Genomic DNA, 72,089 nt, shown 5'->3' with positions numbered 1-72,089 from the left:
CCTCGGAGGAGGAAGAAATAGGTTCCACTGAGTAGATAAGGAGTTCCCACCCACCCCTCTCTGGCTTTGTCTGTTGCTTTGGGGCTAAAGGCTGATTGTCCAGTCTCCTGTCCTTCCCTTTCCATTAAAGCTGAATACGCATTGAATCCTTGGTGTTGTTTATTATTATTAACTATTAATTGTAACGATAGATTCAATTTAATTTATTTATTTATTTATTTATTGAGAGAGAAAGAGAGAGAGAGAGAGTTGTCCACGGTGTTAACTGTCTATGGTGCAAAGAGGGGGTGCCTCTTTGCCTTCTGACAATCCTTTGAGTGTTGGCTCCCCCTGGGGTTAGCTGGCCACCTATTCCTTCAGTAACCCCCCCAAAGCCCCCACCCCAAACATATTTTTAATTGAGCACACAGGTCTCAGCTCTTCCAGATTTTGCCAAGAAGGAGGGTGCCACTTTAACCGCTGAATACCCTGTGAGTGTTGGCTCACCCTGGGGTTAGCTGGCCACCTATTCCTTCAGTAACACCAGTCTCAAGGGGGGTGCCTCTTTGAATACCCTGTGCACAACTTGGGGGGGTGAACCTCATATTTCACACTGAGCTTCCTGCTGCAGCAGGGACAGGACAGCAGCAAAGAACCTGTAATCTCCATGTCACTTGCTGGAAAGACAGGCCTTCAGTAGGAAAATGGCGCAGAGCCAAATCCTGAGCTGCCCGTTGAGTTGAGATTGCCACAGTGCCAAAATGGTTGCCGTGGCATCCTGTGCGCAACAGGACAGTCCCCGGTGGCTCCGCAGGGGAAAGGGTCGCGTCCACTTCCCTGGGTAAGGAAATTAGCCCCTCAATCGGACCACTGGATACTGTGGCCAGACTTGGGCTCCCACAGAATGGAGAGCCTCCGCGTCAGATCCGGTGGGGTGGGGTGGGGTGTGGAGGACACGAGGTGTGCCCAGGTTGGACTGAGGCTGGGCTGTAGCAGGAGCCGAAACTCCCCTCCTGCCTCCAGCATCCGCTCAGGGACAGAGAGGGTCTTCCTGCCTTGAGTGGCTCTGGGAGGGCAGGAAAAGCTGCACTCCTTCCCGGGACCTCCTGCCCGCAGCTCCTCCCCAGCCAGAGGGACGGACACGCTGCTCCCCCGCCTTCCCCTCGGAGCCTGTCCCGCCAGTGAAGCCTTGGAAGCCCCTCCAGACTGCCCTGGCCGCCTTCCCACGCACTCCGCTGCTCTCCCTCTCTCGCTCCGCCACGGCCCTCCCCAGCGTGCCCTGGACGGAGCCGCAGCCTTGGCTTGACAGCTCCTCCTCAAAGGGCTCCTTCCGGGGGCTTTGGCGCGGGGCTGACCCCCAAGCAGCGCTGACCCCCCTTCCCCCAAGCAGCGCTGACACCCAAGCAGCCCTGATCCCTTCCCACGCACACGCCGACCCCCTCTCTCGCTCCCCCCACGGCCCTCCCCAACGTGCCTTGGACGGGAGCCGAAGCCTTGGCGCAACAGCTCCTCCTCAAAGGGTTCCTGCAGGAGCCGCCCCCGCCTGGGCTTCGGCGCAAGGCGGAGCCTCCCCTCCCCTTCAGACACGCGCACGCGCCCCTCCCCGCCCTCCCCTTCCGACGCCTCGCCGCCCCGCCTGTCTACAGAGCAGGACTGCGCGGGCGGGCGGGCAGCTCCGGCTCCCGCCCCGGCCAAAGAGCCCCGCCCCCGAGGACCCGCCCCCTCGCCGCTGCATGTCCTCTCCCGCCTGAGCCACAGCGCCAGCCTGCCCCTGGGACAGGGTTTTACACCCTGACCCACCTTCCCCCAAGCAGCCCTGACCCACCTTCCCCCAAGCAGCCCTGACCCCCAAGCAGCCCTGACCCCCCTTCCCTCAAGCAGCCCTGAACCCCTTCCCACAAGCAGCCCTGACCCCCAAGCAGCCCTGACCCCCCTTTCCACAGTCCTGACCCCCCAAGCAGCCCAGAACCCCCTTCCCACAAGCAGCCCTGACCCCCAAGCAGCCCTGAACCCCTTCCCACAAGCAGTCCTGACCCACAAGCAGCCCTGACCCCTTCCCACAAGCAGCCCTGACCCCCTTTCCCACAAGCAGCCCTGAACCCCCTTCCCACAAGCAGCCCTGACCCCCAAGCAGCCCTGAACCCGCTTCCCACAAGCAGCCCTGAACCCCAAGCAACCCTGACTGCTTCCCCCAAGCAGGCCTGACCTGCAAGCAGCCCTAACCACTTCCCCCAAGCAGCCCCGACCCCCAAGCAGCCCTGACCACTTCCCCCAAGCAGCCCTGACGCCCATTCCAACAAGCAGCCCTGAACCCCAAGCAGCCCTGAACCCCCTTCCCACAAGCAGCCCTGACCGCCAAGCAGCCCTGAACCCCCTTCCAACAAGCAGTCCTGACCCCCAAGCAGCCCTGACCACATCCCCTAAGCAGGCCTGAGCCCCAAGCAGCCCTGACCACAACCCCAAGCAGCCCTGAACCCCCTTCCCCCGAGAAGCCCTGACCCGCCTTCCCCCAAGCAGGCCTGAGCCCCAAGCAGCCCTGACCACTTTCCCCAAGCAGGCCTGACCCCCAAGCAGCCCTGACCCCTTTCCCACAAGCAGCCCTGACCCGCCCTCCCACAAGCAGGCCTGACCCCCAAGCAGCCCTGACCCCCCTTCCCACAAGCAACCCTGACCCCCCTTCCCACAAGCAGGCCTGACCCCCAAGCAGCCCTGACCACATCCCACAAGCAGGCCTGACCCCCAAGTAGCCCTGACCACATCCCCCAAGCAGGCCTGACCCCCCAAGCAGCCCTGACCACATCCCCCAAGCAGCCCTGACCCCCAAGCAGGCCTGACCACATCCCCCAAGCAGGCCTAACCCCCAAGCAGCCCTGAACCCCCTTCCCCCGAGCAGCCCTGACCCGCCTTCCTCCAAGCAGGCCTGACCCCCAAGCAGCCCTGACCCGCCTTCCCCCAAGCAGACCTGACCCCCTTCCCACAAGCAGCCCTGACCCCCAAGCAGCCCTGACCCCCTTCCCGCAAGCAGCCCTGACCCCCCTTCCCACAAGCAGTCCTGACACACAGGCAGCCCTGACCCCCAAGCAGCCCTGACCACTGCCCCCAAGCAGGCCTAACTCCCAAACAGCCCTTACCCCCCTTCCCACAAGCAGCCCTGACCCACAAGCAGCCCTGACCCCTTCCCACAAGCATGCCTGACCCCCAAGCAGCCCTGACCTCATCCCCCAAGCAGGCCTCAACCCCAAGCAGCCCTGAACCCCCTTCCCCCGAGCAGCTCTGACCCACCTTCCCCCAAGCAGGCCTGATCCCCAAGCAGCTCTGACCCGACTTCCCCCAAGCAGGCCTGAGCCCCAAGCAGCCCTGACTACTTCCCCCAAGCAGGCCTGATCCCCCTTCCCACAAACAGCCCTGATCCCCCTTCCAACAAGCAGTCCTGACCCCCAAGCAGCCCTGACCACATCCCCCAAGCAGGTCTGACCCCCAAGCAGCCCTGACCACATCCCCCAAGCAGACCTCACCCCCAAGTAGCCATGAAATCCCTTCCCCCGAGCAGCCCTGACCCGCCTTCCCCCAAGCAGTCCTGACCCCCAAGCAGCCCTGACCCCCCTTCCCACAAGCAACCCTGACCCCCCTTCCCACAAGCAGCCCTGACCCCCAAGCAGCCCTGACCACATCCCCCAAGCAGGCCTCACCCCCAAGCAGCCCTGACCCTCCTTCCCACAAGCAGCCCTGACCCCCCTTCCCACAAGCAGTCCTGACACACAGGCAGCCCTGACCCCCAAGCAGCCCTGACCACTGCCCCCAAGCAGGCCTAACTCCCAAACAGCCCTTACCCCCCTTCCCACAAGCAGCCCTGACCCACAAGCAGCCCTGACCCCTTCCCACAAGCATGCCTGACCCCCAAGCAGCCCTGACCTCATCCCCCAAGCAGGCCTCAACCCCAAGCAGCCCTGAACCCCCTTCCCCCGAGCAGCCCTGACCCCCCTTCCCACAAGCAACCCTGACCCCCCCTTCCCACAAGCAGCCCTGACCCCCAAGGTGCCCTGACCCCCCTTCCCTCAAGCAGCCCTGAACCCCCTTCCCACAAGTTGCCCTGACCCACAGGCAGCCCTGACCTCTCTTCCCACAAGCAGTCCTGTCCCCTTGTCATCTGTGGGATGACAAGTTGCTGCAATTCTCTCTTCTATACACTTGTTAAAGGTCCAGCATCTCTAAAGTTGAAAGTTTAAGTACCCCTGATCTAAACCCCCCTGGACTGAAAGAGGCTATGGCATGAGATTAATCCCAATTCACTCCAGATGCTCCTGTTTTATCTCCTTGGGGCTAAGGCTCTGGGTTTAAAACAGTTTCAGAGGGAAGGACTTGGAGGCTATCGAGCTCTACCCGGGGACTTAAGCATGACCCCCTTTCCTACAGCTTTATTTTTCTGGGGCATGTAGCGGAGAACAGAGTCGGGAAAGAGAAAGAAATATTTGAACTTGAAAGACAAGAGGAACTAACAGCAACAAGGCAAGAAATAATTAAAGGATTAAGAATTAAGAACAATAAAGAGTTAAAAGGAAAGAAATTATGGAATACAGTATAAATGCCCAGTTGGCTGAATTTACAAGTTGGGATTTTCATTGTTAAGAAGAGAAACATTAAGAATTTTTATAAAACCCTTCTGGCGTTTAATCCTTTGGATTTTTTTTTTTATAAAACTCTACAGTGTGTGGGACAGAAGGAAGACTGTCTCGCTTTTTTGTCGTGTTGATAAAGGTTTTTTTTTTTTAGTTTATCAGTTTTGTTTACCATTCCTTCTGGGAAGTGAGAGGCTTGTTATGGCTCTAATACTTTGTTTAAGTTACCAACATTAATAACAGAAGATAACAAAATTAAGACAATAGGCTGTTTGCTGAGGTTCCTGCATAAAGGAATATACTGACATCTGGTGGCGAATTAAGACAACTACTTGTGAAGTGTTCCAGATTGGCACACCTGGAAATTTAAGATAATTACCAGTGGATTGTGATAGACTGAGATTTTTAAAGGGATAATGGCCACCACTAGGAGATGCACTACGTTGGAACAGATTGTTGTTGGCAACCTTCAGTCTCGAAAGACTCTGGTATCGCGCTCTGAAAGGTGGTTCTGGCACAGCGTCTAGTGTGGCTGAAAAGGCCGATTCGGGAGTGACAATCCCTTCCACACTGGGAGCAAGTGCAGTCTGTCCCTGGTCGGTCTTCCTGGCTATGGGCCTTCCTTCTTTGCCTCTTTGCCTCAGACTGTTGGCCAAATGTCTCTTCAAACCGGGAAAGGCCATGCTGCACAGCCTGCCTCCAAGCGGGCCTCTCAGAGGCCAGGGTTTCCCACCTATTGAGGTCCACTCCTAAGGCTTTCAGATCCCTCTTGCAGATGTCCTTGTATCGCAGCTGTGGTCTACCTGCAGGGCGCTTTCCTTGCACGAGTTCTCCACAGAGGAGATTCTTTGGGATCCGGCCATCATCCATTCTCACGACATGACCGAGCCAACGCAGGCATCTCTGTTTCAGCAGACGTTGGAACAGATACATAAAGAGAAATCCCCAACAAGATCATCAGGGAAAGAGCTGAATCTGGAAGCTATTCAAGATTTGCTAATGAAGATGGAAAATCGTTTGCAGGAAAAAACAGAAGGGATGGATGGGAAATTTGAAACATTGCATCAAGAAATGCAGGAGATGAAATTACAGATGCAAACAAACATGTCACGTTGGGATACAATGTGGGAAGAAACAGAGACAAAGATAGAAGGGATAAATCATGACACAATAAAGTTTCTGAGACAAAATTGGAGGATTTGGAAGTCAGAGAGGATAGGAATCAAGACAGGATGGCATTGATGGAATGGGCAAAAAAGAAAATATTTTAAGATTCAGAGCTATACCAGAACAGGAAGGAGAGGAGATAAGAGCCAGGAAGAGAGAAATTTTGGCAATTTTTTTTACCAGGTGCTCCTAATGAGATGGACTTGGAGATTGAGAGTCTACAGAGTAAATACAAGGATTACAAGGTTGAGGAAACGTCCAAGAGATATATTAGTGCATTTCACAAGAAAAAGGATAAGAGATATGATTCTCCAGCAACATGAGAAGATAAAGTTCACAGTAGAAGGAGTACAGATGATTGTGATGAAGGAGGTTCCACTTAGAATTCAAAAGGAAAGAATATGGCTCTCTGGTGGATGTTTTGAATGGGCTGGGGCACCTTCCTTATGAGGAAAGGCTATGGCGTTTGGGCCTCTTCAGCCTAGAAAAGAGGTGCCTGAGGAAGGACATGATTGAGACATCCCAAATTATGCACGGGAAGGATAGAGTGGATAGAGAGATGCTCTTTACACTCTCACATAACACCAGAACCAGGGGACATCCGATAAAATTGAGTTTTGGGAGAGTTAGAACAGACAAAAGAAAATATTTCTTTACTCAGCGTGTGGTAGGTCTGTGGAACTCCTTGCCACAGGATGTGGTGATGACATCTGGCCTGGATGCCTTTAAGCGATTGGTCAAGTTTCTAGAGGAAAAATCCATTAAGGTTAACGAGCCATGACATTTGCAACCTCCTGATTTTAGAAATGGGCTATATCAGAATGCCAGATGCAAGGGAGGGCACCAGGATGCAGGTCTCTTGCTATCTGGTGTGCTCCCTAGGGCATTTGGTGGGCCGCTGTGAGATAGAGGAAGCTGGACTAGATGGGCCTACGATTCCCCTCCCAGCTGGCAGCCATACCCAAAAGTCCACAGAGCCCTCATGAAATGGCCTACAGCCTGGAGAGGCTGGGAGGGGCGAGATTTCATGCCAATTGGGGCCAGGCGGGAGGGAGGGCCATGCCGGACCATCAGGTACAGCGTGAGGTACCCACTTAGGACACCGGGCACTCTGCTCACCGGCCCAGTGTTGGGTCCTCTCCAAAATGCTACATACATGTGTTGTGTGTGTGTGTGTGTACATCAAACATATATTTGCTTTAAATTTGTAGAAATATAAAAACAAACTTAGGGTGAAGTACCAGCTTGCCAGCATCAGGTCCCCCTGCCCCTATTCCAAGGCTTGGTGGTCTTGTGATGCCATCAGGTCCTGCCTCTAAGAGCTTTGAGGGTGCTTCCGTTCTGGCAGCCGGGGGTCCCACTGACCTGGTAGGGTCAGCCACGGACAAGGGGTTGGGATCTCATGCTCCATTTTAAAAACTGCTCTTTCCCGATTGTCTGTTTCAGGTTCCAATCTTTGATGATTCTCGAAAGCCTTGATCAATCGGATACCTTGAGGTCAGCGGCTGTATTGGGGTCATCTCCCACCAGTGACTCCGATGGGATCTTGCGAAAAGAGCTGGAAGCCTTTCTGTGCCAGGAGCTGTGAGGTTCCAGGGGGGCCCACCAGCACCATACTCCAATCCAGCTCCACTCGCATGTATGGTTACTGTCTCCAGGCCGGTTCCCTTCGATACCCCTCAGCCGTCTGCTTTGAGAGGCAACGCTCAATATCCTGCGACTATGACGCAGATCTATAGTTGAGCTTCTGGGCCCAGTTTTATTCACTGCCCCCCAAATATCAGGCCAATGCTTTGACTTTCACCCCCTGGGCCCAAATCTGTTTTCTTCTCTCTGAATCCCTCCTACTCCTGGTTCTGAAGGGGTCCTGCTTGATGACTCCTTGGAGGAGGAAGAAATAGGTTCCACTGAGTAGATAAGGAGTTCCCACCCACGCCTCTTTGGCTTTGTCTGTTGCTTTGGGGCTAAAGGCTGATTGTCCAGTCTCCTGTCCTTCCCTTTCCATTAAAGCTGAATACGCATTGAATCCTTGGTGTCTATTATTATGAACTATTAATTGTAGCAATAGATTCTATTACATATCATCATCACTGTGGACATCATTTTAAATATAATACATGTTATAAATACAATCCCTTTCTCTGGGTTCTGCATTGTGTTTTTCAGTGGGGGAAAAAGAATGCTGTGTGCCTCAACTCTCCTCCTCCCTACAGCATCAAATCAGGGACACAGAGGGTCTTCTTGCCTTGACTGGCTCTGGGAGGGGCAAAAAATGTGCCCTCCGCCTGGGAGGGGAGGGCAGGAGCATTGGCCATTTTCCTTGTTCAGAGAGGAGGAAGGAATGTTGGTCAAGTCAGGACTACTTGCTGAGGAACTGATCAAGTTGATAAGGACACTTTTCATGTTCAGAAGCAGGTCTAGCGGGGCTGTTCTTGTGTTCATTCCCAACCCAGGGACATACATTCAGAAGTGATTCAGCCCATCACCCCACCTCATTCTCTGCCAAGGGAAACTGGAGGTGTGTGGGTGGCCTCCAGGTTGGTTTGGTGTTGGCACCGCCATTTTGCACCAATTTCATCGTCTGTCTCCATTGAGTTGGCTCTGGATTGGGGTGATGAGGGAAGTAACCCTTGTTAATGAGGGATTTACTGGAACCAGGGGATGATCACCTCTGTGGATCTGTGCTTGGCTCGCTCTGTGCTCCCCTGGGCAAATGAAGGCTGTCTGGAGGCCAATGGCAGGGCCACCCCTTCCTGGCTCAGGGAGACTCCTGCCCCTTCCAGTCTTTTCAAGAACTCTGCCTCTAGCCCCACATTTACACCCAGATCCCCATTCCTTCCTTCTTTCCTTTTCTTCCTTCCTTCCAATGCATGTAAGGAACATACCAATAGTTTATGCAGAACCCCAATGTTTGGCATGGGGCACCCCATGCTTTGGCTTTCACCCCCTGGCCCCAAATCTGTTTCAATCTCTCTGCATCCCTCCTACTCCTGGTTCTGAAGGGATCCTGCTGGATGACTCCTCGAAGGTGGAGAAAATTGATTCCTCTGAGTAAATAAGAAGTTCCCACCCACTCCTCTCTTGCTTTGTCTGCTGCTTTGGGGCTAAAGGCTGATTGTCCAGTCTCCTGGCCTTTCCTATCTGTTAAAGCTGGATATGCATTGAATCCTTGGTGTTGTCTATGATTATTAACTATAAATTGTAACAATATATTCTATTACATGTCATCATTCTCATACACATGAATAAATAAATATATAGGTATAGGTAGATATAGATATTAATAGGTATTATAATATAATAAATTATTTTTACTGCTGATTTATTGCTGCTGGCTATTTTATTGACATTTTTTATTTATTTTATTGACATTTTTATATATGTATTTTATTGACATTTTTATGTAAAAATATTTTATGTATTTTATTGCATTTTTATGATTTTTAAATGTTGATAGTCAACTTGGTGTCCTGTGGGGAGAAAGGAGGAATACAAATCAAATCAAATCAAAACAATACACACACACACACACACACACACACACACACACACACTCACAGAGTGCTTTTTTCTAAAAAAAAAAAAAAGGGGGGGGGAGGAAATCACAACTTGTTAATCTTTTATTTATTTATTTTTAAATTTATTTTATGTATGTATTCATTTCAACTCCCTCTCTTTAAATCCCCATTCCGAAACTACTTAAGAACTAGAAAATGAGGGCAGAGCTTCAAGAGAGAAGAACAAAAAGAGACGGAGCACCTTTGCAGCGCACACCAGGGATTATAGCAAGGCTTGTTGCATGTATTTGCAAATATGTAACAACCAAAAAATTTAATTAAAACTTTCAAAACGTTTAATAAATATTGGTTAAAACAATTGATGAAGGCAAAATACAGATTTGTTTGAACCCAAATCAAATAGCACACAGGGGAGAGGGGGCACAAAAGATGGGTTAAGTGATTGATTAATAAAAAAGTTATGGATCAAAAATCATGTGGTCACACACCCTCTATTGGCTCAAGACATTGAAACATGATTGGTGCAAAGAAAAGAACATCCCCCTGCCCACTCTGTCACCACATCCTGTGGCCAGGAGTTCCACAAGCACTCAGTGTGAGTGGACACACCTGGTTCTGGTGTTCTGTGAGGGGGGAAAACTGCATCCCCCTATCCACTGTATTTATCACCATGTCCTGAGGCAAGGAGTTCCACAGACACTCAGTGTTCCAACCCCTAAAATTCAGCCACTGAATTGTGGGCAACAGATTCAGAACAGTCCAAAGAAAGTTCTTCCACACACATGTACAGAATTTGCAGCCACAAGATGTGGTGATGACCAATCTCAGGCATGTCTACTCAGAAGTCAGTCCCATTTGAGTCAGTGGGGCTTCCTCCCAGGAAAGTGTGGACAGGATTGGGGGCTGGGTGGGTGTGGGAAAGTTGTTTAGGGCCGGGCTTGCCAGGCCAGCAAGGTTCAGCGTGCTGCAGAAACAGGACCATGAGCCCTAGCCTAGCCATGTCTACTCAGGAGCAAGTCCCACTGAAGTCAATGGGGCTTACTCCCAGGAAAGTGTGGCTAGGACTGCAACCTTAGAGCCCAAGCCTAGGCATATCTACTCAGAAGCAAGTCCCACTATAGGCAGTGGGGCTTACTCCCAGTTAAGTGTGGTGAGGAGTTGAACCCCCTCGAATAGGGGGGAATGGGCGGAGCTCAGCTCCCAGCCCAGAAGGTGCTCCTCCCTCTCCCGACTCGCCCTGCCCGAGGCAGACGCCAGGTGGCGCCAGAGGACGAGCTTGCCTGGGGGAGCCCGGCAGAGGGACCCTGAGCTCAGCCAGCCAGCCAGGCGTGTGCATTGTGTGTGCCAGGGGGCTGGGCGGTGGACATCCCGGCTCCTCCCGCCTTTCTTCCCATTATTATTATTATTATTATTATTATTATTATTATTATTATTATTATTATTATTATTATTAACAACATTATTTATATACCGCTTTCAACTAAAAGTTCCCAAAGCAGTTTACAGGGAAAAATAAAATCACTAAATGGCTCCCTGTCCCAAAAGGGCTCACAATCTAAAGAGATGCCAAGGAATACCAGCAGAAGCCACTAGAACAGACACTGCTGGGGGGAGGTGGGCCAGTTACTCTCCCCCTGCTAGAAAAAGGAGCACCCACTTGAAAAAGTGCCTCTTACCCAATCAGCAGGGGTAGTGTTGCATTTAGCATCCCTGAGTGTTGGTCACCCCATGGGTGGCAGTGGGGGGGGGGACTGAGAGTGGGTCCCGCTCGCACCTTCTGTTCCGCTGGGAACCTGCACCTCAGCCTAGCTACAGCCAGGTGTATACAGCCTGCCTCTCGGAGCTTCCCCGGATCGCGACCACTTCTCCCCCACAGAAGACCAGAGCCAAGAGCTGCGATGATGAACTTGATGAGTTTCCATTCATAAACCGTTCATCTCTCCATAGAGCACACACTGAAATCCTCGATGGCATCTCCTCCATGGGAAATTCCGCAGCTTCAGTCTCTCTCTCTCCAGGAAATGCTGGGGCCAGGCTGTCTATGGCAAAGCAGGCAGTGAGGAACGGGCCTGAGCTTTTGGCCTGATTCAGCAGGGCTCTTTTTCTGTTCCTAAGCCCACTGCCTTCACTAAAATCTGCCCAACTCAGGCACGGAGATGATGCCTGCCTGCGCTGGCTCTTCTTCACTACGTATTCAGCACAGAGGCTGCGGAAAAGCCTTTGGGGCACATTCCCATTTCCATCTAATCTCCAAGCAGGAAAGGAATCCCTGTGTCTTGGCCCTGCTTGGAAGGTTAAATAAATACATAAATAAGGTGCACCAAAGATTCAACGCAAATTCAGCTATAATGGAAAGGAAAGGGCAGGGGACTGGAAATTATCCTTCCGCCCCAAAAGGAATAAGCAAAGCCAGAGAGGGGTGAACGGGAACACCTTTTCTGCGCAGTGAAACCCATTTCTCCAAGGAGTGTTTAGCAGGATCCGCACAGAAACAGGAGCAGCAGAGAAACAGCGCTTGGGAGGGGACCAAGGCTATGTTGGGGTCAGGGGTGAAAGCCAAAGCTTGGGTCCAACTTCTTTTGGGGGGAGGGGGCTATCCTGTATCTCAGAGTGGCCCACCAAATGCCCCAGGGAGCACACCAGATCACAAGAGACCTGCAAGGCTTCCTGGGAATTGTAGTTAAGAACATAAGAACAGCCCCACTGGATCAGGCCATAGGCCCATCTACTCCAGCTTCCTATATCTCACCATGGCCCACCAAATGCCCCAGGGAGCACACCAGATAACCATGGCTGAACCGAGCAGGCCAAGAGGACTCCCGGTTGCTAGATCAGAAGCACCTGCAATGCTGAGAAACTGGATGCTGGGCCCACCTCTGCAGGCTGGAATGGTGCAGTTGAGGATCCCACGGGAGTTCTCTTGAAGATAATCATAGCTACGGACCCCAAATGCACCAGTGGGCTTTGCAAGAACTGGTCTCCTCGGGAGGAGTCCAGCAATGGGAAGGGGAAGCTGAAGAGCCCCAGCAGGACTCCACCTACATTCTAAAATCAGATAGTGCCAACTGGGCACTGAGATCCTAGCCTGGGTCCGTGGCCATCAGGGGATTTCCCAGCAGGCTCTTGGAAGATACTGCTTTGCGGTGAACAGCATGCCTGTTCTGGCAGAGATAAATCCCAGCCTGGGCAGTCTTGTTCCTCACCACCAGCTCTGCTAATGGCAACAGGGAGAGAGACTGAGTATAGAAGTGGTGGAATTCCCCACTGATGAAGCCTCATCGGGGGTGTCCAAGTGTGCACTCAAGAGAGGTAGAGGGTTCATAAACCCAGACTCACAAAGACCATCACCATAGTCCTGTTGCTCTAGGCTTCTGTTGGGATGCGCTAAGGGGAGGCTCTGAGATGCTCTCTTGATAGGCCTCGGCACAGGTGGGTAGAGCCAGGCGCCGTGCCGAATGGTGTGTTCCAAGTTGAGTGTCTCATTCTAGGGAATCTTTAATTGGCTGGATGAAAATCCACTCAGTCATTTGTCCGCCGAGTCAAAATGTGACATGTCTGAAAGTTGGCTCTCACGTTCTCATTGCCCACACCGAGGGGGGGAGGAAGCTGGACGGCACCGTCTTGCCCAGGCCAGAAAGCATTTGAGGTCCGCTTTGCAATTCAAGTTGTACAGCCAGCATCCTTGGGAGTGGCGCCACGTAGGGATTGGCACTGGTCCCTGCTCCAGCCCTGCTTGCAGCAGGATCCACACCCAAACCCTACCCCTACTCCTTGGCCCACACCATCCCTGGACAAGCAGCTGTCTTGTCTAATAGGAGCAAACTCATCCCCCACCCCCCAAAGAAAAACAGCCGTGCAAAGCAAGTGGAATCACCTTAGATTGAGACCAAGAAAATATATATATCCTCACTGCTCAACCCTGTCTTACGCTCATATCCATAAATATATGGATATATATTTATCCATATATAAATGCCTTCTCAGCATCTCAGGTGTAAAACATGTGTTCCTATTTGGAGCTCAGAGCTCAGCCTTCCTCCTTCAAGGAACCCTCCTCTCTCTCTCTCTCGCTCTCTCTCTCTCTCTTGCTCAAGCTCGCTTTCACCTTGTGCAAGGAATGGAAAAAATAACCTGCGGTATCCCTTCCCAGACTTTGGGGGTTCTGCACAAAGTAATGGTATGTTCCTTACATGCATTGGAAGGAAGGAAGGAAGGAAGGAATGAAGGAAGGAAGTTTGTTTAAATGTGGGGCTAGAGACAGAGTTCTTGAAAAGACTGGAAGGGGCAGGATTTGCCCTGAGCCAGGAAGGGGCGGCCCTGCCATTGGCCTCCAGACAGCCTTCATTTGCCCAGGGGAGGACAGAGCGAACCGTCAGCCCACCATGTCTCCCTAACCTTTGCTTCTCTCTTAAGAAACCTGATGTACACAGTCTTGGCTTGGAGTCAAGGCCCAATTGGCGTGAACTGCCCCTCCCAGCCTCTCCAGTCTGTGGGCCATTTCACAAGGGCCCTGTGGACTTTTTGGTATGGCTGCCAGCTGGGAGGGGAATCGCTGCCCTCTGGGGGGGAGAGAGAGCGAGAGAGAGAGTGGAGGGTTACTTGAAGGAGGAAGGCTGAGCTCTGAGATCCATATATAAATGCCTTCTCAGCATCTCAGGTGTACAAACATGTACACCTTTAATATCAATATGCCCAGCTCACAATATGGAAATATCCCAAGATGTCCAGTTCACCCATAAGGCTCTTCTCTGACCAAAAAAGCTATCCCTCTCAGAGAACCAGTTAACTGTGGTATGGGCCTCCAAGGGTGAACAGAAAGGTCATAGATAAGGGCAATCAACAAATGAGGATAAAAAGGTTAGGGTAAAAGGGATGAGTCAGGGTACCAGACCCCCTCTTACGGATATCTCTGTAAAGAAACTGCCGATGTGTATTGAATTGTCATCCTCAGGTCAACATCCTGTACTGATAACATGCCAAATGTTGTTTGTATGTCTACCTCTATGTTATTTTCCCCTGGATATTTTCTCTCTCTTTGTGTCCTCTTATCCCCCTCCCCTATCTAAAAGACCCTATAAAACCTGTATCATTGTAATCCTTCGGGGTCCTCCACGTGTGTGTGGGGGGGGTCCCGTTTGCAAACGAGTAAACGTTAGAAGTCCTTTGAATTCTCTGTCATTTGCCGCTCCAAAAATCCAAAGAACCCTGTGTGTGTTCATTCGGGGTCGGTTTCTGGTGCCTTGTGACTCGGATGGAAGGCAAGGCTCTGCGGGAATTGAGACGGGCAGGGCAGGGGACAGCACACCACCAGAAGGTAAAGTGAGTTGGCTCCCACACCCTTTGTGTGTGTCCTGGTGCTGAGTTGTCTCTGGATCTGGCCGTCTCCTTCTGCGCAAGAAAGAGCTCCTTCTGCGCAAGGAGAACGGGACTTCGCCTGCGGGAAAGTACAGCGCGCTTAGGTGAGAATTCTCTGTGGGAACCCAGTGTGGGAACCCTGGATGGAAGGGAGGTTTCAGTTTGAGCCCTCAGTGGGGAGGGTGATTGTGTTTGTATTACTGTACATATTGTTTGTATATTATTGTACATCTTGCTGTGTTGTGTGTGAGTGTGCCCATCTCCGTGGCTTCAGAGAAAGGCCACCTGGGTCTCTGCCTGACTGAGTGTTGTGTGACTGAGATACAAATGAGAATATGAGTGTGTGTGTGTGTGTGTATCAAGGCAGCAAACCCTGAGGTATTGAAGGATTGGCCATGAGTGAGTCACTATTTTGGGCAGCTGGTTCAGCTGAGACCCACTCCCAGGCAGGAGGCCAGCCCATGTGACAATTAAGGTGAGGCAATCAGAGCCTGAGCCTGAAGAAAGAAACCCTTTGAAATGTATTTTGGATAACTTTGAGTCTCTGGGAAGGGGAAACCTCACCCTTCTGAATGGGCGCATTACCTGCCAGCTCAGAATTTCAATGCCCAGCAGAAGGTTCTCTTAATTTCCATATATTGTTAACCAGGTCTCAGTAGTTTCAGGAAGTGGGGAAGGCATTGGACTTTGGATTTTTGCAATTGTTTATTCCGCTAAGAAACAGACCTGAGCTCTTAAAAATGTAGGATTGAATGTGTAAGGTGTAGAATCTGTAAACCCTGTGCAGACCCTGATGGCTGAGGCTCCAACTACATTGCCCCCTACCTATCCTGCACCCCCTTCCTTTCAGCAAGGCCCCTCCCTTCCCTCCTCCAAAGTACTCAGTGTTCTTCCCCTCAGTGTTCCTGACATCCCTCTCTTCTATCTGCTTGGCAATTTCATATGATGTGTTCTGCCTTCCCTTGTCTGGGAGACAAGATACAATTTGCTGTCTTGTTCATGGGTGTTCAGGATCAGGCTCATGTTTTCTTTAATGCACTTACATAAGAGCAAACTACACTGCATGTTTGCTTAGAAACACAGCCTGCAAAACAATATATGTGCCCATTACATAGATCAGCAAAACTGAGTCAGTGACTCCCTAGGGGCCAGAATACAAGCTAAAAATGCTCAGAGTGATTTAGAGAGACCCTAAAGTATAGTTTCCAGCTACAATAATTCAGTTGTCAAAAGGGTGTTTCTCTTTAAATACAACCTTTAAACATTCTTAATAACTTTTGGATTTCACAGGTATGAAATGCAGGAAGTCTGTGAGTTCTGTTCCCCCACCCCCCCCCAAGAGAAAGGAAAGCCAGAGAAACCCTCCTAGCCTTTGTGCCTCCAGGCATGCACAGAGTGCAAACTAGTAGCAATCTTTTGTTTTAACCCTTTTTTTGTTCCAGCAACTAAATGCAAGAGGCATTGTTCCTAGCAAACAAAGAAAAGCCTCTAATGCCTAACTTTGCAATGGCTATCTTTTGTTTTAATTTTTTTCCAACTGCGAGTAAGGACAAAGAACAGAAACGAGAACATGTCCTCCAGAGGACAAATTTACTTAATCTCATTTCCTTTACAGGATCTAAGCCCTGACCCCTATATCTGTATATATTTTAGTTTGGTTTAATACTAATGAAGTATTTCTTTTTCTAATGGAAAGATTGTCATGACAAATTCTTTTAATTCTACTTATGATCTCTGCTTGTATACATATAAATACTAAAATGTTCTATATGTTTGTTGTATGTGTGTGTGTGGTATGAAAGAAGCGCTTTGTCTGTCTTTGTTCTTGTTTGTTTTTGACTTATGGTGGAGTCTATCTGAAGCCCACATGGCTGTAGACTTCCTTTCTGTAATAGGCCTGATATTTGTTGCAACAATTTTTATTATTTTGTATATTGAGCTCATTACCATTTTTGGTACCATGGTTCCTTTTTCCCTGTTTTTAAACATGTAAGAGTACTCTTATCAAATGTGCTTTCTTTTCACACAAACCCCCCTCATCCAAGAGGGAGGGAACATGAAGAGTAACCCTAAGGTAATTGGACAGAACGTTTTGTTCCATCAATGATAAATATTTTCAAGTGTTACAGTCCCTCAGCAAATACTCTCTTAATGTTAAGATTTCACCCCATTGTGAAAACTATTGTAGTGCAATTAATATTTTGCATTCTCTTAATTCTGCTTTATGTTAAGAAAAAAAAGGGGGGGTGGGAGAGAGAAGAGGAATGAGCTGTGCAAGTATTTGTAGGACCAACTTGTGTCCTCCTTGAAGATAAACCCAGGTTCTCTCCAGCTCCCAGGGAATCAAAAGAGTTGTGAATAAGAAAAGAAACAAAAGCAAAATGTTTTAAAATACCTAACCTTTTGTCCTCAGCAAGAATGTAAGCAAAGTCAGCACAGTGTTTTTCTGCTACTGTATTTGTACTGTATTTTATTTCTGTACTGTAATTACTCTAGTTTGTACTGCAAACCAACCAACAAGCAGGCCATGTACAGATTTCTGTAACAACACCAGCCCTTTAACGTTGAACAGTCCAAGAAAAAGAGAGAGAGAGAGAGAGAAAATGGAATTAAGAGCCACATGGCCTGACGGAAGGAACTTTGAGCTGAGAGAAACTGACTAGGAGTACCAGTCATAGCCCATTTCTAGAATCAGAGGGGTGCACATACACATGATCGCTTGTGGCCCGTGGGGGATTTTTCCTCCAGAGACTTGTGCAATCCCCTTTTGAAGGCATCCAGGCCAGATGCCGCCATCACATCCTGTGGCAAGGAGTTCCACAGACCAACCACACGCTGAGTAAAGAAATATTTCTTTTGTCTGTCCTAGCTCTTCCAGCACTCAATTTTTGTGGATGTCCCCTGGTTCTGGTGTTATGTGAGAGTGTAAAGAGCATCTCTCTGTCCACTTTGTCCTCCCCATGCATGATTTTGTATGTCTCAATCATGTTCCCCCTCAGGTGTCTCTTTTCTGGGCCGAAGGGGCTCAGGCGCTATGGCCTTTCCTTATGGGGGAGGTGCCCCAGCCCAGCAATCATCTTAGTTCCTCTCTTTTGTACCTTTTCCATTTCCAATATCTCCTTTTGAGATGTCTCTAATGTGTTCCAACACAGAGAAAGTGTTCCCTGAAATGCACCGCTTAAGAAGAAAATAATGTAAATAGAGTTAAAAGTACTATTTACCACATTGACTCTCACGGAGAGTACTCTCAAGGAGAGTATGTGTTGCGCTTTGTTAAGGTTTCTTTTCTGCTTTATACTCAGAAATCATGAATGCTTTAGCATTATCATCTGCAGTGAGCTCCAAAGCAGGGTCAGTGCAGCTAACTCCAACCAACACATCCACTGGACAAGCTCACGCAAGTTCAGCGCTACATGGACCTAACGTCCAACCAATGCTGGTTCAGACCTGAAGACTCCTCTGTTCCTGCCTGTGCTCCTCTGAACTGAGACCAATGGTGGAGGCAACTTGGCTGCGAAGGAGACCAGACCTCTTTTCCTCGACCTGTGTGCACCTACTGAAGGAAGGGATGGCAAGATAGAGGATACACCGGTCCCTCGCCACATGCCCCCAGATGGACAGATGGAGATTCAACACAGGAGGTACAAGCTTGTCAGGTCACTAACTATACACAACGTCACCTAGAAGACAGCTGCTGGAAGATGAAGAACACCTTGCTCACCTGATGCTGAAGGATATGTTGGAGTTGGACCTGCTGAGGGGACTCACGGCCGATGAATAACGAGCTGTTATGAGCATGTATGATTTCTTTGGATAAAGTTGTTTCAATGTAGTATTTTTATTTTCTATTCATTCTATTATTTTCCATTGTATCTTCAGTTTGTGTTTGCTTTCCTGAATGTAATTCCAGTAACTTCTGTATTTTGTACCAAAACTTTGGATTATACCTGTATTTAGCATTAACTTAGGTAAACTTCACTTGAAAGTTGCTAGACAGGCTCTGGCACCAAAGAGCTAATATGCATTTTAGCTGACACTGCTGGCCCAGTTTACCTGAATCCTGGGTGATTAAGGGAATTCCCTCCATTCTTACCCTGAAAGCAACTTTTCAATATCCTTAAAAACTAAGAGGGTTTGGCTAGCAAATAGTTACTCTCCTGAGTACCCAAACATAGAGTCACTCTCCAGGGTGTACACGCTGCTCACAGACCAGACAAGTAGCTATGTTTGCACTTTGAACTCACTCTTTGCCCTTGTGTATTCAGAATGCTCTGTAGAAAGTGAACTAAGACTACACCACCCTGGTATACCTCAAAAGTGGTCTGGAGTTATGATTCCTATCAAAGTAAGATGTGTGTTGTTGTTGTTGTTTTTTGTTTTGTTCAGCCCAATAGAAAATAGTCTCTGAATCAAACTAACCTTACATATGATCTCAAAGCCCTTGCTCTGAAACCATGTCACCCGTAAGGTTTCTCCCAACTGGTTAAACTGGCTTGTGGATTTTGGTTGGCTTAGATCTCTTTTAGTATTAAATGGAGTTATTGTAGTTCTTATAATCCTGTCTTGTTGCTGTATCTACTCAATCCCCTTGCGTTTTCAGTATGTTAGGACTCATCGTCCTACAGTCCCTCCTGTCTCTCCTGCCCAAGTTTACCAAGCTAATTTGCTAAAATTCCACCTCCTTTCTGTCCTCCCTTGTTTCCCATCAGGGGGGAAAACTGATATCAATATGCTCAGCTCACAATATGGAAATATCCCAAGATGCCCAGTTCACCCATAAGGCTCTTCTCTGACCAAAAAAGCTATCCCTCTCAGAGAACCAGTTAACTGTGGTATGGGCCTCCAAGGGTGAACAGAAAGGTCATAGATAAGGGCAATCAACAAATGAGGATAAAAAGGTTAGGGTAAAAGGGATGAGTCAGAGTACCAGACCCCCTCTTACGGATATCTCTGTAAAGAAACTGCCGATGTGTATTGAATTGTCATCCTCAGGTCAACATCCTGTACTGATAACATGCCAAATGATGTTTGTGTGTCTACCTGTATGTTATTTTCCCCTGGATATTTTCTCTCTCTTTGTGTCCTCTTATCCCCCTCCCCTATCTAAAAGACCCTATAAAACCTGCATCATTGTAATCCTTCGGGATCCTCCACGTGTAAACATTAGAAGTAAACGTTAGAAGTCCTTTGAATTCTCCTGTCATCTGTTGATTGCCTCTCCAAAAATCCAAAGAACCCTGTGTGTGTTCATTCGGGGTCACCTTCCTCCTTGGAGCAGCATACAAGGCCTGTCCCAGTGCAGCATACAAGCAGCATACAAGCAGCATACAAGGCCTGTCCCAGTGAGCGCAACCTGCAGGTCCTCCGAACTGCTCGCAGCAAAGTCCAACAGACTGCCAGGAGATGTGCTAACGACTACTGGCTCCAGCTCTGTTCCGAGATACAGATAGCAGCTGACACGGGCAACATCAAGGGGATGTATGATGGTATCAAGCAGGCCCTAGGTCCAACACAGAAGAAAATTGCCCCTCTGAAGTCTGCCACAGGCGAGGTCATCCAGGATCAGGCGCAGCAGATGGAACGCTGGGTGCAGCACTACTCTGAGCTATATTCCAGAGAAAATGTAGTCACCGAAGAAGCACTGAACAACATTGAGTGCCTGCCTGTGCTGGAAGAGCTTGACAGTGAACCAACCCTAGAAGAACTTCACGTGGCCCTGGACTCCCTTGCCTTTGGCAAGGCACCTGGAAAAGACAGCATCCCTGCTGAAGTCCTAAAGTGCTGCAAAGAGATCATCGTCACTGAGCTGCATGAAATCCTCTGTCTCTGCTGGAGAGAAGGTGGAGTACCTCAAGACATGAGGGATGCAAACATCATCACGCTGTACAAGAACAAAGGTGACAGGGGTGACTGCAACAACTACCGCGGCATCTCTCTCCTTAGTGTTGTAGGAAAGCTGTTTGCCCGAGTTGTACTAAAGAGGCTCCAGGTACTTGCAGAGAGCGTCTATCCAGAATCGCAGTGTGGATTCCGAGCCAACAGGTCCACCACTGATATGGTATTCTCCCTTAGACAACTGCAGGAGAAATGCAGGGAACAATGACAGCCACTCTTTATAGCCTTCATAGATCTCACAAAGGCTTTCGACCTGGTCAGCAGAGACGGCCTCTTCAAGATTCTCCCCAAGATTGGATGTCCACCCAGGCTCCTCAGCATCATCAGATCTTTCCACAAGGACATGAAGGGCACTGTTGTCTTCGATGGCTCCACATCAGACCCTTTTGACATCCGAAGCGGAGTGAAGCAGGGCTGTGTTCTTGCACCAACCTTGTTTGGGATTTTCTTCGCTGTCCTGCTGAAGCAGGCCTTTGGAACTGCAACAGAAGGCATCTATCTCCGGACCAGATCAGACGGAAAGCTCTTCAACTTCTCCAGACTGAGAGCAAAATCCAAAGTCCAGCTGAAATGTCTGCGTGACTTCCTCTTTGCCGACGATGCAGCTGTCACTACCCACTCTGCCAAAGATCTCCAGCAGCTCATGGATCGTTTTAGCAAGGTCTGCCAAGATTTTGGACTGACGATCAGCCTGAAGAAAACACAGGTCATGGTTCAGGATGTGGACTCACCTCCCTGCATTACAATCTCTGAGCATGAACTGGAGGTTGTCCATGACTTTGTGTACCTTGGCTCAACGATCTCCGACACTCATTCTCTCGATACCAAGCTAAACAAGCGCATCGGTAAAGCAGCTACCACGTTTTCCAGACTCACAAAGAGAGTCTGGTCCAACAAGAAGCTGACGGAACATACCAAGATCCAGGTCTACAGAGCTTGCGTCCTGAGTACACTTCTGTACTGCAGCGAGTCATGGACTCTTCACTCACAACAGGAGAGGAAACTGAGCGCTTTCCACATGCGCTGCCTCCGACGCATCCTCGGCATCACCTGGCAGGACAAAGTTCCAAACAACACAGTCCTGGAACGTGCTGGAATCCCTAGCATGTATTCACTGCTGAAACAGAGACGCCTACGTTGGCTTGGTCATGTCGTGAGAATGGATGATGGCCGGATCCCAAAGGATCTCCTCTATGGAGAACTCGTGCAAGGAAAGCGCCCTACAGGTAGACCACAGCTGCGATACAAGGACATCTGCAAGAGGGATCTGAAGGCCTTAGGGATGGACCTCAACAAGTGGGAAACCCTGGCCTCTGAGCGGCCCGCTTGGAGGCAGGCTGTGCAGCATGGCCTTTCCCAGTTTGAAGAGACACTTTGCCAACAGTCTGAGGCAAAGAGGCAAAGAAGGAAGGCCCATAGCCAGGGAGACAGACCAGGGACAGACTGCACTTGCTCCCGGTGTGGAAGGGATTGTCACTCCCGGATTGGCCTTTTCAGCCACACTAGACGCTGTGCCAGAACCACCTTTCAGAGCGCGATACCATAGTCTTTCGAGACTGAAGGTTGCCAATACAGTCCTCCTTGGAGAAACCCTCCATACTTACATATATGTAAGTATGTATGTATGTAAAAGCACAGGCAAACCCTGACACTCATTTTAGGCTTGGCAGGGTAACCTTGACGGGGAAGTCTGAGGAACGGGAGGTTAAAGAGAGGGGAACCAGAAGAAAGAAAAGGTGGAGAAGAGCAAAGGGAATGGGTCTGTTTGCCCAACTTTTGCTCAAGCTCTCATTCACCTGGTGCAAGGAAGGGGGAAAAAAACCTGGGGTATCCCTTCCCAGACTTTGGGGGTTCTGCACAAAGTAATGGTATGTTCCTTACATGCTTTGGATGGAAGGAAGGAAGGAAGGAAGGAATGGGGATCTGGGTGTAAATGTGGGGCTAGAGTCAGAGTTCTTGAAAAGACAGGAAGGGGCAGGATTTGCCCTGAGCCAGGAAGCCAGGAACCTGCCATTGGCCTCCAGACAGCCTTCATTTGCCCAGGGGAGCACAGAGCGAGCCAAGCACAGATTGATAGAGGTGATATTCCCTGGTTCCAGGAAACCACAAACCATAAGGATGGTTCCCTTATCACCTCCATCCAAAGACAACTCAGTGGAGACACACAATGAACTTGGTCAAAAAGGGCGGTGCCAACACCGAACCAACCTGGAGGCCACCCACACACCTCCAGCTTCCCTTGGCAGAGAATGAGGTGGGGTGATGGACTGAATCACTTCTGAATGTATGTCCCTGGGTTGGGAATGAACACAAGAACAGCCCCGCTAGACCTGCTTCTGAACATGAAAAGTGTCCTTATCAACTTGATCAGTTTCTCAGTAAGTAGTCCTGACTTGACCCACATACCTGCTTCCTCTGAACAAGGAAACTGGCCAATGCTGCTGCCCTCCCCTCCCTGGCGGAGGGCACATTGTTTGCCCCTCCCAGTGTCACTCAAGGCAAGAAGACCCTCTCTGTCCCTGATTTGATGCTGGAGGGAGGAGGAGAGTTTCGCGCTCTTACAACAGCCCACCCTCAGTCCAACTTGCGCACACCTCGTGTCCTCACCACTCCACACCCACCGGATCTGACACGGAGGCTCTCGATTCTGTGGGAGCCCAAGTCTTGCCATAGTATCCAGTGGCCCTATTGAGGGGCTAATTTCCTTACCCAGGGGAAGGGGACGCGACCCTTTCCCCTGAGGAGCCACCGGTGACTGCCATGTTGCGCACACGATGCCGCGGCGACCATTTTAGCACCTTGCAATCTCAACTCAATGGGCAGCTCAGGATTTGGCTCTGCGCCATTTTCTTACTGAAGACCTGTCTTTCCAGCACGTGACATGGAGATGGCAGGTTCTTGGCTGCTGTCCTGTCCCTGTTGCAGCAGGAATCTCAATGTGAAGTATGAGGTTCCCCCCCCCCCGCAAGTTGTGCACAGTGTATTCAAAGAGGCACCCCCCCTTGAGGCTGGTGTTACTGAAGGAATAGGTGGCCAGCTAGCCCCAGGGTGAGCCAACACTCACAGGGTATTCAGAAGGCAAAGAGGCACCCACTCTTTGCACCATGGACAGTTAACACCATGGACATATCTCTCTCTCTCTCTCTCTCTCTCTCTCTCTCTCTCTCTCTCTCTCTTTGTCTCTCTCTCTCTCTCTCAATAAATAAATAAATAAATAAATAAATTGAATTGAATTGAATTGAATATATTGTTACAATTAATAGTTAATAATAACAGACAACACCAAGGATTCAATGCGTATTCAGCTTTAATGGAAAGGGAAGGACAGGAGACTGGACAATCCACCTTTAGCCCCAAAGCAACAGACAAAGCCCGAGAGGGGTGGGTGGGAACTCCTTATCTACTCAGTGGATCCTATTTCTTCCTCCTCCGAGGAGTCATCAAGCAGGACCCCTTCAGAACCAGGAGTAGGAGGGATGCAGAGAGAAGGAAACAGATTTGGGCCCAGGGGGTGAAAGTCAAAGTATTGGCCTGATATTTGGGGGGCAGTGAATACAACTGGGCCCAGATGCTCAACTATAGATCTGCGTCATGGTCGACGTGTTCTGGCTGCTCCTAATTCCATGTGCCTCCACTTAGTTGTCAGTGCCCGCAGGATATTGAGTCTACAGAGTAAATACAAGGATTGCAAGGTTGAGGAAACGTCCAAGAGATATATTAGTGCATTTCACAAGAAAAAGGATAAGAGATATGGTTCTACAGCAACATGCAAAGATAAAGCTCACAGTAGAAGGAGTACAGATCATTGTGATGAAGGAGGTTCCACTTAGAATTCTAAAGAAAAGGAAAGAATATGGCTTTCTGGTGGATGTTTTGAATGGGCTGGGGCACCTTCCTTATGAGGAAAGGCTATGGCGTTTGGGCCTCTTCAGCCTAGAAAAGAGGCGCCTGAGGGGGGACATGATTGAGACATCCAAAATTATGCATGTGAAGGATAGAGTGGATAGATGCTCTTTACACTCTCACATAACACCAGAACCAGGGGACATCCGCTAAAATTGAGTGTTGGGAGAGTTACAACAGACAAAAGAAAATATTTCTTTACTCAGCGTGTGGTTGGTCTGTGGAACTCCTTTCCACAGGATGTGGTGATGGCATCTGGCCTGGATGCCTTTAAAAGGGGATTGCACAAGTTTCTGGAGGAAAAATCCATTATGGGTTACAAGCCATGATGTGTATGTGCAACCTCCTGATTTTAGAAATGGGCTATGTCAGAATGCCAGATGCATGGGAGGGCACCAGGATGCAGGTCTCTTGTTATCTGGTGTGCTCCCTGGGGTATTTGGTGGGCCGCTGTGAGATACAGCAAGCTAGACTAGATGGGCCTATGGCTTGATCCAGTGGGGCTGTTCTTATTTTCTTACCTTTCATATTCAGTCTCTCACCCCAGGGAACACTGGTGCCCCTCTGGCTATGCTGAAGCTGGTGGTGAGGAATGAGGTTCCACAGGTTGGGGTTTATCTAAAATAAATAGATAACTATTTAGCAGGGCTAACTATGAATCTCACCAGAAGAGGGTTGGCTTCATCTCAGCTGCCTGGGACCCCACTTCTAGAGCCCAGGAGACAGGGCCCCACTCACAGGACATGGGTGGAAAATGCTGAGGATGTTGCCTTGCAGGGAAACTGGGCAAATGGGACAGGGAAAGTTTGAGCATGAGATGCGTCTGGAAAAATGACATTCATTTTCACTGGGATTTCTTCTGCTGGTTAAAAATGCTGAACAAACCCCTGGCAAACCCCTGGGCCGCTGGCATTTCCACAGGGTTCCTCTGGGAGTCAGAGAGAAGCAGGGAAGCTAGTTTGCCTAAGACATTTCAAATTAGCTGTAACAGGGGTGCTTTATTTTGTGTCCCACCCCCTCATCACCAGCAAAGTGCCCTAGCAAAAAGCAGGAGTGTGTGTGTGTGTGTGTGTGTGTGTGTGTGTGTGTGAGAGAGAGAGAGAGAGATCAATAGGTTGCACTATGTTTTGAAATGTTATGTATAGTTATCTCTCTCTCTCTCTCTCTCTCTCTCTCTCTCTCTCTCTCTCTCTCTCTCTCAAAAGCACAGTACAGAAATAGATAGATAGATAGATAGAATATATTGTTACAATTAATAGTTAATAATAACAGACAACACCAAGGATTCAATGCATATTCAGCTTTAATGGAAAGGGAATTCCCCTTTGGAATTGCTCCTAATTCCATGTGCCTCCACTCAGTTGTCAGGGCCCGCAGGATACTGAGCGTTGCCTCTCAAAGCAGAAGGTTGAGGGGTATCGATGGGAACCGGCATGGAGACAGTAACCGCACAGGCGAGTGGAGCTGGAACGGAGTATGGTGCTGGTGGGCCCCCCTGGAACCTCACAGCTCCAGGCACAGCAAGGATTCCAGCTGCTTTTGCAAGACCCCCATTGGAGTCACTGGTGGGAGATGACCCAAATACAGCCGCTGACCTCGAGGCATCCGATGGAACAGTGTTAAACAGGTCACGTTCCACAATAAACCGGATAACGAACGGAATCTGAAACAGACAATCGGGAAAGACTAGTTTCAATATTGAGCATGTCCCCTTGTCCATGGCTGACACTACCAGGTCAGTGGGACCCCCGGCTGCCAAAATGGAAGCACCCTCAAAGCTCTTAGAGGCTGGACCTGATGGCATCACAAGACCACCAAACCTTGGACACGGGGCAGGAGCTTCTGATGCCGGCAAGCTGGTACTTATTCCCAAGTTTGTTTTTATATTTCTATAAATTTAAAGCAAATATATGTTTGATGTAAACACACACACACAACCGCACATATGTCTGCTGTATGTACCATTTTGGAGAAGACCCCACACTGGGCCGCTGAGCAGAGTGCCCGGTGTCCTAAGTGGGTACCTCACGCTGTACCTGACGGTCTGGCATGGCCCTCCCTCCCGCCTGGCCCCAATTGGCGTGAAATCCCGCCCCTCCCGGCCTCTCCAGTCTGTGGGCCATTTCACGAGGGCTCTGTGGACTTTTGGGTATGGCTGCCAGCTGGGAGGGGAATCGCTGCCCTCTGGGAGACCTTCAGCCAGACAGGTGCCCAGCTGGAACCTAGACACACACAATGAAATATTGTCAAGATGCAAACACTGTTTGTCTCCCATGGGCATATCTAGATTACGAAACACAATATCCTGGCAGGATACTGACGATTCTGCACTGAAATCCTAGCTGGAGGTGCGTGGCCATCGGGGGATTTCCTTGAGGACACTCAGGACCGAGTTGATTCTAGAAGCCTAGAAGAGAAGGCTCTGCCGTGCCCATTCTGGCAGAGATAAACCCCAGCCCGTGCAGCCTCGTTCCTCACTGCCTGCTTTGCCATAGACAGCCTGGCACCAGCATTTCCTGCAGAGAGAGAGACTGAAGTTGCTGAATATCCCATTGAGGAGACGCCATCAGGGATTTCAATGTGCGCTCTATAGATACATATAAGGTTTATAAATTGAAACTCACCACGTTTTGTGGTGAGCTACCAATCGTAGCTCTTCGTTCTGGTCTTCCGTGGGGGTGAAGTGCTTGCGATAAGGCAAAGCTCCGAGTGGCACGCTTTATACCCCTTACCGCAGCCGGGATGAGCCGGGGGCCATGCCAATTGGCGTGTCCCAAGCTGATTGCCTCTTTCTAGGAAACTTTTAATGGATTGGATGGAAATCCACTCACTAACTGGTTGGTTGACATCTGGCGGTGTAAATGTGGGACTAGAGGCAGAGTCCTTCAACAGACTGGATGGGTCAGGAGTCTCCCTGAGGCAGGAAGTTGCGTCCCTGCTATTGGCCTCCAAACAGCCTGAAATTGCCCAGGGGAGGACGGAGGGAACTAAGCACATATTGATCCCCAGGTGCCAGTAAATGACACTTTAATGAGGATCCTTTGCTCATCACCTCCATATAAAGCTAATTAAGGGAAGACACATAATGAGCTTTGTGTGAAATGGCAAAATTGGAGGCCACCCACACACCACCAGCTTGCCTTGGCGGAGAATGAGATGGGACGATGGGTTGAATCCCTCCTGAATGAATGACCATCAGTTTTTGATGCTTCTGTGCCAGAGATCCCTTCACATTGAGGGGTTGTTCCAGCCAGCTGGGCAGTGTGATGACCTGAACCTATGCCTGGTGTGTGGGCACAGAAGAGACCATAGTCTAAAAGCGACATAATACATTGTTATACTTCATTATAATAATTATCATTCCTAATAATGGATTACACCAAGGATTCAATGCATGTTCAGCTTTAATGAGAAGGAAAGGGCAGGGGGCTGGAAATAATCCTTTAGCCCCTGGAGGAATAAGCCAAACAAGACAGTCCTGGTGAGGAGATCCTTATGTACTCAGTGAAGTCTTCTTCCTTCATCTCCAAGGAGTTATTAAGCAGGATCCCTTCTGAAATGGGAGTAGCAGGGAACAAGGGTATAGGAGGGAACGTGGGTTACATTTGGACCCAGAGGTGAAAGATAAAGAAAAAGATCGTTGGATCTGTGCCATGGTGGCCATTTCCTGCTTGCTCAATATTGCATTTGCCTCCCCAGAGGTCACCCAGATCTTAGTGGCATTTCTAGAAAATTCCTGATCATTTCCTCTTCATTGCCAAGGGGTCTTGAGGGTGTTTGATGCAAGAAGGGCATCTCATGCTCAGACTTTCTCTGTCCCATTTGCCCAATTTCCCTGCAAGGCAACATCCTCAGCTCTTTCCACCCATGTCCTGTGAGTGGGGCCCTGTCTCCTGGGCTCTAGACGTGGGGTCCCAGGCAGCTGAGATGAAGCCAACCCTCTTCTGGTGGGATTCAGAGTTTCAACATTTCGCAGGACTGAATCCCCTAATAGAGACCTGCTTCTGATCCCAAAACAGGCCCCTTACTATGTAGAAAGCAACATGAATCATTGTGCATAAGTAGAGCCCTGAGTTCTTGCTAACTGTGCTGGGCTGTTTTCCATCTCAGAAGAGCTTCTTTGCTCTCCTACAACTCCTGAGGGCTGCAGCTTGTCTCCAAGCCAAGACTGTGTACATCAGGTTTCTTAAGAGAGGAGCAAAGGTTAGGGAGACATGGTGGGCTGACGGCTGCTGGAAGCTCTGCTTATCAGCAGATAACTCTGTTGGATTTCATCTAAACACCCCTGGACTGGCTATGGCGTGAGATTAACCACAATTAAGTCCAGACGCTCGTGTTCTATCTCTTTGGGGTGAAGGCTCTGGATGTAAAACAGTTTCAGAGCAAAGGAGTTGGAGGCTATCGAGCTCAGCCAGGGACGTAAATGTAAGCCTGAACCCCCTTCCTACAGCTTTATTTTTCTGGGGCACATATCGGAGAACAGAGTCGGGAAAGAGAAGGAAATATTTGGACTTGAAAGACCAACAGCAACAAGACAAGAAATAATTAAAGGACTAAGAATTAAGAACTATAAAGAGTTAAAAGGAAAGAAATTATGGAATACAGTATAAATGCCCAGTTGGGTAGATTTTCAAACTGGGATTGAGATTGTTAAGAAGAGAAATGTTAAGAGTTTGTATAAAACCCTTTTGGAGTTTATTCCTTTGGATATTTTTTTAATAAAACGCTACAGTGTGTGGGACAGAAGGAAGACTGTCTCGCTTATTTGTCGTGTTGATAAAGTTTTTTTTCGAGTTTATCAATTTTGTTTACCATTTCTTCTGGGAAGTGAGAAGCTTGCTATGGTCATAATACTTTGCTTAAGTTACCAACACTAATAGCAGAAGATAACAAAATTAAAACAATAGGCTTTTTGCTGAGGTTTTTGCATAAAGGAATATACTGACATCTGGTGGCGAATTAAGACAACTACTTGTGAAGTGTTACAGATTGGAACACCTGTGGAAATTTAAGATAATTACCTGTGGATTGTGATAGACTGAGATTTTTAAAGGGATAATGGCCACCACTAGGAGACGTAATACGTTGGAACAGATACATAAAGAGAAATCCCCACCAAGATCATCAGGGAAAGAGCTGAATCTGGAAGCTATTCAAGATTTACTAATGAAGATGGAAAATCATTCGCAGAAAAAAATAGAGGGGATGAATGGGAAATTCAAAACATTGCATCAAGAAATGCAGGAGATGAAATTACAGATGCAAACAAATATGTCACATTGGGATACAATGTGGGAAGAAACAGAGACAAAGATAGAAGGAATAAATGACACAATAAATGTTCATGAGACAAAAACTGAGGATTTGGAAGTCAGAGAGGATAGGAATCAAGATAGGTGGATGTTTTGAATGGGCTGGGGCACCTACCGTATGAGGAAAGGCTATGGCGTTTGGGCCTCTTCGGCCTAGAAAAGAGGCGCCTGAGGTGGGACATGATTGAGACATACAAAATTATGCACGGGAAGGATAGAGTGGCTAGAGAGATGCTCTTTACACTCTCACACAACACCAGAACCAGGGGACATTCACTAAAATTGAGTGTTGGGAGAGTTAGAACAGACAAAAGAAAATATTTCTTTATTCAGCATGTGGTTGGTCTGTGGAACTCCTTGCTGCAGGATATGGTGACGGCGTCTGGCCTGGACGCCTTTAAAAGGGGAATGGACAAGTTTCTGGAGGAAAATGCATTATGGGTTACAAGCCATGATGTGCATGTGCAACCTCCTGATTTTAGAAATGAGCTATATCAGAATGCCAGATGCAAGGGAGGGCACCAGGATGAGGTCTCTTGTTATGTGGTGTGCTCCCTGGGGCATTTGGTGGGCCGCTGTGAGATACAGGAAGCCTGACTAGATGGGCATATGGCCTGATCCAGTGGGGATGTTCTTATGTTCTTATGAACACAATGGGAGGGGCAAGCGGCGTTCAGTTCCTGAACATCTGTGAGTCCAAAATCAATGCACATCTCTGGTCTAGACATGCCCACGGCTGTGGGGTAATATTCAATCATTGCCAATGAGCCTGCTGTTCTTTGACTTAAGAGCATATGATGAAAGCAGCAGTTGGAAGAAGGCTGTCCAGTCCCAACCAACCCTGGCACTAAGCTGGCACGTCTTGGCTCACTCTTTGAAGAAAAAGATCTCTTCCTCCCTGAGGACTTTTCAAAAAATGGAAACTGGTGTGCCGTGGATGGTCCATAAGTGGGCCACAGGACCTCGGGGAGGGTCGCTTCTTAGTAGGGCAATTGGGGGATTTCAGCCCCCTGCCATCAGCATGGCGTGCCTTGTCAACTGTCCCACAAACTGATAGTGATGCCTTGACAACTTTAAGCCCAAATCCTAACCCAACTTTCCCACACAGTCCCAGCTGTGCCAGGGGGGCATATACTACGTTCTGCAGCTGGGTAGGAGTCACAGAGACCTCCCCAAGCTAAGGGAGTGTTTGATCCCTTACCTCAGTGACTGGTTAGGGGTGCACCTTTAATGCCTTGTCAGTGTGATGGAGCCCTGCTGGACTGATAGTGCCGTCTTGTTCTCCTTCGCTTCCCCACCGGTGAGCTCCTCTCAGGGAGACATGGGCTTGCACCCCCCCCCCCCGGTGCACACAGGTTCCTGAGCTATGATAATCTCCAAGAAAAGTCTATGTGAATCTCGACTGTACCGTTCCGGCCTGCGGGGTGGACTTGCATCTTTTAATTCACCCCAACAAAAGAAACATTAATTCCCCATTGAAGGATAGCACTGCGATCTGTCCATTTGCCCAAAATGCTCCTCCACCTGTTTCTGGCCTTGATGGTTAGGCCTCAGTTGAGGAGTGACGGTATCTATCAGAGATGGAAAATGTTGGAGGGGGTGGCACTCGAGTCGAGTCTTGAATCTCCACCCGCCGCGACCCGAGTCGTGCACGAGTCATAGCGGCAACTTGACCCATTGAAATGCCCAAGACATTTTGACTCAAGTCCCAAGTGCCTACTGGAACCAAGCGGTGGCACGGGGAAAAAAGGAGGTATGTGGGGGGGCGGCGTATTCTCAGATGTTTACAATTCCCTCGTGGTCCCATCCTGATGTGCTGGAGCGAGGTTCTCCTTCAGTTCCTTCAACCACGTGCCACAAGGCCTGGCAAGTTCCTTCAGCCTTCAAAGCTTCATTAACGAGTCAAGATCCTGCTTGACACCTTACTGTGTCTAGGTTTCCACTCTCTAATCCGAAATGGTGATAGTGGCTTCTTTGAGCATGTGATCTTTGATTGTACACTGCTTTGATTGTACAAGCCCCCCACCCCATGGCGTAAAACATGCAAAGACAGAAATTCCACACTGAGAGGACCATGTTGGTTGCTCCGAGTGAGTCAAGTTGCTCTGTTCTGAGGCCAACTTCTGCCTGCAGGAAGCTTGAAGTTTGATGTGGGCGAAAGAGGCAGATGGCAGGGGCTGGCCACAACTGGTGTTCTGGTCCATGGCTCCCTGGACAGGGCTGGAGGTCCTGTGACATCTGAGGAAGAAGCAAGTCCAGTCCACGGTTATCATCAATGAGCTTTATGTGCCCCAAATCAAACAGCATCAACTTTGAGCACCTCCCGCCATCCAGAGACATCTCCAGCGTGAACGTACAGCGTTTCCAAGCCTGAGATTCACACAGGCGTCTCTGGGCCTTCCCAGGCAACCATACCAGCGCCGCAGCCTCTAGCGTCCATCACGAGGCCCGGGAGCAAAGGGCTAACTAATCGCAAGATTGTATAGGCTAGTTGTTTACTTTGATCAATATATCAGGCAATCAGTGCTAGTTAGCAAGAAAGCGACTGAAGATACAGCACAACGATTCCTGTTACTCCAAAGATGACTATTGCCCGGGTTCTTATCGTGAAAAAGCACCTGTTTGATAAGCCAGTTACAATCAAGAGATAAGAGGAATTCTGGAGAAGGTGCCAGGTCAGAGTGCCAGCTGCGGTTTGCGAGGGAGGGGAAGGGATGGGGCAGCGATGTGAGTGCTACGATTACACTGCTGCCGGGGGGGAGTGGTTTCTTAACTGACCCGGGGCCATTATGGATCTCCGGAGGGTCCGGGAAGCCCACGACCCCCTCTGCAAGCCTCCCTGCACCTCCAAAGTGCTGGAAAATGGGGGGCAGTTTCCACTGTGAACCCAGAAGTGCTTTTCTCCCGTTTTCCAGCACTTTGGAGGTGCGGGGAGGCTCGCAGGGGGGTCACAGGGGGCAGCAGCAGAGCTTCCTTGGTTGGGGCGTTGCGACACCCAGTTGGGGAACCTCTGCATTGCAATGCCACTAAAAAGGTCTATGCCTTCGGATGCCCCCCTCCCACATGATGCCTTGTTGATGGTGGGGGGCATTTGATCTCTCTATGCTGACTCCAGGGGGTGGATTCGGGGTGGCTGGAACACCAAACCACCTCTGGCTATGGCATCCGTGGCTCAGGGTGCTTCAAAGACACGTGCTCAGCATCACTGAAGAAATGGTGAGAACATTTGACAGAGAATCAAAGTGTGGTCTTCACGGTGCTCTTCTGAGTGGGCCGGTCGAGGGTGCAGTCCACGCGGGCAGCGCTCTGCAGAGGGTCCTGGAGCTCTGGTGTCCGTGTCACTGACGACTCAGTGGAGACAACCCCGAGGAGACTGGAGTCTGCAGACCAAGTAACTCTTTGACTGGCTCTTGTGCACTGTCCAGCTGGAGCTTCTGCTGGCAAGTTCTCACAATCCCCGGTGGCAACGTCTGCGACCAGGCCAGCCACCCTGACTGCAGTGAGTGAAAGCTATCCAGGACAGACACCTTTGTTGGGCTGGTGGCATCGCCCACCTCCTGGTGTTCCTAGTACTTGCAGCCGGGCAGCTGGCAGGGAGGAGAGGCCACAGAAGCTTCTTGACCTTCACCTGCTCCCCTCTTCTCTGCCGAGCCAGGATCCCGTTCACTGCCTGCCTCCCTGTGGCTGGAGATTCTGGCAGCCGCCAGACTAACGGGCAGGCACCTGGCATCTGGCAGTGGCCTCCCAGCTGACTCCGGGAAGCCCCCAAACAGCAGATGAAGGCAGGCTCCTCTCCCACACATCTCTGCTGCGACTGGGATTCAGAGGCACAGGGCCCTTGAACCCGGAGCCAGCACACACTGGCCGTGGCTAGCAGCGGGGAACAGACCTGTCCTCTTCAGAGCCTGAGATCTAAACGATGGGGGCTGCAAGCCTATGTGCAGTTTCCTGGCAGCAAGGGCCCCATCCTAACCAGTCTACCGCGAGGCAACCGTGCCAGCACTGTGGGTGCCGCGTCCTCAAGGTAAAGGAACATTGGTTCCCTCCCTTACCTTGGGGCTGCACTGCCCCTGGAACTCTTGGGTAGGACTGGGGCCTAGGCCCACTGAATCGAGCAAGGCTTGCTTTTGAGTAGACACCCCTAGGCTTGGGCTAGAGGACAGCAACAAGCATCGAACAGGCAGAGAAAAGACATCGCCTCGAGTCCGACAGGGGCATGGAAGCCACACTGCTTCCCACACGCGGCGGGCAAACGGGGCCAATGTCCTGGGCGCGCAGTCCGCACGACTCTAGGACCATGCAGGAAGCTTTACGGTTTTCCGGAAATATAGTTCAAGGTTGCAGGGAAACCTCAGACGGCTTCCCCAGTTGGTCTTAGAGGTGTGCGAGGCTCTGTCACGCTTGGTGAGTGGGGGGGGCGTCGTTGCGGTCCTTTGCCCCGGGTGTGGGGTGGGCTGGGCCCGTCACTGTTCCCATCTCGACTGTAGGGTATTGGTGGAACCTGGATCTCATCACCCCCTCTATAGTATCCTTCGTTCCTCCTGTTTGACCACAGGATCAGAAGAAGAATTCAGAGGTGATTGAGCAGATCTTCCAAAGGCTGAACAAGAACAAGGTCCTGCTGCCATCTTGTTGGGTTGCTACTGACGGTGATGACTCGGCTTTGCATGGGGGTCTGGGTCAGGAGAAGAAACACACACGTGCCCTGCGTTTTCTCACAGGAAGTCCTGTCAAAGTTCTGCAGGGTGGCTTCAGTGGCACACAGTGGCACTGTCTAAAGTCTACAAGACCACCACGCAGGACACTGCTGCAGCAACACCCCTTCTTCTGTTCTCCAAGGAGAGTTGCAAACTGAGGCTCATTGAAAGTGCATCTGGTTCCTCTTCCCTGTGGACGTGCCCGGACTTCTCCCTTTCTCAGGAAACTTCCTTTGGAAACGAAGCAGAACACTGAGCTCTAGAAGCAGAGTCCATACCACAGGCTGCCTTTTCCTAAGGACTTGAGCGAGACACAAACGACCTTCACCACAGTCGGCCGCTCTGACTCAGGGCCTTCTGCAGAAATGCAGTTCCTGCTTACCTCTTGACTGAAAGAGCCCAGTCAGTTATAGGCTTTGTTAAGACACCTTCTGATGATGAGGATACTTTCTGTTGTATCTTTAGTGGATTTCTTGCTAACGAGCACTGACTTCCTGGGAAATCAGTCAAGTGAAACCGAAGAAGTGATATAATCTTCTGATGAGCTTAACCCTTTGCTCCCAGGCCTTGCTGATGGATGCGAGAGGCTGCCGTGGTATTCTGTGTTTTAATATATATGTTAAGAAGAAGGGCCCCTTATGCTGCAGACCCTGCACTCGCTTAGTCCAGCCCGTCACTCAGTCCACTCAGACTGAGTTTGGAGTCCTTTCCAGTGGCTGCTCCCTCCTTGAGCTCTGAAGGGAAAAGAGGTCCAGGAGAAAGTCAACCTCCTGAATCATTGCTGACAGCCCTGGAAATGAAGGATTGATCACGAGCAATGTGGAGAAGTCCTTCCCTCTCTCGCATGCAGAATTTGCAACCGCAGCAATGAAAAGAAGCAGCCACCCAGAGCAAGAGAGCTGCATAAGAACACAAGAACGGAGTGCCCCCAAGCTGAGCCTGAGTGCCGCCAGGGGCTTCGGCTTCCGGCTGGGACTTGCAAAGTGCTTCTGGCTTCCTCGGAGCGAGTCCCAGCGTGCTCTTCCCTTCAGCTGTGATGCTTCCAGCCCAGTCTGAGGCTGGGCGTGCTGATGCCTCCACAATAAGCGCTGCAGCACCAGCTCCCAGCCTTGGTCCACGAGCAGCACTGCTTCTGCCACCGCCACGGTGAGCACCGACGGAAGCGGCTGCCATTTTCCTTCTGCTGCAGTCTTGGGTGTCCTCTGCCTCCCACAACACCCCCCTGTCATTGGCCCTGGATCCTTGGCACCCAGCAGGGCAAGCCACCCCCTGCTAGCAGGGCCACTGGCTGCGGTGCCCCTGAAATTGCAGGGCCTGTAGTATTTGCTGCGTTGCCACTACAGGTTGAGGAACCCTGATCTGGAAATCTGATGTACAGAACACTCCAAAATGCACGGCTTTTTCTGAGCACCGACATGACGTTTAACTTTTTTTGCCTGAAGATATGAAAGCACAAACAGTGTTTCACACACAAACCTCGTTTCGTGCAGAAAATTAATGAAAATGCCCTTCCGGCTATGTGCAAGGGCTCGATGAAATTGAACTTAGAGCTCTGCAGTTTCACCAGGACTCACCGAATGGTCTTGAGCCAGGACACCACACCTTTCTTCATCCCTCCTGTCTCAGGCCAGGGCTTATTGAAAAACAGCAAGGAAGCACCCCGGAGAACTGCTACGAAGGATGCACTCATCTAGTTTTAATCCCACCTCCCACCCAGCATTCTTGCCCCCCACCAACTCCCTCCCCTCCTCTCCTGTTGCTGCTCAGGCCAGGTTTTATCTCCCCCAGGCTGTGCCTGTCCGTGATCCTTTCACTGGATATTATTTGCAGTTGGTTTTAAATGCACTGCATTCTTGCACTGTTAATGCAGTGGATTTAATGCACTGTTTTCAATCATTACTTTGCATTTTAGCCACTTTAAATTAGGTTGGAAGCCTCTTTGAGGCACAGAGATCTTTAGGGGGCGGAAAAAAAATCTGGAAAGAACACTGCACACTGGTCCTGCTTTGAGCTTGTGTTTGTGTGTCTGCCATGTGTGTCGAAGATCATAAACAGCTGGAGAAACATTTTGGACACATGGGAGGTCCTCACTGATATCCGTCAATGGGGAGTGGATTCTTCTTTCATTGGGGGGAACAGAAAGATGCAGGCCCACCCACCCCTGCAGCTGGAATGGGACAGTCGGGAATCACACGGGAGTTCTCTTGGGGACGATGATAGCTCCGGAACCCAAATGCCCCAGGGTGCTTTTCAAGCCCAAGTCTCCCTGGGAGGAGCCTGCATGTGGGGGGACGTGGGAGAGAATGGGACGGCACTGTCAGTCCAGCAGGGTTCCATCACCTCATGGGGGTCCATAGGAGCAAGACTATGCTGGTCACCAGTAGCTGCACACCCTGGGACCAAGCCCTGCCCTGGGCCTCCTAGTCTCCTTGCAAAATGCAGTCAAAACAAGTTCTGCCTCCCATCCCAACAGCAAAAGGGGGATCTCCAGCAGCTGAGCAGTAACCAGAGTGTTGGCAGTGGTGGTCTAAGGGGAAATCCAGCCACACAGCAACAGCTTGGTATTCAGCCAGTGTCCATCTCTACCAAGACTCTTGGGATGGCAGATTATTATGGTCTGCTGGTGGGGCACTGTCCAAGGTCTGCCTGGCCACCTGACTAGGGGACCAGTCCTATCCAATTTTCCAGTGCCTGTGCAGCTGTGCCAATGGGGCATGCACTGCATCTTGTGGTGGGGAGGCAGGCACAGAGGACTCTTCAAGTTATGGGAACATTTGTTCCCTTACCTGCTGCATAAGCAGCAGGTGGGCTGCATTGCAGCTGCACTGGTGCTAGATGGTTGGATAGGATTGGGCCCCTAATGTCGGGGTTCTTGCAAACAAAGTCAACCAAAGAGATGCACCCAACACCCCTTCCTAGGTTCTTGGAGAAAGGGTTGCAGGTGCAGGGTCATTGAAAGAAGGTTTGTTGTACCCCAACCAGAGTTCACCCTCTTGCTGTAGAAACCGAATAGACAGCAGCAGGCCTCAGGGTTTTTCGGAGAGTAAAGGAACTCTTGTCAGTTGGACAGCAGCCCACCACAGCTAGCAAATTCCTTGATTTCACTAGGATTCACATTGCCATCTAAGAACATATATCCCACACCTTTTCCCCCTGCACCCTGTCGTGGGCCAGCCCTTATTGACGAACAGTAAAGAAACGATCTGGAGAATTTCTACAGAAGGAACATAACTTTTGGTGCTTCTTACCAGCAGATCATGAGGTCATCACATGTTGCAACAGGCAAACCATAAAGATAAAACCAACCCCAGAGCGATGCCAACTGTAAGGTCTTGAGGAGGGGGAGGAGAGTCCAAGGGTTTGCAGGGATGCGATTGGGCCAGGATGCAGAATTTTGCAATGAGGGGTGGGATCAAGACACAGAAGTGGGAGTATAAGACCAGGGCCCTTCGCCCTTCAGCCTTCATTGCATCTCGGCCTCCTCTGGTCCTCCTCTTCTTGATCCACTGAGGTGAGTCCGTGGGTGACTTCTGTGGTGCTTTAGCCTTGGCACTAGACTAGCAGACCAATCCTATTCAATTTTCCAGCACCAATGCAGCCATGCCAGTGGGGTGTGCACTGCATCCTTTCAGCGAGAGGGTAGTCACGGAGGTCTCCTCAAGGGAAGGAAATGCTTATTCCCTTCTTTCGGGGCTGCACTGTGGTTATACCGGTGCTGGAAAGTTGGATAGGATTGGGCCCTAGGATATTTGCAGAGCAATCCTACATATATTTACTCAGAAGCAAGTTCCACTGTTTCCAGCAGGGGCGCTGAGGGATGGCATTGGGCCCGAGGTAAGATGCCCCATTGCCCCCCTTCAAGCAATGCCAAAAACACATAGACTCGATCCAATGCCATGTTTTCTAGACACCCACTAAACTAGAAAAAAAAGGTTGGAGTTTGCTACTGGAGGAGCTTAGTATTGGGGCCTGGGAATTCTCTCACTCAGTGTTTCTCAAACTGTGGATCAGGAGCCAATTTCAGGTGGGTCCCCATTCATGTCAATATTATATTTTTAATATATTAGACTTGATTCTCCCGTGGTAGGTGACTGCATTTGGGGAAATATTACAGATTTGTATGTTTAACTGTGTTTAACTGTGGAGATGCTTTTAACAATGATAGTCAATGGGACTTACTCCTGGGTAAGTGTAGGTAGGATCACAGCCTAGGATTGTTGAAGTTTTTCCTGCTTGATGATGTCACTTCCGGTCATGACATCACTTCTGGTGGACCCTGACAAATTACCATTCTAAAAAGTGGGTCCCTGTGCTAAAGGAGTGAGAACCAGTGCTCTTACTGAACTGGGAGATTCTCTAAATGCTAGGAGGATTCTGTAACTACTGGCTGGGGCCTCGTAGTTCTGGTCTGAAGGCGCAAGTTTCACTTCCCCGTGTTTGGCTTGTACTAATGCACGGCGGTGCTTTTGGTGAAGACCTGGGCTGCGTTTTCACTACAGCTTTAATCCACTTTCAACGCTCTCCCAATGCATTCTGGAGGACTGCAGTTTGTGAAGGAATCTGAGAGAGTGACCCTTAACAAATGACCCTGGGGGAAGAGAAGTGCACTGAAAGTGAATTAAAGTTGTCGTGGAAATCGACTGAGATGGAGTTTTCCAAATTTACTTAGAATGAAATGTGTCTTGTATAGTTTTTGTCCTATCCCTTGCCCCTTCCATGGGAAGCCTGAGCCCTGGGGATTTTGGCCTCCTGTCCCCTTCTCCTCAGGCCTGATTCCAAAAAATTTCCAGGGATCTTAAAGAATCTCCTTTTGGCTTCTGTTCTAAACTTGGATGAGAGGAATTGAGCGATGGCTTCCACCGAGCTGGGGGGCGGCTGGATGAGATGGCAATCCAAGGCCCCGCCCAACTCGTCACATTCCAAAGCTCAGCTATATTTCCTTTCAATTGCACTTGGGGTGACATTTCAGGACCACAATTTCAGGGCCTCCAGACTTGCTGGGGTAGAGCTTGGGGAGTGATAGGTGCGCCCTCTGTGGTCGCCTGCCAAGGGATCGGGGCATAGCCATTCCTGAGAACAGTGGATGGTCTCCATCCCATATATGTGACATACATTCCCAGCTGAAGAAAAATACACTTCCTGTTGTCAAGCGGAGGGGAGGCCACTGTGGAAGGGATCCCCTCCGCCCTACCCAATCATGCTCTTGTCGCCTTAGGTTTCCATCCAGCTCATCTTGTCTCAAACTGCAATGGAAGAGGCCTTTGAAACCATCATCACCGTCTTCCAAAAACATGCCAATTCATTCCAAGGTTTTTATAAGATCCAACAGGGCGATCTCGTTAATATGATCAAGCTGGAGTTTAGTCACTGGCTGGAGGTGAGGAGGGGCAGGACAGATCCTTCTGCATACAGAGTTGGGTTCCACTGTGAGGGTCTTGCAGGGAAGGGGAGGGAGTTGGTGGGAGGCGAGAACTTTGGGCAGCAGAGGAGTTCGTAGCCATTACTTCCACCCTGCTTGGAGGTGCTGCCTGGGGTCTGAATCCCATCGCCGCCTCTTTGTTTCTAATTCTTTGACCACAGAAACCGAAGGATCCGAACGCAGTGCAGGAGATCCTCCAAGAGCTGCAGAACAACAAGGACAGAGTTATAACCTTTGGCCTGTGCATCGATTTCCTGACACGGCTTACCGTTGTCACCCATGATCACATCCAGAAATGAGGTGGTGATGGAGATGCCCACCACTACCAAGCGTCAAGAGGGAGGCCACTGTGCCTTGGAAGCTGTTCCAAATCCCTGATGCCCTGCTCAGGTGCTTGTCCTGTATTCCTGTGGCTGGGGGCGCTCATCGAGCAATAAAGTTTGAACCTAAAGCTTCAAAGGTGGCCGTTTCACTCCATCACTCATGATTTGGGGCGGGGGGCGGGAAGATGTTTGTATCATGCCCAGAGAAATCTATGACTTTATTAGTTCTCAGCTCAGTGTTTCTCAGACTGTGGGTCGGGACCTACTAGGTGTGTCACGAGCCAATTTCAGGCGGGTCCCCATTCATTTTATTTTTAATGTATTAGACCTGATGCCAACATGATATGTGAACGGGGCTTACTCCTGGGTCAGTGAGGATAGGATTGCAACCCAGGATTGTTTTTTCTTGCTTGATGATGTCACTTCTGGCCATGACATCACTTCCAGGTTAATGACATCACTTGAGGCGGGTCCCAGCAAATTATCATTCTATAAAGTGGGTCCCGGTGCTAGAAGTTTGAGAACCAACTGCTCCAGCTCATCTCAAGTTGTTCACCAACCTCAGAGAAGGAAACCAGAAAGACCTGGTTGCAAAGGAGAAGGCTGGGATGGGGGTGAAGGGGGTGCAAAGGAGTTCTTGCTCCGAGTGCTGAGTTGAGCTAATATCCCAGCTTAGGGACTGTTGGAAAGACCCACATCTACTGCCTAACAAGTCAGAGCTCCGTCTTCAACGTAGTCAGAGGAGTGCACCACACTTTATGAAGAGAGTCTTGAACATGCCATGTCGCTTTTATTGATGATTGATAGCTAAACGCAGTCTCCAAGTTCAATGGCGGTAGATCTCTGAGTGTGGGTGTCTTCAGAGCATGGAACGTGGGAGTGCAGTTACCTATTTGGGGCTTTCTAAAGACACCTGGCTGGCTGCTGATGAGGCTGGGAAGGTGGCCTGGGTGGACCTTTAGTCCAGCCTACCCAGACTTGTTCTGAAGTCCATATAAGGTGTGTTCATTTCCCCTTCACACAGCCCCGCCCCGCCCCTCTACCTGCCCATCTTCTTACCCTCCAAGGCAATCTTAGATAGGATCGCTTTGTGGATGGCTTTCCTGATTTCCTGGAAATTTCCCAATTTCCAGTCTCAGTAATTTCCTTCTGGTTGGGGCACCTGGGCTCTGTTGATCTCATTGGCCACCTCTGTGCTGCCTGATTTTCCCCTGCCACCTTCCACAGCCCACCCCTCAGCTTTTCCAGCCCAATCCTATATCCACTTACCTGAGAGTAAGCCTCATTTACTCTAACGGGACTTACTTCTGAGTAGGCAGGCATAGGATTGGGCTGTCAATCTCTCCACCAATCGGGCCTTTGGGGGTAAGCAAATGACCCACCAGTTAGCAGAATGCAATTCACTAGCAGTGGGCTTAGGATCGTAAGAAGAGCCCCACTGGATCAGGCCAAAGGCCCATCTAGTCCAGCTTCCTGTATCTCACAGCGACCCACCAAATGCCCCAGGGAGCACGCAAGACAACGTCCTGGTGTCCTCCCCTGCATCTGGCACTCTGAGGTAGCCTACCTCTAAAACCAGGAGCTGGCACATACCTACCGTGGCTTGTAACCCGTGATGGACTTTTCCTCCAGGAATTTGTCCAGTCCCCTCTCAAAGGCATCAAGGCAAGATGCCATCACCACTTCCTGTGGCAAGGAGTTCCACAGACTAATCACATGCTGGGTAAAGAGCTATCCCACAGCGGCTCACCAAATGGCCCAGGAAGCACACGAGACAAGAGACACGCAATCTGGTGCTTGAGAAGCAACTTGTTTTTCGACACACATGGCAGACACACAAACACAAGCTCAAAGCAGGACCAGTGTGCAGTGATCTTTCCAGATTTTTTTTTTTGCCCCCCAAAATCTCTGGGCCTCAAAGAGGCTTCCAACTTAATTCAAAGTGGCTAAAATGCAATGTAGTTATTGAAAACAGTGCAATAAATACAATGCATTAAAAGTGCAAGAACACGGTGCATTAACATAGTGGGTACTTTAAAACCAACTGCAAATAATATGCAATGACGGGATTACGGACAGGCTCAGCCTCGGGGAGATAAAAACCCAGCCTTAGAGGAGGGGAGGGAGTTCCTGGGAAGCAAGAATGCTGGGTGGGAGATTGGATTAAAACTAGATTAATGCACCCCTTGGAGTAATTCTCCAGGGTGTTTCCTTGCTGTCTTTCAAGAAGCCCTGAGACAGGAAGGGATGAAGAAAGGTGTGGCGTCTTGGCTCAAGACCATTCGGAGAGTCCTGGTGAAACTGCAGAGCTCTAAGTGAGTGGTGATTTCCAAAGAAGGAGGTCGTGTTCTGGATCCCGGCACAGTTAGGGAAAAACAGACACCCTCTCAATGACCCTGACTTTGCAACTCTTCTTCGAGAACATAGGAAGGGGGGTTGCTGCATCCCTCAGGTTCATATTGTCTGCAAAAACCCAACCTGACATCCAGGGAGGTGGCCTTGCAGACTTTAGGCAGTGTCCCACCAATGAACCACAACCTGCCATCCCAGAAGTGGGGGCAGAGACGACCCAGGGTACAAGCTGGGCACTGACGACCCAGGGCACTGACCGGGTACAAGCTCATTGGGATGACTTCTACGCCATCGTCACCAGCCACCCGATTACAGTTGCTGCAGATTCCCCCTTTTGCTAGTGGGGAAGGTGGAGGAACGCCTGTTCAGTGCATTTGGCAAGTGAGCTTGGAGGCTGAAGGCTTGGCTTGTCCTGGGGTCTGCAGCAACCTGACCCCAGCACTGCCTCGCTCCTGCCAAAGAACAGGATGGTCTGACTTCTGTCTGGCCTGCTGAATTCCTCCATGTTCCAGAAAACATTTGAAGTTGAAGCAAAACAGAACTATGCAGCAGTCCCCAGACCTGCAGACCTTGACCCAGTAGTGGAATAATCCCCTACCAGTCATTTCAGTGAATGAACCCTTTCAGGTAGGTGAGCCAGGCTGAACCTGGGCTGAAGACCCTCCATCCATCAGAGGTAGGGTTGCCAACCCACTAGGATTGGCAGAGTCTCCCAAGTCTGGATTAATATACAAATTGGGCACCCCTTTTTAGAAGTGTTTTGGGTTCTTCCTTATTTCAGATTACTTGCATATATAATAATAATAATAACAATAATAATAATAATAATAGTACAGGTATTTATATACCGCCTTCCATGGACTTTATTCAAGACTTTATTCAAGGCGGTTTACATAGGCCTGTAGGGATTGTTACAATTTTGAAAGAATGTTCTATCTTCCAAGAACCACAACATTCAGATGTTTCTTTCTTGATCTGGTCGCACATTCTGGCCTCCACCCTCCCACGCTCAGAGCAGATGCAGTAACTCGGCTCAGCTTGTCAACTGCTTCAAGGTCGCATGGTGCCGGTGGCCTCGAACAGGCAACCTTGTGGATGTTATCTTCAGGCAAATGGAGGCTCTACCCTCTAGACCAGACCTCCTACCCATATAATGAGAGATCTTGGAGAAGGGGCCCAAATCTACGCACAGAATTCATTGAAGTTTCATTTAGCCCTTGCACATATAGCCTGAAGGTCATTTTTATTAATTTTCTGCACGAAACGAGGTTTGTGTGTGAAACACTGTTTGTGATTTCATATCCTGGGGCTTCGGCTTCCGAGTAGGACTTGCAAAGTGCTTGCGGCTTCCTCGGAGTAAGTCCCAGCGTGGTCTTCCCTTCAGTTGTGATGCATGCGGCCAAGTCTGAGGTTGGGTGTGCTGATGCCTCCACAATAAGCGCTGCAGCACCAACTCCTCGACCAGCTTGTCCAGGGATGGTGTGGGCCAGGGAGTAGGGGTAGGGTTTTGGTGTGGACCCTGCTGCAAGCAGGGCTAGAGCAGGGACCAGAGCCAATCCCTACGTGGCGCCACTCCCAAGGACGCTGGCCGTACAACTTGAATTGCACAGCAGATCTCAAATGCTTTCTGGCCTGAGCAAGATGGTGCCGTTCAGCTTCCTCCCCCCCTCGGTGTGGGCAATGAGAACTTGAGAGCCAACTTTCAGATGTGTCACATTTTGACTCAGCGGACAAATGACTGAGTGGATTTTCATCCAGCCAATTAAAGATTCCCTAGAATGAGACACTCAGCTTGGAACACACCATTCGGCACCTGGCACCTGGCTCTACCCACCTGTGCCAAGGCCTATAAAGAGAGCATCTCAGAGCCTCCCCTTAGCGCATCCCAACAGAAGCCAAGAGCAACAGGACTATGGTGATGGTCTTTGTGAGTCTGGGTTTATGAACCCTCTACCTATCTTGAGAGCACACTTGGACACACCCGATGAGGCTTCTTCAGTGGGGAATTCCACCACTTCTATACTCAGTCTCTCTCCCCAGGAAATGCTGTTGCCATTAGCTGAGCTGGTGGTGAGGAACAAGGCTGCCCAGGCTGGGATTTGTCTCTGCCAGAACGGGCATGCTGTCCACCTCACAGCCGTATCTTCCAAGAGCCAACTGGGTCCTTGGAAATCCCCTGATTTTAGATTATCTGATTTTAGAATGTAGATGGATTCCTGCTGGGGCTCTTCAGCTTCCCCTTCCCATTGCTAGACTCCTCCCGAGGAGACCAGTTCTTGCAAACCCCGCTGGTGCATTTGGGGTCCTTAGCTATGATTGTCTTCAAGAGAACTCCTGTGGGATCCTCAACTGCACCATTCCAGCCTGCAGAGGTGGGCCCAGTGTCAAGATTCTCAGCTTTGGGGGTGCTTCTGATCTTGCAACTGGGAGTCCTCTTGGCCTGCTTGGTTCAGCCATCATTATCTGGTGTGCTCCCTGGGGCATTTGGTGGGCCGCTGTGAGATACAGGAAGCTGGACTAGATGGGCCTATGGCCTGATCCAGTGGGGCTGTTCTTATGTTCTTAACTACAATTCCCAGGAAGCCTTGCAGGTCTCTTGTTATCTGGTGTGCTCCCTGGGGCATTTGGTGGGCCGCTGTGAGATACAGGAAGCTGGACTAGGTGGGCCTCTGGCCTGATCCAGTGGGGCTGTTCTTATGTTCTTATGTTCAGCTGCAATGGGAGGCAACACACCATGTACTTCCTTGTGGTTATTTGCTACGTTCTGGGTGGGTAAAGTCTGGGTAGAGAATGCTCTGCACATGATCATATCACTGGTCGTGTCTCACTCATGCTTACACCAATTCACATCAGAATTAAAAATTTCTGATTAAAAATGTTTGAATAAACACCTTTCCTGGAGCTAGAGCGCACCCAGCTGGCCATCAGCAGCTGTTTCTTTTCTAACATGACAGTTGAAGAGAAGCAGCCACCCAGAGCAAGAGAGCTGCGTAAGAACACAAGAACGGAGTGCCCCCAAGCTGAGCCTGAGTGCCGCCAGGGGCTTCGGCTTCCGGCTGGGACTTGCAAAGTGCTTCCGGCTTCCTCGGAACGAGTCCCAGCGTGCTCTTCCCTTCAGCTGTGATGCTTCCAGCCCAGTCTGAGGCTGGGCGTGCTGATGCCTCCACAATAAGCGCTGCAGCACCAGCTCCCAGCCTTGGTCCACGAGCAGCACTGCTTCTGCCACCGCCACGGTGAGCACCGACGGAAGCGGCTGCCATTTTCCTTCTGCTGCAGTCTTGTGTGTCCTCTGCCTCCCACAACACCCCCCTGTCATTGGCCCTGGATCCTTGGCACCCAGCAGGGCAGGCCACCCCCTGCTAGCAGGGCCACTGGCTGCGGCGCCCCTGAAATTGCAGGGCCTGTAGTATTTGCTGCTTTGCCACTACAGGTTGAGGAACCCTGATCTGGAAATCTGATGTACAGAACACTCCAAATGCAGGGCTTTTTCTGAGCACCAACATGGTGTTTAACTTTTTTTGCCTAATGATATGAAATCACAAACAGTATTTCACACACAAACCTCGTTTCGTGCAGAAAATTAATAAAAATGACCTTCAGGCTATATGTGCAAGGGCTAAATGAAACTTCAATGAATTCTGTGCGTAGATTTGGGCCCCTTCTCCAAGATCTCTCATTATATGGGTAGGAGGTCTGGTCTAGAGGGTAGAGCCTCCATTTGCCTGAAGATAACATCCACAAGGTTGCCTGTTCGAGGCCACCGGCACCATGCGACCTTGAAGCAGTTGACAAGCTGAGCCGAGTTACTGCATCTGCTCTGAGCGTGGGAGGGTGGAGGCCAGAATGTGCGACCAGATCAAGAAAGAAACATCTGAATGTTGTGGTTCTTGGAAGATAGAACATTCTTTCAAAATTGTAACAATCCCTACAGGCCTATGTAAACCGCCTTGAATAAAGTCTTGAATAAAGTCCATGGAAGGCGGTATATAAATACCTGTACTATTATTATTATTATTATTGTTATTATTATTATTATATATGCAAGTAATCTGAAATAAGGAAGAACCCAAAAACACTTCTAAAAAGGGGTGCCCAATTTGTATATTAATCCAGACTTGGGAGACTCTGCCAATCCTAGTGGGTTGGCAACCCTACCTCTGATGGATGGAGGGTCTTCAGCCCAGGTTCAGCCTGGCTCACCTACCTGAAAGGGTTCATTCACTGAAATGACTGGTAGGGGATTATTCCACTACTGGGTCAAGGTCTGCAGGTCTGGGGACTGCTGCATAGTTCTGTTTTGCTTCAACTTCAAATGTTTTCTGGAACATGGAGGAATTCAGCAGGCCAGACAGAAGTCAGACCATCCTGTTCTTTGGCAGGAGCGAGGCAGTGCTGGGGTCAGGTTGCTGCAGACCCCGGGACAAGCCAAGCCTTCAGCCTCCAAGCTCACTTGCCAAATGCACTGAACAGGCGTTCCTCCACCTTCCCCACTAGCAAAAGGGGGAATCTGCAGCAACTGTAATCGGGTGGCTGGTGACGATGGCGTAGAAGTCATCCCAATGAGCTTGTACCCGGTCAGTGCCCTGGGTCGTCAGTGCCCAGCTTGTACCCTGGGTCGTCTCTGCCCCCACTTCTGGATGGCAGGTTGTGGTTCATTGGTGGACACTGCCTAAAGTCTGCAAGGCCACCTCCCTGGATGTCAGGTTGGGTTTTTGCAGACAATATGAACCTGAGGGATGCAGCAACCCCCCTTCCTATGTTCTCGAAGAAGAGTTGCAAAGTCAGGGTCATTGAGAGGGTGTCTGTTTTTCCCTAACTGTGGCCGGGATCCAGAACACGACCTCCTTCTTTGGAAATCACCACTCACTTAGAGCTCTGCAGTTTCACCAGGACTCTCCGAATGGTCTTGAGCCAAGACGCCACACCTTTCTTCATCCCTTCCTGTCTCAGGGCTTCTTGAAAGACAGCAAGGAAACACCCTGGAGAATTACTCCAAGGGGTGCATTAATCTAGTTTTAATCCAATCTCCCACCCAGCATTCTTGCTTCCCAGGAACTCCCTCCCCTCCTCTAAGGCTGGGTTTTTATCTCCCCGAGGCTGAGCCTGTCCGTAATCCCGTCATTGCATATTATTTGCAGTTGGTTTTAAAGTACCCACTATGTTAATGCACCGTGTTCTTGCACTTTTAATGCATTGTATTTATTGCACTGTTTTCAATAACTACATTGCATTTTAGCCACTTTGAATTAAGTTGGAAGCCTCTTTGAGGCCCAGAGATTTTGGGGGGCAAAAAAAAAAAATCTGGAAAGATCACTGCACACTGGTCCTGCTTTGAGCTTGTGTTTGTGTGTCTGCCATGTGTGTCGAAAAACAAGTTGCTTCTCAAGCACCAGATTGCGTGTCTCTTGTCTCGTGTGCTTCCTGGGCCATTTGGTGAGCCGCTGTGGGATAGCTCTTTACCCAGCATGTGATTAGTCTGTGGAACTCCTTGCCACAGGAAGTGGTGATGGCATCTTGCCTTGATGCCTTTGAGAGGGGACTGGACAAATTCCTGGAGGAAAAGTCCATCACGGGTTACAAGCCACGGTAGGTATGTGCCAGCTCCTGGTTTTAGAGGTAGGCTACCTCAGAGTGCCAGATGCAGGGGAGGACACCAGGACGTTGTCTTGCGTGCTCCCTGGGGCATTTGGTGGGTCGCTGTGAGATACAGGAAGCTGGACTAGATGGGCCTTGGCCTGATCCAGTGGGGCTCTTCTTACGATCCTAAGCCCACTGCTAGTGAATTGCATTCTGCTAACTGGTGGGTCATTTGCTTACCCCCAAAGGCCCGATTGGTGGAGAGATTGACAGCCCAATCCTATGCCTGCCTACTCAGAAGTAAGTCCCGTTAGAGTAAATGAGGCTTACTCTCAGGTAAGTGGATATAGGATTGGGCTGGAAAAGCTGAGGGGTGGGCTGTGGAAGGTGCAGGGGAAAATCAGGCAGCACAGAGGTGGCCAATGAGATCAACAGAGCCCAGGTGACCCAACCAGAAGGAAATTACTGAGACTGGAAATTGGGAAATTTCCAGGAAATCAGGAAAGCCATCCACAAAGCGATCCTATCTAAGATTGCCTTGGAGGGTAAGAAGATGGGCAGGTAGAGGGGCGGGGCGGGGCTGTGTCGAATGACACACCTGTCTGGCTTCAGAAGAAGTCTGGGTAGGTGGCCTCGTGGACCCTAAAGGTCCACGCAGGCCACCTTCCCAGCCTCATCAGCAGCCAGCCAGGTGTCTTTGGAAAGCCCCAAATAGGTAACTGCACTCCCACGTTCCATGCTCTGAAGACACCCACACTCAGAGATCTACCGCCATTGAACTTGGAGACTGCGTTTAGCTATCAATCATCAATAAAAGCGACATGGCATGTTCAAGACTCTCTTCATAAAGTGTGGTGCACTCCTCTGACTACGTTGAAGACGGAGCTCTGACTTGTTAGGCAGTAGATGTGGGTCTTTCCAACAGTCCCTAAGCTGGGATATTAGCTCAACTCAGCACTCGGAGCAAGAACTCCTTTGCACCCCCTTCACCCCCACCCCAGCCTTCTCCTTTGCAACCAGGTCTTTCTGGTTTCCTTCTCTGAGGTTGGTGAACAACTTGAGATGAGCTGGAGCAGTTGGTTCTCAAACTTCTAGCACCGGGACCCACTTTATAGAATGATAATTTGCTGGGACCCCGCCTCAAGTGATGTCATTAACCTGGAAGTGATGTCATGGCCAGAAGTGACATCATCAAGCAAGAAAAAACAATCCTGGGTTGCAATCCTATCCTCACTGACCCAGGAGTAAGCCCCGTTCACATATCATGTTGGCATCAGGTCTAATACATTAAAAATAAAATGAATGGGGACCCGCCTGAAATTGGCTCGTGACACACCTAGTAGGTCCCGACCCACAGTCTGAGAAACACTGAGCTGAGAACTAATAAAGTCATAGATTTCTCTGGGCATGATACAAACATCTTCCCGCCCCCCGCCCCAAATCATGAGTGATGGAGTGAAACGGCCACCTTTGAAGCTTTAGGTTCAAACTTTATTGCTCGATGAGCGCCCCCAGCCACAGGAATACAGGACAAGCACCTGAGCAGGGCATCAGGGATTTGGAACAGCTTCCAAGGCACAGTGGCCTCCCTCTTGACGCTTGGTAGTGGTGGGCATCTCCATCACCACCTCATTTCTGGATGTGATCATGGGTGACAACGGTAAGCCGTGTCAGGAAATCGATGCACAGGCCAAAGGTTATAACTCTGTCCTTGTTGTTCTGCAGCTCTTGGAGGATCTCCTGCACTGCGTTCGGATCCTTCGGTTTCTGTGGTCAAAGAATTAGAAACAAAGAGGCGGCGATGGATTCAGACCCCAGGCAGCACCTCCAAGCAGGGTGGAAGTAATGGCTACGAACTCCTCTGCTGCCCAAAGTTCTCGCCTCCCACCAACTCCCTCCCCTTCCCTGCAAGACCCTCACAGTGGAACCCAACTCTGTATGCAGAAGGATCTGTCCTGCCCCTCCTCACCTCCAGCCAGTGACTAAACTCCAGCTTGATCATATTAACGAGATCGCCCTGTTGGATCTTATAAAAACCTTGGAATGAATTGGCATGTTTTTGGAAGACGGTGATGATGGTTTCAAAGGCCTCTTCCATTGCAGTTTGAGACAAGATGAGCTGGATGGAAACCTAAGGCGACAAGAGCATGATTGGGTAGGGCGGAGGGGATCCCTTCCACAGTGGCCTCCACTCCGCTTGACAACAGGAAGTGTATTTTTCTTCAGCTGGGAATGTATGTCACATATATGGGATGGAGACCATCCACTGTTCTCAGGAATGGCTATGCCCCGATCCCTTGGCAGGCGACCACAGAGGGCGCACCTATCACTCCCCAAGCTCTAGCCCAGCAAGTCTGGAGGCCCTGAAATTGTGGTCCTGAAATGTCACCCCAAGTGCAATTGAAAGGAAATATAGCTGAGTTTTGGAATGTGACGAGTTGGGCGGGGCCTTGGATTGCCATCTCATCCAGCCGCCCCCCAGCTCGGTGGAAGCCATCGCTCAATTCCTCTCATCCAAGTTTAGAACAGAAGCCAAAAGGAGATTCTTTAAGATCCCTGGAAATTTTTTGGAATCAGGCCTGAGGAGAAGGGGACAGGAGGCCAAAATCCCCAGGGCTCAGGCTTCCCATGGAAGGGGCAAGGGATAGGACAAAAACTATACAAGACACATTTCATTCTAAGTAAATTTGGAAAACTCCATCTCAGTCGATTTCCACGACAACTTTAATTCACTTTCAGTGCACTTCTCTTCCCCCAGGGTCATTTGTTAAGGGTCACTCTCTCAGATTCCTTCACAAACTGCAGTCCTCCAGAATGCATTGGGAGAGCGTTGAAAGTGGATTAAAGCTGTAGTGAAAACGCAGCCCAGGTCTTCACCAAAAGCACCGCCGTGCATTAGTACAAGCCAAACACGGGGAAGTGAAACTTGCGCCTTCAGACCAGAACTACGAGGCCCCAGCCAGTAGTTACAGAATCCTCCTAGCATTTAGAGAATCTCCCAGTTCAGTAAGAGCACTGGTTCTCACTCCTTTAGCACAGGGACCCACTTTTTAGAATGGTAATTTGTCAGGGTCCACCAGAAGTGATGTCATGACCGGAAGTGACATCATCAAGCAGGAAAAACTTCAACAATCCTAAGCTGTGATCCTACCTACACTTACCCAGGAGTAAGTCCAATTGACTATCATTGTTAAAAGCATCTCCACAGTTAAACACAGTTAAACATACAAATCTGTAATATTTCCCCAAATGCAGTCACCTACCACGGGAGAATCAAGTCTAATATATTAAAAATATAATATTGAAATAAATGGGGACCCACCTGAAATTGGCTCCTGATCCACAGTTTGAGAAACACTGAGTGAGAGAATTCCCAGGCCCCAATACTAAGCTCCTCCAGTAGCAAACTCCAACCTTTTTTTTTCTAGTTTAGTGGGTGTCTAGAAAACATGGCATTGGATTGAGTCTATGTGTTTTTGGCATTGCTTGAAGGGGGGCAATGGGGCATCTTACCTCGGGCCCAATGCCATCCCTCAGCGCCCCTGCTGGAAACAGTGGAACTTGCTTCTGAGTAAATATATGTAGGATTGCTCTGCAAATATCCTAGGGCCCAATCCTATCCAACTTTCCAGCACCGGTATAACCACAGTGCAGCCCCGAAAGAAGGGAATAAGCATTTCCTTCCCTAGAGGAGACCTCCGTGACTACCCTCTCGCTGAAAGGATGCAGTGCACACCCCACTGGCATGGCTGCATTGGTGCTGGAAAATTGAATAGGATTGGTCTGCTAGTCTAGTGCCAAGGCTAAAGCACCACAGAAGTCACCCACGGACTCACCTCAGTGGATCAAGAAGAGGAGGACCAGAGGAGGCCGAGATGCAATGAAGGCTGAAGGGCCTGGTCTTATACTCCCACTTCTGTGTCTTGATCCCACCCCTCATTGCAAAATTCTGCATCCTGGCCCAATCGCATCCCTGCAAACCCTTGGACTCTCCTCCCCCTCCTCAAGACCTTACAGTTGGCATCGCTCTGGGGTTGGTTTTATCTTTATGGTTTGCCTGTTGCAACATGTGATGACCTCATGATCTGCTGGTAAGAAGCACCAAAAATTATGTTCCTTCTGTAGAAATTCTCCAGATCGTTTCCTTACTGTTCGTCAATAAGGGCTGGCCCACGACAGGGTGCAGGGGAAAAAGGTGTGGGATATGTTCTTAGATGGCGATGTGAATCCTAGTGAAATCAAGGAATTTGCTAGCTGTGGTGGGCTGCTGTCCAACTGACAAGAGTTCCTTTACTCTCCAAAAAACCCTGAGGCCTGCTGCTGTCTATTCGGTTTCTACAGCAAGAGGGTGAACTCTGGTTGGGGTACAACAAACCTTCTTTCAATGACCCTGCACCTGCAACCCTTTCTCCAAGAACCTAGGAAGGGGTGTTGGGTGCATCTCTTTGGTTGACCTTGTTTGCAAGAACCCCGACATTAGGGGCCCAATCCTATCCAACCATCCAGCACCAGTGCAGCTGCAATGCAGCCCACCTGCTGCTTATGCAGCAGGTAAGGGAACAAATGTTCCCATAACTTGAAGAGTCCTCTGTGCCTGCCTCCCCACCACAAGATGCAGTGCATGCCCCATTGGCACAGCTGCACAGGCACTGGAAAATTGGATAGGACTGGTCCCCTAGTCAGGTGGCCAGGCAGACCTTGGACAGTGCCCCACCAGCAGTCCATAATAATCTGCCATCCCAAGAGTCTTGGTAGAGATGGACACTGGCTGAATACCAAGCTGTTGCTGTGTGGCTGGATTTCCCCTTAGACCACCACTGCCAACACTCTGGTTACTGCTCAGCTGCTGGAGATCCCCCTTTTGCTATTGGGATGGGAGGCAGAACTTGCTTTGACTGCATTTTGCAAGGAGACTAGGAGGCCCAGGGCAGGGCTTGGTCCCAGGGTGTGCAGCTACTGGTGACCAGCATAGTCTTGCTCCTATGGACCCCCATGAGGTGATGGAACCCTGCTGGACTGACAGTGCCGTCCCATCCTCTCCCACGTCCCCCCACATGCGGGCTCCTCCCAGGGAGACTTGGGCTTGAAAAGCACCCTGGGGCATTTGGGTTCCGGAGCTATCATCGTCCCCAAGAGAACTCCCGTGTGATTCCCGACTGTCCCATTCCAGCTGCAGGGGTGGGTGGGCCTGCATCTTTCTGTTCCCCCCAATGAAAGAAGAATCCACTCCCCATTGACGGATATCAGTGAGGACCTCCCATGCGTCCAAAATGTTTCTCCAGCTGTTTATGATCTTCGACACACATGGCAGACACACAAACACAAGCTCAAAGCAGGACCAGTGTGCAGTGTTCTTTCCAGATATTTTTTCCGCCCCCTAAAGATCTCTGTGCCTCAAAGAGGCTTCCAACTTAATTTAAAGTGGCTAAAATGCAAAGTAATGATTGAAAACAGTGCATTAAATCCACTGCATTAACAGTGCAAGAATGCAGTGCATTTAAAACCAACTGCAAATAATATCCAGTGATCGGATCACAGACAGGCACAGCCTGGGGGAGATAAAACCTGGCCTGAGCAGCAACAGGAGAGGAGGGGAGGGAGTTGGTGGGGGGCAAGAATGCTAGGTGGGAGGTGGGATTAAAACTAGATGAGTGCATCCTTCGTAGCAGTTCTCCGGGGTGCTTCCTTGCTGTTTTTCAATAAGCCCTGGCCTGAGACAGGAGGGATGAAGAAAGGTGTGGTGTCCTGGCTCAAGACCATTCGGTGAGTCCTGGTGAAACTGCAGAGCTCTAAGTTCAATTTCATCGAGCCCTTGCACATATAGCCGGAAGGGCATTTTCATTAATTTTCTGCACGAAACGAGGTTTGTGTGTGAAACACTGTTTGTGCTTTCATATCTTCAGGCAAAAAAAGTTAAACGTCATGTCGGTGCTCAGAAAAAGCCCTGCATTTTGGAGTGTTCTGTACATCAGATTTCCAGATCAGGGTTCCTCAACCTGTAGTGGCAACGCAGCAAATACTACAGGCCCTGCAATTTCAGGGGCACCGCAGCCAGTGGCCCTGCTAGCAGGGGGTGGCCTGCCCTGCTGGGTGCCAAGGATCCAGGGCCAATGACAGGGGGTGTTGTGGGAGGCAGAGGACACCCAAGACTGCAGCAGAAGGAAAATGGCAGCCGCTTCCGTCGGTGCTCACCGTGGCGGTGGCAGAAGCAGTGCTGCTCGTGGACCAAGGCTGGGAGCTGGTATTGAGGGTATTGAGAACAAAACGGCTAGTATTATAATGCTGTTGTACAAATCTATGGTAAGGCCACACCTGGAGTATTGTGTCCAGTTCTGGTCGCCGCATCTCAAAAAGGACATAGTGGAAATGGAAAAGGTGCAAAAGAGAGCGACTAAGATGATTACGGGGCTGGGGCACCTTCCTTATGAGGAAAGGCTACGGAGTTTGGGCCTCTTCAGCCTAGAAAAGAGACGCTTGAGGGGGAACATGATTGAGACATACAAAATTATGCAGGGAATGGACAGAGTGGATAGGGAGATGCTCTTTACACTCTCACATAATACCAGAACCAGGGGACATCCACTAAAATTGAGTGTTGGGCGGGTTAGGACAGACAAAAGAAAATATTTCTTTACTCAGCGTGTGGTCGGTCTGTGGAACTCCTTGCCACAGGATGTGGTGCTGGCGTCTAGCCTAGACGCCTTTAAAAGGGGATTGGACAAGTTTCTGGAGGAAAAATCCATTATGGGTTACAAGCCATGATGTGTATGCGCAACCTCCTGATTTTAGGAATGGGTTAAGTCAGAATGCCAGATGTAGAGGAGGGCACCAGGATGAGGTCTCTTGTTATCTGGTGTGCTCCCTGGGGCATTTGGTGGGCCACTGTGAGATACAGGAAGCTGGACTAGATGGGCCTATGGCCTGATCCAGTGGGGCTGTTCTTATGTTCTTATGTTCTTATGCAGCGCTTATTGTGGAGGCATCAGCACGCCCAGCCTCAGACTGGGCTGGAAGCATCACAGCTGAAGGGAAGAGCACGCTGGGACTCGTTCCGAGGAAGCCGGAAGCACTTTGCAAGTCCCAGCCGGAAGCCGAAGCCCCTGGCGGCACTCAGGCTCAGCTTGGGGGCACTCCGTTCTTGTGTTCTTACGCAGCTCTCTTGCTCTGGGTGGCTGCTTCTTTTCAATGCTGCGGTTGCAAATTCTGCATGCGAGAGAGGAAAGGACTTCTCCACATTGCTCGTGATCAATCCTTCATTTCCAGGGCTGTCAGCAATGATTCAGGAGGTTGACTTTCTCCTGGACCTCTTTTCCCTTCAGAGCTCAAGGAGGGAGCAGCCACTGGAAAGGACTCCAAACTCAGTCTGAGTGGACTGAGTGACGGGCTGGACTAAGCGAGTGCAGGGTCTGCAGCATAAGAGGCCCTTCTTCTTAACATATATATTAAAACACAGAATACCACGGCAGCCTCTCGCATCCATCAGCAAGGCCTGGGAGCAAAGGGTTAAGCTCATCAGAAGATTATATCACTTCTTCGGTTTCACTTGACTGATTTCCCAGGAAGTCAGTGCTCGTTAGCAAGAAATCCACTAAAGATACAACAGAAAGTATCCTCATCATCAGAAGGCGTCTTAACAAAGCCTATAACTGACCGGGCTCTTTCAGTCAAGAGGTAAGCAGGAACTGTGCATTTCTGCAGAAGGCCCTGAGTCAGAGCGGCCGACTGTGGTGAAGGTCATTTGTGTCTCGCTCAAGTCCTTAGGAAAAGGCAGCCTGTGGTATGGACTCTGCTTCTAGAGCTCAGTGTTCTGCTTCGTTTCCAAAGGAAGTTTCCTGAGAAAGGGAGAAGTCCGGGCACGTCCACAGGGAAGAGGAGCCAGATGCACTTTCAACGAGCCTCAGTTTGCAACTCTCCTTGGAGAACAGAAGAAGGGGTGTTGCTGCAGCAGTGTCCTGCGTGGTGGTCTTGTAGACTTTAGACAGTGCCACTGTGTGCCACTGAAGCCACCCTGCAGAACTTTGACAGGACTTCCTGTGAGAAAACGCAGGGCACGTGTGTGTTTCTTCTCCTGACCCAGACCCCCGTGCAAAGCCGAGTCATCACCGTCAGTAGCAACCCAACAAGATGGCAGCAGGACCTTGTTCTTGTTCAGCCTGTGGAAGCTCTGCTCAATCACCTCTGAATTCTTCTTCTGATCCTGTGGTCAAACAGGAGGAACGAAGGATACTATAGAGGGGGTGATGAGATCCAGGTTCCACCAATACCCTCCAGTCGAGATGGGAACAGTGACGGGCCCAGCCCACCCCACACCCGGGGCAAAGGACCGCAACGACGCCCCCCCCCCACTCACCAAGCGTGACAGAGCCTCGCACACCTCTAAGACCAACTGGGGAAGCCGTCTGAGGTTTCCCTGCAACCTTGAACTATATTTCCGGAAAACCGTAAAGCTTCCTGCATGGTCCTAGAGTCGTGCGGACTGCGCGCCCAGGACATTGGCCCCGTTTGCCCGCCGCGTGTGGGAAGCAGTGTGGCTTCCATGCCCGTCGGACTCGAGGCGATGTCTTTTCTCTGCCTGTTCGATGCTTGTTGCTGTCCTCTAGCCCAAGCCTAGGGGTGTCTACTCAAAAGCAAGCCTTGCTCGATTCAGTGGGCCTAGGCCCCAGTCCTACCCAAGAGTTCCAGGGGCAGTGCAGCCCCAAGGTAAGGGAGGGAACCAATGTTCCTTTACCTTGAGGACGCGGCACCCACAGTGCTGGCACGGTTGCCTCGTGGTAGACTGGTTAGGATCGGGCCCTTGCTGCCAGGAAACTGCACATAGGCTTGCAGCCCCCATCGTTTAGATCTCAGGCTCTGAAGAGGACAGGTCTGTTCCCCGCTGCTAGCCACGGCCAGTGTGTGCTGGCTCCGGGTTCAAGGGCCCTGTGCCTCTGAATGCCAGTCGCAGCAGAGATGTGTGGGAGAGGAGCCTGCCTTCATCTGCTGTTTGGGGGCTTCCCGGAGTCAGCTGGGAGGCCACTGCCAGATGCCAGGTGCCTGCCCGTTAGTCTGGCGGCTGCCAGAATCTCCAGCCACAGGGAGGCAGGCAGTGAACGGGATCCTGGCTCGGCAGAGAAGAGGGGAGCAGGTGAAGGTCAAGAAGCTTCTGTGGCCTCTCCTCCCTGCCAGCTGCCCGGCTGCAAGTACTAGGAACACCAGGAGGTGGGCGATGCCACCAGCCCAACAAAGGTGTCTATCCTGGATAGCTTTCACTCACTGCAGTCAGGGTGGCTGGCCTGGTCGCAGACGTTGCCACCGGGGATTGTGAGAACTTGCCAGCAGAAGCTCCAGGTGGACAGTGCACAAGAGCCAGTCAAAGAGTTACTTGGTCTGCAGACTCCAGTCTCCTCGGGGTTGTCTCCACTGAGTCGTCAGTGACACGGACACCAGAGCTCCAGGACCCTCTGCAGAGCGCTGCCCGCGTGGACTGCACCCTCGACCGGCCCACTCAGAAGAGCACCGTGAAGACCACACTTTGATTCTCTGTCAAATGTTCTCACCATTTCTTCAGTGATGCTGAGCACGTGTCTTTGAAGCACCCTGAGCCACGGATGCCATAGCCAGAGGTGGTTTGGTGTTCCAGCCACCCCGAATCCACCCCCTGGAGTCAGCATAGAGAGATCAAATGCCCCCCACCATCAACAAGGCATCATGTGGGAGGGGGGCATCCGAAGGCATAGACCTTTTTAGTGGCATTGCAATGCAGAGGTTCCCCAACTGGGTGTCGCAACGCCCCAACCAAGGAAGCTCTGCTGCTGCCCCCTGTGACCCCCCTGCGAGCCTCCCCGCACCTCCAAAGTGCTGGAAAACGGGAGAAAAGCACTTCTGGGTTCACAGTGGAAACTGCCCCCCATTTTCCAGCACTTTGGAGGTGCAGGGAGGCTTGCAGAGGGGGTCGTGGGCTTCCCGGACCCTCCGGAGATCCATAATGGCCCCGGGTCAGTTAAGAAACCACTCCCCCCCCCGGTAGCAGCGTAATCGTAGCACTCACATCGCTGCCCCATCCCTTCCCCTCCCTCGCAAACCGCAGCTGGCACTCTGACCTGGCACCTTCTCCAGAATTCCTCTTATCTCTTGATTGTAACTGGCTTATCAAACAGGTGCTTTTTCATGATAAGAACCTGGGCAATAGTCATCTTTGGAGTAACAGGAATCGTTGTGCTGTATCTTCAGTCGCTTTCTTGCTAACTAGCACTGATTGATCAAAGTAAACAACTAGCCTATACAATCTTGCGATTAGTTAGCCCTTTGCTCCCGGCCTCGTGATGGACGCTAGAGGCTGCGGTGCTGGTATGGTTGCCTGGGAAGGCCCAGAGACGCCTGTGTGAATCTCAGGCTTGGAAACGCTGTACGTTCACGCTGGAGATGTCTCTGGATGGCGGGAGGTGCTCAAAGTTGATGCTGTTTGATTTGGGGCACATAAAGCTCATTGATGATAACCGTGGACTGGACTTGCTTCTTCCTCAGATGTCACAGGACCTCCAGCCCTGTCCAGGGAGCCATGGACCAGAACACCAGTTGTGGCCAGCCCCTGCCATCTGCCTCTTTCACCCACATCAAACTTCAAGCTTCCTGCAGGCAGAAGTTGGCCTCAGAACAGAGCAACTTGACTCACTCGGAGCAACCAACATGGTCCTCTCAGTGTGGAATTTCTGTCTTTGCATGTTTTACGCCATGGGGTGGGGGGCTTGTACAATCAAAGCAGTGTACAATCAAAGATCGCATGCTCAAAGAAGCCACTATCACCATTTCGAATTAGAGAGTGGAAACCTAGACACAGTAAGGTGTCAAGCATGAACTTGACTTGTTAATGAAGCTTTGAAGGCTGAAGGAACTTGCCAGGCCTTGTGGCACGTGGTTGAAGGAACTGAAGGAGAACCTCGCTCCAGCACATCGGGATGGGACCACGAGGGAATTGTAAACATCTGAGAATACCCTGCCCCCCCCCACATGCCTCCTTTTTTCCCCGTGCCACGGCTTGGTTCCAGTAGGCACTTGGGACTTGAGTCAAAATGTCTTGGGCATTTCAATGGGTCAAGTTGCCGCTATGACTCGTGCGCGACTCGGGTCGCGGCGGGTGGAGATTCAAGACTCGACTCGAGTGCCACCCCCTCCAACATTTTTCATCTCTGATAGATACCGTCACTCCTCAACTGAGGCCTAACCATCAAGGCCAGAACAGGTGGAGGAGCGTTTTGGGCAAATGGAAAGATCGCCGACCCAATGTGCGGCGGCAGTGAAGAAGGCCAATTCTATGCTTGGGATCATTAGGAAGGGTATTGAGAACAAAACGGCTAATATTATAATGCCGTTGTACAAATCTATGGTAAGGCCACACCTGGAGTATTGTGTCCAGTTCTGGTCGCCGCATCTCAAAAAAGACATAGTGGAAATGGAAAAGGTGCAAAAGAGAGCGACTAAGCTGATTACGGGGCTGGGGCACCTTCCTTATGAGGAAAGGCTACGGCGTTTGGGCCTCTTCAGCCTAGAAAAGAGACGCTTGAGGGGGGACATGATTGAGACATACAAAATTATGCAGGGGATGGACAGAGTGGATAGGGAGATGCTCTTTACACTCTCACATAATACCAGAACCAGGGGACATCCACTAAAATTGAGTGTTGGGCGGGTTAGGACAGACAAAAGAAAATATTTCTTTACTCAGCGCGTGGTCAGTCTGTGGAACTCCTTGCCACAGGATGTGGTGCTGGCATCTAGCCTAGACGCCTTTAAAAGGGGATTGGATGAGTTTCTGGAGGAAAAATCCATTATGGGGTACAAGCCATGATGTGTATGCGCAACCTCCTGATTTTAGGAATGGGTTAAGTCAGAATGCCAGATGTAGGGGAGAGCACCAGGACGAGGTCTCTTGTTATCTGGTGTGCTTCCTGGGGCATTTGGTGGGCCGCTGTGAGATACAGGAAGCTGGACTAGATGGGCCTATCGCCTGATCCAGTGGGGCTGTTCTTATGTTCTTATGTTCTTATGTTCTTATGTTAATTTCTCTTTATGTATCTGTTCCAACGTATTACGTCTCCTAGTGGTGGCCATTATCCCTTTAAAAATCTCAGTCTATCACAATCCACAGGTAATTATCTTAAATTTCCACAGGTGTTCACAAGTAGTTGTCTTAATTTGCCACCAGATGTCAGTATATTCCTTTATGCAAAAACCTCAGCAAAAAGCCTATTGTTTTAATTTTGTTATCTTCTGCTATTAGTGTTGGTAACTTAAGCAAAGTATTATGACCACAGCAAGCTTCTCACTTCCCAGAAGAAATGGTAAACAAAATTGATAAACTCAAAAAAAAACTTTATCAACACGACAAATAAACGAGACAGTCTTCCTTCTGTCCCACACACTGTAGCGTTTTATTAAAAAAATATTAAAAAAAGGAATAAATTCCAAAAGGGTTTTATACAAACTCTTAACGTTTCTCTTCTTAACAATCTCAATCCCAGTTTGAAAATCCACCCAACTGGGCATTTATACTGTATTCCATAATTTCTTTCCTTTTAACTCTTTATAGTTCTTAATTCTTAGTCCTTTAATTATTTCTTGTCCTGTTGCTGTTAGTCCCTCTTGTCTTTCAAGTCCAAATATTTCTTTCTCTTTCCCGACTCTGTTCTCCGATATGTGCCCAGAAAAATAAAGCTGTAGGAAGGGGGTTCAGGCTTACATTTACGTCCCTGGCTGAGCTCGATAGCCTCCAACTCCTTTGCTCTGAAACTGTTTTACACCCAGAGCCTTCACCCCAAAGAGATAGAACAAGAGCGTCTGGACTTAATTGTGGTTAATCTCACGCCATAGCCAGTCCAGGGGTGTTTAGATTAAATCCGACAGAGTTATCTGCTTATAAGAAGAGTTTCCAGCAGCCGTCAGCCCACCATTTCTCCCTAACCTTTGCTCCTCTCTTAAGAAACCTGATGTACACAGTCTTGGCTTGGAGACATACTGCAGCCCTCAGGAGTTGTAGGAGAGCAAAGAAGCTCTTCTGAGATTGAAAACAGCCCAGCACAGTTAGCAAGAACTCAGGGCTCTACTTATGTACAATGATTCATGTTGCTTTCTACTAAGGGGCCTGTTTTGGGATCAGAAGCAGGTCTCTATTAGGGGATTCAGTCCTGCTGGGTGGACCAGAGCAGCTCCTCTCATTCTACATTTTCTGCCTGCTTATTGGCTCAGGTTCCCGCTGGTTCTCCTGCAGGAGGCAGATACCAGGAGAAGCCCCCCTCCCCCCCAGTCTGGAAAAGCAGTGCCCTCCTTCTTGCCAAATGTTGAAACTCTGAATCCCACCAGAAGAGGGTTGGCTTCATCTCAGCTGCCTGGCACCCCACATCTAGAGCCCAAGAGACAGGGCCCCACTCACAGGACATGGGTGGAAAGAGCTGAGGATGTTGCCTTGCAGGGAAATTGGGCAAATGGGACAGGGAAAGTCTGAGCATGAGATGCCCTTCTTGCATCAAACACCCTCAAGACCCCTTGGCAATGAAGAGGAAATGATCAGGAATTTTCTAGAAATGCCACTAAGATCTGGGTGACCTCTGGGGAGGTAAATGCAATATTGAGCAAGCAGGAAATGGCCACCATGACACAGATACACAGATCTTTGTCTTTATCTTTCACCTCTGGGTCCAAATGTAACCCACGTTCCCTCCTATACCCTTGTTCCCTGCTACTCCCATTTCAGAAGGGATCCTGCTTAATAATTCCTTGGAGATGAAGGAAGAAGACTTCACTGAGTAAATAAGGATCTCCTCACCAGGACTGTCTTGTTAGGCTTATTCCTCCAGGGGCTAAAGGATTATTTCCAGCCCCCTGCCCTTTCCTTCTCATTAAAGCTGAACTTGCTCTGAATCTTTGGTGTAATCCATTATTAGGAATGATAATTATTATAATGGAGCATAACAATGTATTATGTCGCTTTTAGACTATGGCCTCTTCTGTGCACACACACCAGCCATAGGTTCAGGTCATCACACTGCCCAGCTGGCTGGACCAACCCCTCAACGTGAAGGGATCTCTGGCACGGAAGCATCAAAAACCGATGGTCATTCATTCAGGAGGGATTCAGCCCATCGTCCCATCTCATTCTCTGCCAAGGCAAGCTGGTGGTGTGTGGGTGGCCTCCAATTTTGCCATTTCACACAAAGCTCATTATGTGTCTTCCCTTAATTAGCTTTATATGGAGGTGATGAGCAAAGGATCCTCATTAAAGTGTCATTTACTGGCACCTGGGGATCAATATGTGCTTAGTTCTCTCCGTCCTCCCCTGGGCAATTTCAGGCTGTTTGGAGGCCAATAGCAGGGACACAACTTCCTGCCTCAGGGAGACTCCTGACCCATCCAGTCTGTTGAAGGACTCTGCCTCTAGTCCCACATTTACACCACCAGATCTCAACCAACCAGTTAGTGAGTGGATTTCCATCCAATCCATTAAAAGTTTCCTAGAAAGAGGCAATCAGCTTGGGACACGCCAATTGGCACGGCCCCCGGCTCATCCCGGCTGCGGTAAGGGGTATAAAGCGTGCCACTCGGAGCTTTGCCTTATCGCAAGCACTTCACCCCCACGGAAGACCAGAACGAAGAGCTACGATTGGTAGCTCACCACAAAACGTGGTGAGTTTCAATTTATAAACCTTATATGTATCTATAAAGCGCACATTGAAATCCCTGATGGCGTCTCCTCAATGGGATATTCAGCAGCTGCATTCTCTCTCTCTCCAGGAAATGCTGGTGCCAGGCTGTCTATGGCAAAGCAGGCAGTGAGGAACGAGGCTGCATGGGCTGGGGTTTATCTCTGCCAGAATGGGCACGGCAGAGCCTTCTCTTCTAGGCTTCTAGAATCAACTCGGTCCTGAGTGTCCTCAAGGAAATCCCCCGATGGCCACGCACCTCCGCCTAGGATTTCAGTGCAGAATTGTCAGTATCCTGCCAGGATATTGTGTTTGGTCATCTAGATATGCCCATGGGAGACAGTGTTTGCATCTTGACAATATTTGATTGTGTGTGTCCAGGTCCCAGCTGGGCACCTGCCTGGCTGAAGGTCTCCCAGAGGGCAGTGATTCCCCTCCCAGCTGGCAGCCATACCCAAAAGTCCACAGAACCCTCGTGAAATGGCCCACAGACTGGAGAGTTCAGGAGGGGCGGGATTTTACACCAATTGGGGCCAGGCAGGAGGGAGGGCCATGCCAGACCATCAGGTACAGCGTGAGGTACAAAGTTAGGACACCAGGCATGCTGCTCTCCGGCCCAGTGTGGGGTCCTCTCCAAAATGCTACATACATGTGTTGTGTGTGTGTGTACATCAAACATATATTTGCTTCAAATTTATAGAAATATAAAAACAAACTTAAGGATAAGTACCAGCTTGCCGGCATCAGATCCCCCTGCCCCATGTCCAAGGCTTGGTGGTCTTCTGATGCCATCAGGTGCAGCCTCTCAGAGCTTTGAGGGAGCTTCCGTTCTGGCAGCCGGGGGTCCCACTGACCTGGTAGGGTCAACCACGGATAAGGCGTTCGGCTCTCATGCTCCATCTTGAAACTGCTCTTTCCCGATTGTCTCTTTCAAGTTCCGATCTATCATTCTCAAAAGCCTTGATCAAACGGAAGCCTTGACGTCAGCGACTGTATCGGGCTCATCTCCCACCAGTGGCTCCGATGGGGGTCTTGCGAAAGCAGCTGGAAGCCTTGCTGTGCCTGGAGCTGTGAGGTTCCAGGGGGGCCCACCAGCACCATACTGTATTCCAGCTTCACTCGCCTATGCGGTTACTTTCTCCATGCAGCGTCCGCTGCCGGTGCTGAGTCCTGTCCATTTCCCTCAGCCGTCTCCTTTGAAAGGCAACGCTCAATATCCTGCGGGCCCTGACAACTGAGTGGAGGCACATGGAATTAGGAGCAACCAGAACACGGCGACCACAGATCTATAGTTGAGCATCTGGGCCCAGTTGTATTCGCTGCCCCCCAAATATCAGGCCAATGCTTTGACTTTCACCCCCTGGGCCCAAATCTGTTTTCCTCTCTCTGCATCCCGCCTACTCCTGGTTCTGAAGGGGTCCTGCTTGATGACTCCGAGGAGGAGGAAGAAATAGGTTCCACTGAGTAGATAAGGAGTTCCCACCCACCCCTCTCTGGCTTTGGCTGTTGCTTTGGGGCTAAGGGTGGATTGTCCAGTCTCCTGTCCTTCCCTTTCCATTAGAGCTGAATATGCATTGAGTCCTTGGTGTTGTCTGTTATTATTAACTATTAATTGTAACAATATATTCAATTCAATTCAATTCAATTCATTCATTCATTCATTTATTTATTTATTTAGAGAGAGAGAGAGAGAGAGAGAGAGAGAGAGAGAGAGAGAGAGAGAGAGAGAGAGAGTTGTCCATGGTATTAACTGTCCATGGTGCAAAGAAGGGTTGCCTCTTTGCCTTCTGACAACCCTGTGACTGTTGGCTCACCCTGGGCTTAGCTGGCCACCTATTTCTTCAGTAACACCAGCCTCAAGGGGGGGGGTTCCTCTTTGAATACCCTGTGCCTAACTTGGGGGGAACCTAATATTTCATATTGAGCTTCCTGCTGCAACTGGTACAGGACAGCAGCAAAGAACTTGTCGTCACCATGTCACCCTGGGGTTAGCTCGCTACCTATTCCTTCAGTAACCCCCCAAAGCCCCCACCCCAAACATATTTTTAACTTAGCACACAGATCTCAGCTCTTCCAGATTTTGCAAAGAAGGAGGGTGCCACTTTGACCTCTGAATACCCTGTGAGTGTTGGCTCACCCTGGGGTTAGCTGGCCACCTATTCCTTCAGTAACACCAGCCTCAAGGGGGGGTGCCTCTTTGAATACCCTGTGCACAACTTGGGGGGAAACCTCATATTTCCCATTGAGCTTCCTGCTACAACAGGGACAGGACAGCAGCAAAGAACCTGCCATCTCCATGTCACTTGCTGGAAAGACAGGTCTTCAGTAAGAAAATGGCGCAGAGCCAAATCCTGAGCTGCCCATTGAGTTGAGATTGCCACGGTGCCAAAATGGTTGCCACGGCATCCTGTGCGCAACAAGGCAGTTACCAGTGGCTCCTCAGGGGAAAGGGTCGCGTCCACTTCTCCTGGGTAAGGAAATGAGCCCCTCAATCGGGCCACTGGATACTGTGGCAAGACTTGGGCTCCCACAGAATCGAGAGCCTCTGTGTCAGATCCAGTGGGTGTGGAGTGGTGAGGTCTGCCCAAGTTAGGCTGAGGGTGGGCTGTAGGAAGAGCACTCAACTCTCCTCCTCCCTCCAGCATCCGATCAGGGACAGAGAAGGTCTTCTTGCCTTGAGTGACACTGGGAGGGGCAAAAAATGTGCCCTCTGCCAGGGAGGGGAGGGCAGCAACAATGGCCAGTTTCCTTGTTCAGAGAGGAAGCAGGAATGTGGGTCAAGTCAGGAATACTTGCTGAGAAACTGATCAAGTTGATAAGGACACTTTTCATGTTCAGAAGCAGGTCTAGCGGGGCTGTTCTTTTGTTCATTCCCAACCCAGGTACATACATTCAGAAGCGATTCAGCCCATCACCCCACCTCATTCTCTGCCAAGGGAAGCTGGAGGTGTGTGGGTGGCCTCCAAGTTGGTTTGGTGTTAGCACCACCATTTTGCACCCAGTTCATTATCTGTCTCCATTGAGTTGGCTCTGGATTGGGGTGATGAGGGAAGTATCCCTTGTTAATGAGGGATTTACTGGAACCAGGGGATGATCACCACCGTGGATCTGTGCTTGGCTCACTCTGTCCTCCCCTGGGGAAATGAAGGCTGTCTGGAGGCCGATGGCAGGGCCGCCCCTTCCTGGCTCAGGGAGACTCCTGCCTCTTCCAGTCTTTTCAAGGACTCTGTCTCTAGCCCCACATTTAAACACCCAGATCCCCATTCCTTCCTTCCTTCTTTCCTTTTCTTCCTTCCTTCCAATACATGTAAGGAACATACCAATAGTTTATGCAGAACCCCAATGTTTGGCAAGGGACGACCCAGGTTTCCCCCCCCCCTTTCTTGCACCAGGTGTATGCAAGCTTGAGCAAAAGAGGGGCAAACAGATCCATTCCCTCTGCTTTTCTCCACCTTCTCTTTCTTCTGGTTCCCCTCTCCTTCACCTCTCCTTCCTCAGACCTCCCCGTCATGGTTGCCCTGCCAAGCCTTGGATGAGTGTCTGGGTCTGCCTGTGCTTATATATCTATATCTATATCAATTTCTATATCTCTATCTATTTCTATATCTCTATATCTGTATATATAGATATAACACAGGCAGCTGATCCAGCTGCTGGCCTGGAGGCATCCGATGGAATGGATATATAAAAAATATATGTGGGGCATCGTCCCAAGCCCTCAGCCATTAGACTGGAGAGATGACACACAATGTCCTGCTGGCAGTTACAACTAGGATTAGAGTGGAACCCAAAGAGGCACATGGAATTAGGAGAAACCAGAAAATGGCAAACATGATGCAGATCTATAGACGAGCATCTAGGCCCAGTTGTATTCACTGCCCCCCAAAATATTTGGCTGATGCTTTTGCTTTCACCCCCTGGGCCCAAATCTGTTTCCTTCTCTCTGCATCCCTCCTACTCCTGGTTCTGAAGGGATCCTGCTTGATGACTCCTCAGAGGAGGAAGAAATAGGTTCCACTGAGTAGATAAGGAGTTCCCACCCACACCTCTCTTGCTTTGTCTGTTGCTTTGGGGCTAAAGGCTGATTGTCCAGTCTCCTGGCCTTTCCTATCTGTTAAAGCTGGATATGCATTGAATCCTTGGTGTTGTCTATTATTATTAAATATAAATTGTAACAATAGATTCTATTACATGTCATCATCCTCATACACATGAATAAATAAATATATAGGTATAGATAGATATAGATATTAATAGGTATTATAATAATATAATAAATTATTTTTACCGCTGATTTATTGCTGCTGGCTGTTTTATTTATTTTATTGACATTTTTATGTATTGTATTTTATTGACATTTTTTATTTATTTTATTGACATTTTTATGTATGTATTTTATTGACATTTTTATGTAAAAATATTTTATGTATTTTATTGCATTTTTATGATTTTTAAATGTTGATAGTCAACTTGGTGCCCTGTGGGGAGAAAGGAGGAATACAAATCAAATCAAATCAAAACAATGCACACACACACACACACACACACACACACACGCACACACGCACACACACACTCACAGAGTGCTTTTTTCTAAAAAATAGGGGGGGGCAGGAAATCACAACTTGTTAATCTTTTATTTATTTATTTTTAAATTTATTTTATGTACGTATTCATTTCCATTCCCTCTCTTTAAATCCCCATTCCGAAACTACTTAAGAACTAGAAAATGAGGGGAGATCTTCAAGACAGAAGAACAAAAAGACAGAACAAAAAACAACGCTTTGGAGCGCATACCAGGGATTATAGCAAGGCTTGTTGCATGTATTTGCAAATATGTAACAACCACAAAATTTAATTAAAACTTTTAACACATTTAATAAATATTGGTTAAAACAATTGATGAAGGCAAAATATAAAAAATGATTACATAGACTCACTCTACAGATTTGTTTGAACCCAAATCAAATAGCACACAGGGGAGAGGGGGCACAAAAGATGGGTTAATTGATTGATTAATAAAAAAGTTATGGATCAAAAATCATGTGGTCACACACCCTCTATTGGCTCAAGGTATTGAAACATGATTGGTGCAAAGAAAAGAACATCCCCCTGCCCACTCTATCACCACATCCTGTGGCCAGGAGTTCCACAGGCACTCAGTGTGAGTGGACGCACCTGGTTCTGGTGTTCTGTGAGGGGGAAAACTGCATCCCCCTATCCACTGTATTTATCACCATGTCCTGATGCAAGGAGTTCCACAGACACTCAGTGTGAGTGGACGTCCCCTGGTTCTGGTGCTGTGCGAGAGGCAAAAGAGCATCCCCCTATTCACTGTATTTATCACCATGTCCTGAGGCAAGGAGTTCCACAGACACTCAGTGTTCTAAATCCTAAAATTCAGCCACTGAATTGTGGGCAACAGATTCAGAACAGTCCAAAGAAAGTTCTTCTACCCACATGTACAGAATTTGCAGCCACAAGATGTGGTGATGACCAATCTCAGGCATGTCTACTCAGAAGTCAGTCCCATTCGAGTCAGTGGGGCTTCCTCCCAGGAAAGTGTGGACAGGATTGGGGGCTGGGTGGGTGTGGGAAAGTTGGTTAGGGCCGGGCTTGCCAGGCCAGCAAGGTTCAGCGTGTGGCAGAAACAGGACCATGAGCCCCAGCCTAGGCATGTCTACTCAGGAGCAAGTCCCACTGAAGTGCCAGTGCCAGTGCCTCAGTCCATGGAAACCAAGACCCTTTAGGCTTAACTATATCCCTTGTAGGCACTGAGCACTTTCTTTACTTAAAGTCTCAGTCCTCTCAGGTTTCTAGTCCACAGTGAGGATTTTTGGTAGCTTGCTGAACGGCTAGGCAGGATTCTGAACCTTTGTCCCCAGCAGACAATGAACCAACATTTTAAAAAAGATTTTTACTTTATTAAGTACATAGGGTTACAAAAAGTTACAAAAGGCAGCAAATGCTAGAGGCATAAAAACTTCTAAGAAACATATCAGCATAAAACAACAAAGCTAACTGGCTAACTCTGTTATTCTCTGACTCTCACCTGGGTCAGCTTCTTTTGTAGATCCTCAGTTACCTAAGAGGCCACATGGTCCTGGTGGGGCAGGATGTGCACCCACCACCTCTCTCACCAAGAGACAAGGAACAAAGACCCTGTCCTCTGGAAGTGGGGCTGGAAGCTTGCCCTCTCAGCTCTTCCCTCCCCCCTGGAGATCTACAGCTGCACTCCATCTTTGATGGGCGTCTTTCTGGCTGCCTAGGTGCTACATAATCACCTTCCATTGAGATGTAAATCCTAGCAGCTAGGACCAAAAGCCCCTTGCAAGCCCCTTCAGTGTTACTGGGTTACTTGGTTCAGGCCTTGCAATGCTACTAGGCCTGAACTGTACATATTCATGACACGCTCCCCTTTTTGGAAGAGGGGCTAGGAGGTTTAACACCTTCAGCCACTCTTAGCTACGCACAGGTTAGGGCACTTCTTATACTGAACTTGTTTTACAGTTACGTACTAAGCTATACAAAGCAGGGTTTACTACAAGATAATAAGCAGTGAAAGCTATAAGACAGTTTGCATTACCAGCATCATACATAATGAGGTTACATGGAGAGTACTTCACCTTTCTTACTAATACAGTTACGTTACTACTCATGACTGGTGTGTTGCTGATTTCTGCTATACCTCATGTGAGACAAAGCTTCAGCAAGACATCCAAAGTCACATACAGCATAATGTGTTTCACGAGGCAATAGTTTCTTACTTAGATACACAATTGGATGTAACATTCCTTCTTTCTCTTGAGAACAAATGCTTTTCTTTTCTTTAAGAACAATGCACTTTACTTTCTTGTATTGCATACATGAAAAACCTAGAACGTTTTAAGGAAACATTGTTACTATTCAAACTTTTGCAAGAAATTTGCATCATTGGGGCCGCTGGTTCTGAGGTCCCATTTGTTGTCTTTGCAACTGGTAGAGAGCCTCTGTTGTTCTCTGATATGGCCTTGCTCTTCCCCCCACCTTCTACAGCTCTGACAAGCACTTGGGAAACTCTTGGGACAGAGGAGTGGGCTGTCCCCTCCCTCTCTCCCTTCAGGTAACTGCTGAGGTAAAGAGCAGGCTCCCCTTCTTCATGGGATTCACTAGGATCCTCCCTTGGGGCATGGCTTGCCACCAACACCATGGTTTCTCCAACACTCATATGTGGGACAACTTTAGAACGTGTCACATGTTGACGCAATGGATGAGACTTCCAGTCAGCCAATGAACATCTCTCCTAAGTGGAACACTCAGCTGGCAACAAGCAGGTGGTGCAACCCACCAGCGGTGAGGTGTATAAAGAGAGCAGCTCGGAGATACCCACCATCACAACCACCTGGGAGAAGACAGGATCCACAGGATTCCGCTGATCACCTTGGTGAGTCGAGATTCAAGGACCTTTAAATTTCTCTTTGCTGAGCACATTCCTGGTGCCATTTCCACATCGCTTTAAAATCCAGTCTCTCCCCCCAGGGAATGCCGGTCCCGGCATTTCTCTCTTGGGGCTGGTGATGAGGACGGATGCTGCTCAGGATGGGTGCCCTCCCAGAAGGCACCACCCTGTAGTCATCTTCACATGGAAAGAATGAGGCCTGCAGAGGTGTCCTTGTGACCAGCCCACATGCGTGGGCTTGTATATGTGAATGTGAGACTCTTAAACACTATACTTTTATAATCTAAATATTCTCGTGGCATAAGAACATGAGAACAGCCCCACTGGATCAGGCCGTAGGCCCATCTAGTCCAGCTTCCTGTATCTCACAGCAGCCCACCAAATGCCCCAGGGCAGTGGAAGCGGAAAAGTCATTTTATACTGGCAAGGATTTTGCTCTCGAGCAGACGAACACGATGGGAGGGGCAAGCGGTGTTCAGTTCCTGAACATTTGTGAGTCTGAAATCAATGCGCATCTCTAGTCTCGACATGCCCACGGCTGTGGGGTAATATTCAATCATTGCCAACGAGCCTGCTGTTCTTTGACTTAAGAGCATACGACGAAAACAACAATTGGAAGAAGTCTGTCCAGTTCCAACCAACCCTGGCACTAAGTTGGCACGTCTTGGCTCACTCTTTGGGAAAAAAAGGCCCGCCTCTGGGACCACACGGAAGTCTCACTGAGCCTCCCCACACGGTCAGAAACTGTGCTGCTGCTTTGCACATGTCTTCATGTTTGGAAATTGTGGAAATCCACCATGTCCTCTATTGTGCAAAGAGACTTTGAGTTTCTGAAAAGGGGGGACAGGAATCAGCTTCCTTTCTACCTACAAGATGACTGTTTTTGCCCCGTAAGCACATACATTCCTGGGAGGGGGGATGCAAAACACAAAGTTGTGCAGGCTCCCCAATGCTGGTGTAAAGCAGACCATCACCCTTGCCTTCAAAACCAGTGGTGGCTTTTAAAGCATTGCACCTTTACATGTACATACATACATACATACATATTTAATTATATACACACACATACATACATATATATTTATTTCTATATATATTCTATATATATTTAATTAATATAGATTTAATTTTCTATATATATCTCTCTCTATATTCAATATATATAATTATATATATTATTTTATTTAATTCTATATATAGAGAATTAAATATATTTATGTATATGTGTGTATATGTATGCATGTATATACGTATGTATCTGTGTTTCTGTATATGCATGTATATACACATATAAACATATACATATTTATATATACAGAAATATATGAATGTGTGAGTTTTTATATATAAAACATTTTTACATTACATAAATAATGTGTATATATAATGTATAATGTATATAATGTACTATATATATAACATTTCAAAACATAGTGCAAACTATGGATCTCTCTCTCTCTCTCTCTCTCTCTCTCTCTCACACACACACACACACACACACACACACACACACACATACACACTCCTGCTTTTTGCTAGGGAACTCTATTGGTGAATAAATGAGGGGGTGGGACACAGAGTAAAGCACCCCTGTTACAGCTCATTTGAAATGTCTCGGGCAAACTGGCTTCCTTCTGACTCCCAGAGGAGCCCTGTGGAAATGCCAGCGGCCCAGGGGTTTGCCAGGGGTTTGTTCAGCATATTAAACCAGTAGAAGAAATCCCAGTGAAAATGAATGTCATTTTTCCAGGCGCATCTCATACTCAGACTTTCCCTGTCCCATTTGTCCGATTTCCCTGCAAGGCAACATCCTCAGCTCTTTCCACCCATGTCCTGTGAGTGGGGACCTGTCTCCTGGGTGCTAGA

Source organism: Tiliqua scincoides, chromosome 15, assembly GCF_035046505.1.
Source record: "Tiliqua scincoides isolate rTilSci1 chromosome 15, rTilSci1.hap2, whole genome shotgun sequence".
In the NCBI taxonomy this organism is placed as follows: Eukaryota; Metazoa; Chordata; class Lepidosauria; order Squamata; family Scincidae; genus Tiliqua; species Tiliqua scincoides.
Note: the sequence above shows the minus strand (reverse complement) of the source record.